This window comes from Agelaius tricolor, unplaced genomic scaffold (assembly GCF_023055355.1).
Source record: "Agelaius tricolor isolate 1412-34295 unplaced genomic scaffold, bAgeTri1.0.p SCAF_7, whole genome shotgun sequence".
Taxonomy (NCBI): domain Eukaryota; kingdom Metazoa; phylum Chordata; class Aves; order Passeriformes; family Icteridae; genus Agelaius; species Agelaius tricolor.
In genome coordinates this window covers 43,703,419-43,775,507 of record NW_027269267.1, presented here as the reverse complement: position 1 = coordinate 43,775,507, position 72,089 = coordinate 43,703,419, and the positions used below count along the sequence as shown (strand labels likewise).

Sequence of the window (72,089 nt, the reverse complement as noted above, 5' to 3'; positions counted from 1 at the left end):
TCCATAATTCCATGGAGTGTCAATGCCCCTTTGATTTCTAGGCTTCTCAAAACCATGCCTTTAGCTTAATAATACTCATGGTTTTTCATGCCTTCTTAGTGTTCAGTGCTTTATGACCTTTGTTTTCATATGTATTCATTATACCAAGGCACTTTGTGTTGCTTTTCTTCTATCACTTAGCATGTTATTACCGTTTTCTTTTGTGATCCGAGCAACATCATCTCTGCTCAGAATAATTCAAAGCAAGAATGTGATCCTGCATTTGAAAATTTCCATCTTCCTAAAACAACTCCTCCTTCTATGCGGTATATTTCAGTATATTTCGTCTTCAAACATTAGCACCCTGAGGCACATGTGTGACTGAACCTTGGGAATGTGTACTTCCTTTTGAACTTCGTTTGCATTGCTAATTCACAACAGGGTGCAAGTCAGGATTCCTGAGCACAGAAATAAGGACTGGCTACCATTCTTTTATTTTGGCATCTCACTCACAGACATGTACGTTTTCTCCTGTAATTATTGCAGACTGTAGACTTCAGATATATTGACAGATTTATTTTGTACTAGTCTATTACAGAAAACTCTAACTTAACCTAATCTTTTTTATTGTTGTTACTTGACAACATAAATGCTGTTGCAAGGTCTTCATTGGAACATCTGCTGTACACAGGAATCTTTCTTTGCTAACATGCTTCAGTTATTTGCCTGAAGGCCACTGCAGAAGAGTCACATTTTCTCTTTAGGAACTGCAGTTTAGGAACTCAGTAAAATTAATTACCATTATGTCACCAGAATTTTTCTTTCAAATATTGGCTCTTGACCATAAGTGGCCTAGGACAGATCTTACGAGCCTAGGTTTACTTTTTTCAGGCTGGTGTTGTTATCATTATCTATTTAGGATTAAAAGACTTCTCTTTCTCCTTTGTATTTTTCTTGCAGCTGTGATAGGTAAAATTACTGAATGTATTTCCAATAGAAATTTGCAGAAAAAAGAGTCAAGACTTACATGTCAGCCTTCTGTTGTCTTTATTAATGATTTTTACTGAACTCAGTCCAATTATTTCGTTTGAGCAGTCTCTAGATATGGAACTCTGCAGTTTCTCTTTCCATTAAATGAACCAGCCAGTACTTTTTTGTTAATATATGCCAAACAACCTCCTACTTTAGTGGCAGAAATTAAAATAAATGCTATTAAAATGTGCTTTCATACAAGCTTTCTATGTTTTTCATTAAAGGCCTGATGGTTAAAACTGATATTCATGTCTATTTATTAAAGAAGGTGTTGCTCAAATATGCAAGCAACTATGCCTATGCCTCACACATAAAAAATATGCTGTGATAAAACAGAAAGTGACCTTTGATTAAGGCACTCTCACTTGAATGCCTGTGACTATTTCAGAGAGAAAAGATGTTTAGAAACACAGATTTCAGACTTGCTAAAGACTTGATAAACAGTAAGCTGGAGTAATTAGCTAGATTTTTTTGTGTGTCCATGAAGAATGAAAACCCCATCCTAGATTCTTGCTTGTTTCATTTTTTAGAAAAACAAGTGCTAGTAACTGGGTCTGCCACTTAATTTTCCATTTTATGTTCTGATGAGTCTAAATAAAAAAATGTTATGGTTATATGAGAATATGTAACCATTTTACGCCCTATTTGTAATAATGCCTTTCTACTTTGCTAGGTGTTACTCTTTTTGTAATTATGTTACTGCTGTCAGTAACAGTAATATGCATTTTGAGTATTACATAATATTTCAAATGGAATTTGGAGTCTCAAAATCCATGTACAGTCCTTTGCACAGTCTGAACATGAAAGTGAAAAAATGAGAATCAGGATTTCTGTAGTTCTCATTTCATGAAGTATCTTCATTAGTCTGATTGATCACAGTATAACCTATAAGGAAGTTTTCAATATTATAAATGTAATTTATAAAACATATTCAAATTAGATCTTTATATTTTCTTTGGGAAAAATAATCTCTGGTTCAGTTCTGCTTATTTCACTGGCATAATGAAAGGATGAATTTTACCCTGCATGTCATTTCAGAGCAAAAAAAAAAAAAAGAAAAAGAAAAGAGAAAAAAGAAAAGAAAAGAAAAGAACCAAAAACCTCTCTGAAGAATGGAGAAAAATACAGTAAATATTTTCCAGTTCCTTTTCCATCTGTGTTTGTACAGCTGATGTATTGAGGCTGCTCAATTGGAGACGTGAGCACAATAGGCAGCCACTCTAATAATTGTACCAGATGCTTAAAAGCTTCTCCTCAAAGTTCTGTTAAGAATTTTTTTTCCTTTCTCTGAGAGATCCTAAGGCTTTCTCAATAGGAAGCAGTGTCTTTTTGCTTACTTACGGAGGAAATTGAAGCCTTAATCTTAGCTTTTGTTACTCTTTAGCTGCTCTCTTTTACAGTAGAGAAAACAGTACCAAAAACATTGGTTCAACATCTCATGTGTAGATAATTCTCTCCTTAAATCATACCAGAAGTAAACATTTTAGACAAAATACATTGTTTTTAATAGCAAACCAGGAGGAATAGCAGCTCCTTTTATGATTCCTTGTAGTTTTCATTCAAACAGAAGATCAGAAATCTCCTTAATTAAATTTTGATTTAAAATTATTTAATTCAGTTTGAATCAACTTTCAGATTATAGTTGTCAGCTATCACATAATTAGACTTATGTAAGGTAGACCACTGTTCTCTTTCTCAGGCTTTCTAGATATTGAATAGAAGGAATCTCAAAGCAATCTGAGGTCTGAGAGAATATTGTTTTCTTAAAACGTGTCATTAGACTCTGATACAACTCTTTAATGCCCACTGGATAATGGAATTTTCCTGTCTCTAAGTTTCCTTTCATGTAATCCTGATCGTAGTTCCTTTCTGATTAGTCCATCTGTCCTTCCATGACACAGCCTCATCAGTACATCTCACACCACTCACTTGTGCTGGGCAGTGCCTGGAGATATTTGAGGAACTAAGGACATATTTCTGCTTAACAGCGAAACAGAGCAATTCACAAAGGTAACTTTGTAAGAGTTGTCTTTGAAAAGTTCATTATGTTTTGCCTTTCAAACCAAATAACTATTTTTTTTTTTTGCTAAAGCTTAAACAGGCATGAAGAGATGCAAATAGTTGTCTAATCTTTCTTCCTTTTAAAATAGCTTTGGTCTTACCATGAACATTTCAAACTTTTTACTTTTAAACCAGCATCACAATCTGTTTTTCCTTTTCTTTATTGATTTATTACCTTGTGAAATGCCCAAGTTTCAACTACTGTGTGACAAAGATCAGAAAAAAAATCACAAATTCATGGAAAATAAAGTGAGGATTGACTCCCAAGAACTACATATACCATTTTTTTACCATTGTGTTTTTTACCATTGTGATTTATTTCCAGCAGAGGTAATCACACTGGTGCCAGTGGACTACTCAGAGTGAGATACTTCTTAATACAGGCAAGAGGATCATAGTCTGCCTGCTTAAAAAATACAATGCAAGGAACAAGACTGAATCCACAAAGGATTGTGCAATCAAAGTCTGCTTTTCACAGGTTAATATTTTAATATCCTATCTGAGAAAGTGAGGTGCTGAAAAGCTGGAAAGAACATCCTAGTCTAGTGGGAAAGATATTGTGAGAAGGATATAGTGGGAAGGACTTTTCTCACTGATATTAGTATGAATGAACCAAGTGGATTAGGCTAATCTTTAGCAAACAGGAACTGTGAAATAGTACAAAACCCAGCCAAATGAGAGGCTCTGTTTTTAGAAATCCTGAGCACCGAGGAGTGCTTACTAGCCATGACTGTGCTAGCAATTTCAGAGTACTGGAGAGAATCCTCAGGCACTTTAATTTAATGCTTTGTATCATTAAACTGCAACTATGATCCCTAGGAGAAGTGTGGGCTTTGCCCAGCTATCTAACATTTCCTAGGCATGGTATGGGGAACAGCATGGGTAAGGGACCTTTCCCAACAGGCAGTTTAGGTCAGGACACCCTGCTTAGGACAGCCTCTCACATAGCTATGGGGGTGAGGGCTGCTCCATGCCAATTGCCTTCAGTGCCAGCAAGGAGTCCTTGGTACATTTGATTTCTTAATATAGCCCAGCAAGCTGATGTGGAAATTTCCAGGTGCCTGATAATTTAGAAAGTTCGATTGCTTAAGTTGAATGTATGGATTTAGGGCCTAATTATAGACCTGTTTTAAAAAATACCTTGGCCTGAATAACTGGATGAGTACAGGGCAAAGAGTTCTTCCTTAATGCGGGAGGAAACTTGATGGCTAGGAGACATGCCAGAGGCCACTTGCCAGCTGGATCACTCCTTCTGAGCACTGTATTGGCTTTCTCCTCCTCTGGCTGCTCAGTAAATGCCCAGAAATGCTCCCTCCATTGCCCATTTGTTATAATTTAGGCACACAGAAAGACTTAGGTTACGGTCAGCAAATTGTTGCGAATAAAACAGCAATGCTAATAACTTGACTTGATTTGCTTATCTTCCTTTATTGTCTTTGTTACAGCAATGCACCTTCCAACAAGTCATGCCTAAAAACTAATTGATAAACTAACAAGTTTCAGGCTGAAAATATGTAAAATATATCCTCATGTTAAATGCTCAAAGTTGGAAGAAAAAGACATTGCACAGACACTTCACTCTTTGAAGTGCACAGCTTCTTTTGGCTTCAATGAACCATGAAAATATCAAAGGGATAACTTACAACTCAGTATTTTGATGTTCATCAATCCTCAGATTGCTTTACTAGAGAAGAATAGTGGCATCAGTATTGTACAGCAATGTGATACATGCTTCAACTTTCTTTTTTTCTGTTGGTATGACTGTCTCAATTAATTAATTCTGCTAAAGAACAGAAATCTTCAGTGGTCCTTATGAGGTGATGATTCTTTAATAACTCAAAGCAGAAAATTTTTTAGGGAAAGTGAAAAAATCAGCTTATTTTCTATAAAATGACATTTGAGTGTACTCTTCCTTTTGAACCTATTTATGCTTTCAAGGTGTTCTTGAAGAAGGGATTAAAGATTTAAAGGAAAATTATGTTCTATAAATTTACAAAAAAATTAAATTCACTGACCCAAATATAAACTGGTACTTAATTTTATAATATATTGTGTGGAGGGATAGAACGTAAGAAAATAAAGATAGTGCAGAAGGCAATCTCACTCACCCCTGAGGAGTTGCAGCTGTGCTAATCACCAAAGATTAGGATCAGACCTGCCCTTAACAGGCCACAGCTGTGTCCAGTGAAGATGAGTGCTACAAAAGAGTGGGTTAGGTGGCTGTGAGGAGGGAGTTGGAGTTTGTTGGTTGTGCTGTGAAGAAGAAGAGTCAGTGCTCTAAGGAGCTGCACATGAGAAATCACCCAAAAGGTATGGGAGCTTTGCAATACAATGATAATACTATTGAATTGTCTTTCTTATTCAAGTGTTCTATCTGTAAAAATAACAACAAAAAAACCCTTGTTAAAAATCTTGTATATGAGAAAACTTCAATAGCAGCAATTAATTGTGACATGCTATCTGAAGAATAATTATAAGCATTCTGTTTTTGTCCCCAGGCCATCATTTACTCTGTCCCCAAGTTATTCTTAGTTAATGCTTGTAGTAATTTCAATTGCTTGAACTTACTAATATTTATGTTTACAGGCCGGTGGCTAATGTAATTTGTCAGATTACAATAATAAGTTTCTACTTGTTGCTGGTATTAATCTCAAATTATTTTGTCTAAATCCGGTAACTTTTTTTTCCCCCCTCACAATCTATGTATCTTATTTCATAACCAAATTATTAGCATATCTAAAAAGATGGTGGAACTCTTCTGTAGTTGGGATATTCTAAAAATTTTATATTGTTTTTAAAAAAAATTTCAGTACTCATTTTGAAGAAGCCACTGTATAACCCAGAATACTCCTAAATTTATATACTGAAGAGACTTCCTTCTTTATCTATATAGTACATTTTTCAGCTTCTAGCACCTAATTTTATCATTCAAGTATTTTAAGATTACTAATTTTTCATCACAACCCAAGGCTATTTTACAAAATGTCACAATATGCCTTCCCCCTTGCCACCGATTTTATAAAATCAATGAATTTCCATGTTCTTCTTGAGTAGCTGACAAATATAAAACATTTGATCCCTTAGGAGTAGCTTTATTTTAAATCTCCTATTGATGTTGCCTTCTCCTTTCCTTTATTTTTTGGGACTGTGTGATGAAGATGGTATTAATGATAGAGATGCTAAGACAGTCTTTCAAATTAACCTAATCATACTTTCTCCGAAGTTGTTATGTCTAACTGTTCATCTGCTCCACTGAGATATCCTCTGACTTCTAAACTTAGCTTATTAAGTCCTTTTGTTTTGCATTTTATAATTAATCAAGAGATTTACCAGCATGTCATTTTGCTGTTTCCAAGCAGTCTGATTTCCTTTTGTTAATTAAAAAAATATTTTTGCCATATTAGTTTCCAGAAAAAGCTGTTTGCTTATGAGATAATTAAGAAGCTTATGCAAATGTTCTCTCCATTTTTCTCTAACTGTATTCTTTGAAATAAAAAGATATCCATTGTCATTCTCCATCAGATCTTCTCCACTTCAGTGATAGTGTCTGCCATATTTCCCTCTGTCCCATTTCATCTCCTTCAGATCTATTTAGCCAGTGATTCTACCGCCAGCTCTTCACTGGTTTGGAGGTCTGAAAAGGAGAAGGAAGCAGTCTACATAAGTAGGATGAAGTGTATAGATAGAATTCAACTGCTGATTATCTTTTTGAAAAAAAATAAATTAGTGGTATCAAATAAAGGTGGTGAGGGTCAGATGAAAAAAAGAGAGAAAAAAAAACCCAAACAGAAAAGGAAATACTTTTTCACACAATGTGGAAGTTTTGGCCATGCCACACTGGAATATTAAAATGTCACAAGAATTCAAAAAGCAATGAACAAATGTATTGAAGGGAATTCTGTGGGGACTGTTAGGCACAAAGACAGTGCATACACTTTGCAAGCTATAGGCTGGACAATTATTCTGTGATGTGTCACTATGTGCTTGTCTTGTTCTTACTTCCCTCTCTGAGCACCTGGCAGATTTTTGGGAGCCAGATCAAGGTAGTCAACTTCCCTTATTAGTAGTCTGACCAAAAAAAGTAAAGTTGCCACCAGCTAACATCATAATATTTTAAAGCATCTTATGAACTCATCATTTTGAAAATGTAAAGCATATCCATAACTTCTACATAACTGATATAGAAAAAAAAGTCATGAATAATGCAAGCTACAGATATCTCTCAGACATTAAATGCTTGTGAAGGTAGAGGCTATTAGGCCACTGTAATTGCTATCCATAGCTTTTATTTATCATCAATACTTAATTGCAACCCAGCCAGATTCCAGGAAGGAATATTCTAGAACCAATTACAGGATTATTATACACCAAGTGCAAGGTGTTGCACCTGGATCAGGGCAACCTCTGGCATCAACACAGGCTGGGGATGAGCAGATGGAAAGCAGCCCTGCAGAGAGGGGCTTGGGGGTGCTGGTGGGTGAGAGGCTGGACCTGACCCAGCCATGGGCACTCACAGCCCAGAGAGCCAAACGTGTCCTGGGCTGCATCCAAAGCAGCGTGGGCAGCAGGGACAGGGAGGGGACTCTGCCCCTCTGCTCTGGCCCCACCTGCAGGGCTGCATCAGCTTTGGGCTACCAGCACAGGGAGGACATGGACCTGTTGGAGTGAGTCCAGAGGAGGGCCTTCAGCATAATCGTATATCCTGTGAGGAAAGGCTGAGGATTGCTCAGCCTGGAGAAAAGAAGCCTCTGCAGTTACCTTATGGTAGCCTTACAGTGCCTAAAGGGGGTCTAAAAGAAGGCTGGAGAGAGTCTTCTTACAAGAACATGCAGTGACAGGACAAGGGTGAACAGCTTCAAAATGAAAGAGGGAAGGTTAGGTATTTGGAAGCAATGGATTACTGTGAGGGTGGAGAGACACTGGAACGTGTGCAGAGAAGCTGTGGGCACCCCATCTGTGGAAGTGTTCAAGTCCAGGTTGGATGGAGCTCTGAGCAATTTGATCTAGTGGAAGGTGTCCTTACCCAGGCCAAGTGGGTTGGAACTATGTTATGTTTAAGGTGTCTTCAACCGAAACCATTCTATGTTTCTATGATACTTTATTACCCAAAAAAATCCAGGAAAAATGCTATTTTCCAACAGAGTCAGATAACTGCTAGAAAAGAGACTCTGACAGCTCAAGTACTGGCTGTTCTCAGTATTCTTGATTGCTTGCTTTCCCTTCTCTAGAATTTACTGTTTGCTTCATTGGTAAAATATGTGTGGAAATTGTGTTAAGATTTTCATGACAGTCCATCTAAGAATAGAAATTAGGCAAGACCTGTGGGGGAAAGACTTTAATTTAATAGATAACTGCTAGATCAGGGAAAAAGGCAGGCATAACTAGTTATTTTTTCAGGATATTCTTTCTATCTACATGCTTTTCCTCCTTTAATAGCTGCATAATTTAAAATCCCCATTATTTTTCTGGGCATTTTTCTTATAATAATAGCACATTGTTAATGGATATAGTTGCAGATCTGTACACTATTTTACTCATCTGCTGTGCCTTTATTGTCGTCATGTTTCTGTTTCACTTACTAATGATATGTTTCTGTGAAAATTTAAACCAGTCTATCTGTTTATAAACTTTGAGAAGTTTAAAAAAATATTTCAGAAAGATCATGTTATTGATTTTAAAAAAATGAATTGCTATTGTGAATATCTTAATTTCACATGAGGCTGCTGTGTGGGTTTACTGAGCAGAGTGGGCAGAAGGAACATAATCAGACAGAAAAAATCCAAAAGGTTTGTTCAGTTGCTTTAACTTTCAGTTGCTATTTCAAAGGCCCTGTGGTTTCTGAGGTAGATGACTTCAGACACCTCTAGAAGCTGAGGGATCTCCTAGGTTTGGCCAGTACTATAAGGATGTCTTGATTATCCCAGGGAATTTCAGATGAGTCTCACATAGAGCCTCAAATGATGGGAAAATGGTGGGAGTGGGAGTAGCTTGTTTTTTTCTTTGTTTGTTTGTCTGTTTTTAATCTAGCACTTCCAGTTGATTTGGTAACTTGTGTAGCACAACTAAGCAAAGGGAGACAATGAAAGGAAGTAATTGCAGTCATCCAGCCTTATTTTCCCAGGAACTGGGGCAAATCTAATCACTGCCACAAGTTATTTCACGGCTATGCTTTTTTAAAATCCAGTAGCCTGTGTTCTGTTCCATGGGAAATCAACTCCGTTCCAGAAAATAATATTTAAAAAAAAAAGTTCTGGAGCAATATAGCAGATTGATAACACGTGAGTTTATTTCTTTGGGATTTATGAATCATGTTTTTAAAGCTATTTCCTTATTTTGAGCATGTGAAAGCAGTTAAGGACATGCAAATTATCTGGCCCTCATGTTCAAAGATGTTTAGTTTAGCCTTGCTTATTTTAAACATAGGAAGTTCTACTATTGCGGTACTAAACTGTTAGTGCAAAAGGTAATATTATTTTATTCTAGACTTATTTTAAAACAAATTGTAATGACTCACTGAATCAATTATTTATACTTTGCTGAAGTGACAACATAGGCTTTTTTCTGTACTAATATACAGGAAAATATAAAATTGTATTTGTTCCTTAGCTTTGGACACAATGGCATTTTTAAAAAATCAAATACCAATGTGTACTTTGGCACAACATTGTCAGCATTTGTGCCTCCCTCTGACAAAGTGCAATGCAGGACCTTTCATCCAGCCTTTGTACAGACAAGGACACTGCTTCAGGGGAATGCCAGACCATGTAGTAGCTCTCTGAGGTAGCCAGTGAAAACATAGTTTCCCTTACAGTTAGCTGCTAGAATAACCTTGTTTTTATCACTTTTCCTTTATAAGTAGCCAGTTTTGCTCTCATTCAGGTGAATAAGTGTTTTTTCAGGAAATCTGCTTTTGTTCCATAGAAATTTACAGGAAGGAAGTGGTCCTTAAGGAAGAGTTCATTCCTGTGCATTTATGAGTTTTCTATAGCAAGGTTTACAGCAACAGCAATTTCACTACATTTACCTGCAATTCAGAAATAACCTTAAACTCTCATTGTTGTCAACTACGTGTGTTTGTGTCTTTAAATCATGACAGACATTTAAGGTCCTCCTACCTTAGTAAACTAACTCTATGTGTTTTCCTAAAACTACAAACAACTTAATTTATGTGTTTTTGTATTCATTGCCACCCTCTTGAGGGGATAACTGGTGCTGAGGGGCTGCACGTTAGATGCTGCTTCTATTTTGCTCTTATAATGGGAAATCGGTCAGCTTGTACCATTGACAATGTGTTACCATGAAAGAAAATTAGATTGCACCTTGGACTTTGAAGTAAAAAGAGGAGGAAATTGTGGCAGATTTTTGCATCTACAATAGATTTTTGATCATATAGAAACTATTTGAGAATCACAAGCAGTCATTACACTTGTTCTTGCATGCTTCATTTTGTGCAAACAGTGAGTTGTTTAAGATCTGCAACTTTTCCTGGTTATCGTGGACATAAATAAATATGTCACAGTCTGGAGGCAGGTACTCCAAACCTTGAACTCTGCATGACATTCAATACAAAGTCAACATACTGTTATTTATTTTTCTGAAGAACCAAATTGGAGCATTTGGCTACGAATATTCCACCTGTGGTGTATATAGTGCAGTATTTAAGATATATTCTAGTTAGCAATGTCCATGGGGATTGTGCTTGCATCCTAAGTATTGGCAGATTTCTGTACTGAAAATACAAAGAATGAAAGAAGCCTAATCACCACACAGTGGTTTGGTTTTTTCCCTACTCATGCTGTTGGGAAATAAGCCTGTCACTAACTGCTGGGGCCATCTGTGGACTGACTCATTGCCATTTTTGCCTTAGTCATTTGTTTCTGTACAGACAGTATTTTTTTTCCTGATAGAGGCATTTAATCTAAATTTTTCAGATTTATGAGCTCTTATAGCCAGGCTGTGAGATGATCACATAAGCCAATTCTAATGGGGTTTACAAATGGAAGCACTAAATGTAATTATGTGCTTTTAGTGGCAACAGTACTACTAGTGAAATGAATTAGCAACTTGATCTATTTGATATATTAATTTGCCGGCCAGATTTGGGCAAAATAGCCTCTTTATCTTGAAAAATAGAGGATACTGGCACTGATTTCCTGAACTGCACCACTATTATTCTCTCTGTCATATGAATCGCTATACTTTTAAGTAACATATGTGAGGTATAATGTTTAGAAACAGCAGAGTAACAAGTTACAGCAAAGATCCATACTGGTGATTAGCAGCCTTCTCATAACTAGAAGGGGTTAATTACATGACAGATCCCTAAACTCCCATGAAAAAAATATTTCCTATTTAAGCCATACCTTTCTTTCCAGGGAGGGGAAAAAAAAAAAAGCAGCTTGAAAAGCTGTATTTTTCCCCTCTTAGCTCTGGTCTTATGGACATCTGTTTCAGATGGAATTAAGGGTCTTCTAGTTCATTCAGACATCTGGTACTAAAAATATTCATGACTTGGTATGATTCCAATTTTTTTGTGTCCATTGGCTTCTTTTGCTAAAAAAATCTATGAGGAGTTTATATGAGAGGAACTTTCCTCCTTGTGAGTGCTTGCTCAGAGTTATGACTGTATCTCTAAAACTGCTGAAGAAGGAAGAAAATTGAGATTGTATAAAAGCATTATAACTAGACTGAGTCAGACAAAAAAACTCCACCACAAACATTTAGACCATCATTGTCTCCATGACACCAATCCACAATTACACATTCCACTGTGATTTTACATTGAGTTCCTCAGTGTTTCATTAATCCTTGTCTAAAGCTACCAGAGAAGCCCTTCTTATAGCCAACTGAGAGAACAGAATTAATGTTTTACAGTTGAAACAGATTCTCCATCCTGGGAGATATCCAAAATTGACTGGGTAAGGTCTGAGCAACCTGACCTTACTTGACCTGCTTTGTGCAGAATTGGCCTAGCTGAGCTTTGCATGTCTCATATAAGCCACATGATTCTGTGACTCTGTTGTATTTAGCCTTCATGAATTGACTGCTAGTATCTGGCATTTCTTCAGCTGTAAAAGAGAATGTCAAAACACTCATTCAGTATCCTCTTGACAGCAAACAGGATATAGCTAGATGCCTGTATATGAGCTTGACACTGCACCTCCCATCACAGGCTGTGGACACCAAATCAATAGAGTTGGTAGCTGCATCAAGTTTTAAGAATCTAGGCCCACAATATAGGTCCTCCACAAAATTAATACTGATTTTTTGCATTTAAATTACAACTTAGGTCACCAATTTGGTGCAATACAGCTTATGCAGTTTATGTGGGTCACTTACATTTTATGCAAATTGGGAATTTACTGCTAGTCTAATTCTTGTCTCGATAGTCTAATCAAAGAATTTTTATTAGCCTGAACATAATGATACTAGCAATTTTAATTCCAATTATCCAAACATTATGGCTCATCCCTATAATCATGGGGTGAAAATACTTAAACTTTATAGTAGTTGTCCCTTTCTCTGGTATTATGCTCACCCTTCCAGTGTTACTCTGGTGACATAGAGATCCTGTCCTGAAGTTGATAGCTTCTGTCTGGGTGTGTCATGGCAAGACATCCATGGAAGAGATGTGATGTGGAGGGTTTCTTATTTCTCTTTACTGAAAATATGATGTTGTTATTGATGGTTTTTTCCTCCTCACTCTTGGGTTTTCTTAGTGTCATAATTATGTACTTCCTAACATGATTTACTTGGTTCTTAGTTATTGGTTCACAGCTCCCTATTACAGCAAAATCTACTATGTACAACGTGTTTTAACATGTATCAGATACCTTTCTTTCCTCTTTTTGTCACCCCTAAATCATTTTACCCATCTGCCAAGGCAGCATTCCTTTGGCAGCCAGTAACTGTCTGCTCCCAAGTTGTTTACAACCAGAGGCCTCTGTTATCAACCTATGTCTCCACTGTTAAGGCTGCAGTTATCATCCATTGCCTGTACATCTCTACCCTGTGTTTTTATTGTAGCATCATCATAGATCACTAAAGAAAGACAAATTACATGCTGCATTTACATGTATATTTATAAAAATATATATTGTAATAAGCCTTATACCATTCAGCTGCACAAAGATAAGTAAAGGCTGAAACAAATCAGGTAACTGTCAGCTGGTTATCAGACAACAGCTGTTACAGCTAAACAAACTAACCTCAACCTTCAGACAGGTCAAGGCAAGTCCACATGAATCCTGATATGTCTTAATAATTGTGTTGTCAGCTTAAAACACACAGAGCCTGCAGCCTGCTACTCATACTAGTACTGCATGTGCTGGGCTGTAAGGCTGAAGGATCTGGACAGATAACTCAGCTCACTCTGAGCAAATGCCTCCATTTGAGGCACCCAGTCCTGCCTATAATGTCCTGAAAAAGATTTGAATCCTGGTGATGAATGCTCAGAGTTATGACTGTATCTCTTGGTCTTCAAGGAGAGTGAATTATTAACATTTACTTTACCTAGTTCTGATAGTGCTCAGATAAACTAATGTTTCTAAAAGTCATCCTGAAAGGCACATGCTTGGCAAAACTGTTTTGATATGCAAATACCATGGTCTTATCTCAGACGCTTTACGTCAGCAAGAGCTCATGCATCAGAACAACTGGTATATTCCACATTTGGAACCAAGTTTTCTATCAAGTCTGATGTCCCAATGAGCCAAACAAATGCCACACTTCCTGCATGACTGGGACATCTGTCACAGAGTGAAAGTAGTTGAGACCAGCATGTCCTGCCAAGTGGACATTTGTGTGCTGAGTTAAACATTCTGTGTTACTTGTTAACACCTGAATTGAAGTCCTGTTCCTGTAGCATTTCTTGAGTTCTAACTACAGGTGCTATGTGTAGATTTAATTTTACTGGGATTCTGGCACAATTCCAGTTGGAAATACCAGAAAAAGATGCTGTAAAACACTATGGGTCCCATTCAGCTCCAAAGTCTTGGCTTTGTTTCAATTGAAACATGGTATGCAAAATATCAAAGGCTAGGGAATTTGGTATAATGCGTGCCTGTGTGTGTCCCTCAAATGGAGTTGGGATATGGTCAAGGGAAACTGTACCAAGGAAAGCAGTCTTAGATCTCTAAGTATTGGGAGCAAAGGACTATTTCTTAATTCTAGTCAAACTCTCTCAAAGTATCGGCCAGCATCTTAGACAATATGGTTTCTCCCATTTGTTGGTTTCCAAGTTTCCAAAGATTTTTGCGAATGAATTTCCACCTTTTTCTCCTTCTCTGGTGCCTGTTCTTCTTTCTGAGACTCAATATTTGAATCTTGCCTGCAGTTTTACAGAGGTTTCCATTTCCAGTTCCCATCATCCTAATAGCAGTATTGTTAGCACAGGACCCAGCACTTCTGGAAGATCTCACTGAAGAGCTTTCCAAATTACATGGAAATAACCTCACTTAATTGTTACTCAGTGTACTTATAGACTTATGGCTGGAACATGCCATGGTCCTGATCTTTAGTTACTCATTCTCTTTTCTGAGATATGTACCTGGTTTTTGGTCTGTTTTTTTAAATTTCTGCTTTGGCCACATTGCAGAACTAGCATGGTGGTTGATTCCCACAAGGTTCTCATCTCCAAGAGAATACAGCTGGCATGTGAACACATTTCCAGAAGCACAGGAGACTTCTCTCCTGTTCAAATTTTTGAATATCCTTTCCCTCTTTCATCTTTCCTCTCTTATTTTGTGGTGAAAAAAAAATAGCCCCTAAATATCCTTTCCCTCAACTTTCCAGGTAGAAAGGGCTAATCAAATGAGATATCAAAATACAATAAAATAAAGTACAATAAAATAAAACAGCTCCAACATTGAAGTAAAGTACCTTCTGCTATTTTTTTGAAAAACATACCCTTATTCAAGATACATTCTGCACACCCTCTGGGTCACCTGTCATTTCCCTCATCTCATACACTTCTTTTTTATATCTGAATTAGTTTAGGAGCTCTCTGCTCATCCATGCAGGATTCCTGCTGCCTTTGTTTGATGTCTTACTTGTTGGAGTGGAGCTTTCTTAAGCTTGAAGGAGGTGATACTGGAATTTAAACCAGCTCTCCTGGAACCTTCTTCTATCTAGGGTCAAGGGTCAGATCCTATGGGATTATTCCAAGAAGTTCTCTGAAGAAGTTGGAGTCTGAGCTCCCAAAATGCAGGCTTGTAGTCCTAACTTTTGCCCTTCTCCCTCCTCTCTGGATATTCTTCCCCCTCTATCCTTCTGAATCCTGTTACTCCAGTGGTGATATGCCACTGCAAGTAACGCTGCTCCAACTTTCATATCCCTGGCCAATTATTCCTTGTTAATAACTATGAAGTTCAGAAAAGCACCTTTCATTGTTGGCTCCTTGAGGAGGCTGAGAGAGTTGGCACGGAGAAGAAAGGCTGAGGGGAATTCCGCCCATGTGTATAATTACCTGCAGGGGGAGAATGAAGAAAAGGTGGCCACACATTTTCCAGCAGTGCCCAGTGACAAGACCAGGAGGGAATCTTAGAATGAGATTAATTGCATCATGAAAGTGCCTTTTTTCCTCCACTCACTATAAAAAATACCCAGATATCTGGATACAATGCAGACATCTGTGACAGAAACATCTAAATTTAGGTGAGCTAACTGCTCTGTAGTAGAATAAATCAGGGCAACACAGCTGACAAATATTTCAAGATGAGTGTTCCTCCTTTCAATTAGTACATGCAGGATCTGACCCTTACTGACCTGCTTGGTTTAGAGCCCTTCTGCATATTATGAGCAGCATTTAAGACTTTCAAGCATACCACTGCTTTCTTTGTCTCCAAATTGACAGGAATGCTGAAATATCATGCCTGAAGCTACCTACACATACCACACAATGGAACCAAAGCTAGCTTCAGTGGAAATCTACACTGAAGATTATTTCTCAACATTTATTTTTCCTTTCTGCCACTGCAGCCCTGGGTCAAATCAGATCTTGATGGAGACTTCCACTCAGATTCACCAAAGGAAGCATTTTTTTGCAGAGCTACATACTTCTCAAAACAAGAGTATGCAAAAGACCTGAGCAACTTTTATGTGTTTGCATATTACTAGTTCCTGAGCAGTGACTGAATAAAATTGAGGCAAGTGTATCTGAAATAGCAGTGTGTATTCTGACAATGGGACACAATGTTGTTTGACTGTCAGCATGCTGGAGCAGTGAAAAAGAACATTTTTCTTCATGCTTAAGAAACTATCTGTTGAGGTAAGGGGTTGTATTCACATGCTACCTAAGCTTATGTGGTAAATAATAGGTAAAATCTATGTACATCAGAAATCCTCTGAAAGTCATTTGAGGAGTCATTTGAACCAAGAAACCGAATGCTTACTCAATAGGAAACTCGAGGCATGGGGCCTTAGCCAGAATTTCGGCTGAGTTAGCACTCGCTGGCTAGGTCTGGTTGATGATCTGGTGGTTAACAACGCTTCTGTTATATTCTGCTCTATTTCTGTTTGTATTCTGCCTTATGATCAAAGGAGACTAAGCTGGCATTACAAGGAGCCACTTTAACAGCTCAACAGTTCTGAAACCACTGTTTGGTTTTTAATGCAGTTGCATTACAAACACAGAATACAAGGGGGGGAGTTCATAATAAAAGAGGTTTATAATTTATGCGGAGCTGTATTTTATGCAGAAGAAAATCAATTTGGGCACAAAGCCTGCTCAAGAGCTGTATAAATGGAGAACATAGACAGTGATGAACAACTAAAAGTTATTTAGAAAAACCCACTAACAGTACTGTGCTGGGCAGTGTTAAAGCACATCTGATTTGAATAATCAGCATCATTTGGATTACTGAAGAGATAATTTTCATCTTATAGCTTTTTCAAATAGATCTTTATGTTGTGTTGTAAGCATTAGGAGAAATGCCAACACTTCAGACTTAACTGATCTAGCAGTAAATTATTGTAAATATGTATCCAGCTTCCTTCTGTTCCTTTAGGACAGAGACTATGCTTTGCAGTTAATACTTACAGCAACATTGGCACTACAAGAGCATGGAGTTACCTGGGTATCTATTGCTTAGTCTATCCTTTTCTAGTTGTATAAGAAAATGATTTTCAGATAACATCAAGTCCTCAACCGACTGGATTTTGTTTTGCATACAGCCAATTTAATATCAAAGTAACTTTCAGATAACTGGATTAACAAATATTTGAATAATTTTTTTCCTACAGAATATATGCTAAAACTGTTTTCTACTTAATCATGCCGTATTGATGTTACAAAAATGAAAAGTATTGCCAAGATCAGAATAGAAATATCTTGTCCAAATAAGACTTCATAACAGCATTGGATTTCTTCTTGTAGCATGTATCTCTATTGACTTCTGATGCACTAAGCTTACAGATATCTGTATTTTCTACCATTTCCTCCATTTTTTCCCCCAACAGATTTCAAGGGTTTGGGGACTGCTTTGTTGTTGTTGTTCATTGGTTTCCAGCTGGAGGTCTTTTCTCACATATTTCCCACATTCCTTCACAGTTCTGTGTATATTTACATTCTTTATTCTGTATTTTGAATTTACTGTCATCAGTTTCATCAACTCTGACTGACTTCTGCACATTCTGTTCAACCTCACTTGTTAAATGAAAACTTCAAAGCCATAGAGGGATTATTTTGTTTGTTAAACATTGTGAATTTACATAATAGCACATGTTGGCAACTGTCAACATCAGGTTTTTAACATCAGATCTGTAGCTGAAAACACAGTGAAAAGCTAGGCCATAAAAATTTTAGAAAATTCTAGTTATTTTTCAGTTTTTGACATATGTGGTGTGTTTAGGTAGTGTCCACCATCAGTGTTCATCACACACAAATATTTAAATTATTATATTTTATTACAAGGGATTAAAAAAAATTATAAACTAATTTTTAAGGAGAGAATCTAGTTTTAAAGTGAACAACTTCAAACTGACACACACTCATGTGTCTATTCGTGTCATTCTCCTGCTTTAAACTGATTTCTCTCATGTACATGTGCCTCTCCAGAAAGGTGGGACTTGCCAGGTCCTTTTTTCTTGTGGTTAGACCCTCCTCTATCACCTGTGTGGAACACCAGCAGCCTTTGCATTCATTCTTCATTCTCATTGTGTCATATTATATGGAAATATGACTTTTAAGAAGAATCTACTCTGAGAGACAAGCACACGCTGCCTCAGATTTTATTTATGGACCCTGTACTATCTCCTCTAGACTCATAGCTTACTGCACAGAACTGGCTAAGCAATCATCTTGCAGTGGCAGCTCATTATGCTTTTTTTTTTCTCCTTACAAAACCATTGAGCTGTACTGAAGAAGCTGTACTGCTGCTAATGTGAGCATTGGCTCCCTGAATTTGTCTGAAGACTTTTTAAAAGATGGTGTTCCTTCACTTCTGTGGTGTCCTGCTTTAACTGTGCAGCAAAGTCAGCAAAGGTAATTAATGTAGGCTGCAAGGGAGACAACAGAGATGTAGGGATCTAACCATGCTACCAGCTTAGACAAAGTACAGCTGTGCAACACACAGCTGTGTGGAGCTTGTCAGAATACAGCTGAGCTAGTTCAGAACTGTCTCTGTGACTTAGCAGGAAATAGCTGCAGCAGTAAAGAGATCCATGTAGGCTGCAAAATCTGTCCTAGACCAAGGCAAATATTTGAGATATTTCCCAGCCTGAGGTCTGTGTTGCAGTAATGACTTTTAGACCTGGTTAGGCACATCTGCATGGTATTTGGACATATCCAAAGGCCAGGTTTGCAGGACTGTACCCATGTATATACACACTGAACACAGATGATGATAATGCAATTGAAAATCTACATTCGGCTACAGAATCTTCAAAGAAACCCAGTGTTCCTGCTAGTGATGGCTCTGGCATTGCCTATGTTGCCTAAAAAAAAAGGAGAAGAAAACCAAGCCAAAGTCCTGCTGTTTCTTTCTAAGAAATTCAGTCCCAGTGGTTTGTTTAAGCCAACTTCCTGCTTAAAGTAACTATCTAAGGCCATACAGAGATTGCAAATTTTGTGCAGTTTACATAACAAGGAACATAGAACTAAAACCAAACAGCTTATAAAAGGAGTTTGAAAATACAGAGGAAAAAAAATACAGTCAATAAATTCACAGCCTGCTTTAGGATTGGTCCATGAGTAAATTAAGTACATTAATTTAATTAGATTTACATTTGGGAAAAAACATTTATTTCTCACTGACATTATCTGTATTAGACATTTAAAAACACATGCTAAAGGCATAAAACAAAGCTATAAAACCTGAAATTTTATTTGTTTCCCAGGTTTTGGAAAGGTATGTACAGCTTTTATTTTTAATTATTTATATGGTACAGCAAGTATACTATAGTAACTGCAATATTTACTTAAAATAGTACAAAATTATGTACTATAAGTAATATAAATATTTGTATATAACCAATATAAGTATTTGTTTGTGTATCTTTATTAAGATAAAATTAACTTAGTTCTGAAACCTACCTGCTCTGTAAGTTCCATAAGAAACCTTAAAAATTTGAATGAAGAAATGAAGATAAATACTGAAGAAGAAACTGGTGAATGAATGTAAAGATAAATACTGTGCTTTTTTATTTGCTGGCCATTGATTGAATAATGAATGAAAAACACGATTAAAATTTCTAACAGTCCTTGCCTTTGTGCAGTTCAGACTTGCCTGAGTTCAGATGCCATCCTTCAAGACAACTTTTCACAGAACTGGGCTTGCAAGAGCTGTTGTTACCAAGAATCTTTTCTTGGCTCATTTTCATGGTGGAACAAAGTTTAAACTATTGTAAGTTTGCTGACTAACAGCAATTAAGGTTTGTTTTTTTTTTTTTTCTAAAAAACCTGTCTGAAGCAATACTTCCTTTTAAATGTAAATTTGAAACTATTTTGATTACATGCTATTTAGAGCATTATTTCTGTTTCTTTAAATACAGTTCTTTGACAGAAAAACAATATTTTCAGGATCAAAAATATAGTCCTAACCATTACTGTTATGGCAGGCCTGCTAAGGTTTAAGAAGGTCAAAACAAAAAAGTCAATCTTAAAACTAGTATTCAAGGGTTTTAGTCAATAGGACAGTCCACATGATTTGTTCATCTAAGTAATAAAGTCCTAGCACTTCTGAAAGACACATATCTTACATTCAATATATGTTCTGTACAAGAGAGTACAGAAGAAATGTGGACTCATGGGAGAGAGTCCAGCAAAGAGCCATGAGGGTGATGAAGGGACTGGAGCATCTTCCCTGCGAAGCAAGTCTTGCAGACTTGGGCCCTGCAGCCTGGAGCAGAAATGCCTCACGGGGGATCCCATCAATTTATACAAATACCTGAAGGGAAGCTGCTTCGCAGATGGAGCCAGGCTCTTCTCAGCAGTGCTCAGTGTCAAAACCAGCACAATGGGCCCACACAGAAGCACTGGAGGCTCCCTCTGAACATCAGGAATTTTTTTTACTGTGAGAGTGACTGAGCACTTAAGTTGTCCCGAGGATTTGTGGAGACTCCATTCTCAGAGATATTCAGAAACCCTCTGGTCCTGGGCAGCCTGCTCCAGGTATCCCCAGCTTGAGCAGATGGCCTCCAGAGGTCCCTTCCAACCCCAACCATTCTGTGGTTCTATGATTTTAAGGAACCTTAGTGTTTGCTAATTGCTTTGAATTATAGATTAATATTATGCCATAGTAAAAACATCTGGGATCAGACAGTAAATTAAAAAATGCAGATAACACTTTTTTGAAAATATACAGGTCTGAAAAAAATTGCATTATCTGTTTTTATATTTTGATGTTCCAGAAAGAATGAGAATCAAAAGAAGGCATATTTAAAGCCTAAATTGGTCACATGGCCTGCTTTAAGTCCCATAACTACACTTATATTCCTGAAGTAAAAGAAGTTTGGTCTCTGTATATAAGCTAGACCATCCATCCAAAATTTGTCCCTAAATATGAAACTCCCTCTCCATTCACAACTGCATTACCTCTACTGAATCTGCTCGTGCCTCTGCTGACTCTTTTCCCAAGCACTATGGAATATTTTCCAATTTTCCTATTAAATGCACCTTGGTTCTCCCCTATTGTCCTTTCTTCCCTTAAAAGACATAAATTGCACAGGTTCAAAACTGAATTAATCTTAATAAATGGTCAGTCAATTGTATTCCAGCATTTGCAGTGTCAAATTCCATTTGGCAGCTCTTAACTAGTTGGAATTTCTAGGATTGTATGGCAGAGCTGAGACACAGCACTTAAAAAGCCATGGAGATCAGGTGACAACTTCTTGAGCTGAGATGTCACATGCAGCACTTCAGAAAAAGTTTGCTTTGGAGATAATTGTTGCTAACGACAGAGAAGATGTTAAACTAATTACACCAATGGTCCAATTTCCATGTCCCGTGAAATCTGGAAATATAATTAAGAGGGTTTGGTAACTGAAACATGCTGCAATACTCTGTACAAACTTTCTTAAACTCAAGATGACCTTTACTAATAACTGTTCTTTAAAGGACAGAATAATTAAACATTTATTATGCATAATGAAGGAATAAGAGAAAATTCTGTTAGGAAAATAATATTAATTCCTTTCTTACCTGTAGAATCCCATCCATTTCTAACCAGCTTTGTTTCCTAACTGCTGATGCATTTGATGTGCAACACAGTTGTACAAGAAACAAAACAAATGCAACCAACAGAATAGGCCTGAACTTTCCAAACACGTTTTTCTTTTCATTTGGATAGCTTTAGTAACTGCTGCATTAGCCCGGTATGGGCTGCAAGCAAGGTCCCAGGCACACACACAACGTCTCACGCCTCCACCTCCTCCTCCCTTATAATCCTGCCTATCTTCACTCCCACCCCCATCTAGAAACATAACTCCAACAATGGAGCTCGCTCCACTTCCCTGCCCTCCCACAGGCACGTAGTGGCGCTTCACCCCGCTCGGCAGGGATGGCTGCCTGCACAGGAACCCTCACCCTGCTGCTCAGGTCAGCAGGCAGCTGCGGAAAGGTGATGATGACCTGAGCTGCAGGATGAGGTTCTGCGTGCCGGCCATTAGCGAAGCCAGAAGCCAGCATTGCGAGGGCATTTGCCTTGCAGATCGGCTACAGAGCAGCACTCGCGAACGCTCCTCTCCGCTGCAGCCAAGAGATGAATCTCCGGCTATTTGAAGTTGTTGAGTGCCACAGCTACACATCTGGCAGTTCGGGAACCTAGAAATGAGCCAGTCTCATCCCATACACCTTTATGGGTGTGGGCGTTTTTAACTGGTTTTACTCCAGGAGGTCATAAACATCTGAATATTTAGTTTGAGGAAGAAGAGAGAAGAGGAAAATCACATTTCCTTGCCACAGAACGGTGCTTTGCCTTCACAAGAACAGCAGGCAAACGGGCTCAGCATTCTTAATCACTTTAGGTAGATGCCAATTCAAAATCGCTCTCCGGGTCCCCAGTATGTCTTCTGTGCCATATTGTACTTCTTCTTGCCCTGCGGTGATCAAGAGCGATAAATATCCAGGCAAGGCCTGGGCTTGGGATGTAACAGCCTCACAGAACACTGCTGCCGAACGAAGAGCGGTGATCGACGAACACCCGCTCCCGGCAGCCGCGGTAGAAGCGCCCGAGCTGAGCGCGGCCTGGGCAGCGGCGGAGGGCGAAGGGCGCGCACGCCCAGCCCCGGGCCGAGCCAGCCCCCCGGGCCGAGCCAGCCCCCCGGGCCGAGCCAGCCCCCCGGGCCGAGCCAGCCCCCCGGGCCGAGCCAGCCCCCCGGGCCGAGCCAGCCCCCCGGGCCGAGCCAGCCCCCCGGGCCGAGCCAGCCCCCCGGGCCGAGCCAGCCCCCCGGGCCGAGCCAGCCCCCCGGGCCGAGCCAGCGCGGCTCCCGGCGGGGCGGGGCCTGGGCCGCTCCGCCGCCGCGGGGGCGGGCGGGGGGCGGCCGCAGCGGGGCAGGGCCGGGCCGGGCGGCGGCGGCGCCGGGCGAACGGGCGGGGGAAGGAAGGAAGGAAGAAGGGAAGGACCGACCGACCGACCGAGCTACGCGGCGCCAGGTCGGAGGAGCTGCGGCCGCGCCCGTGCGTGTCGGCGGGCGGCCAGGATGGATCACCACCAGCCCGTCAGCCGCTACCAAGTGGTGAGTGCGGAGTCCCTGGCGAGGCCCCGCTCGCCTTCCCCCGCCCCTCGGACCGGCGCGGCGGGCACGGTGCGACCGGGGCGCCCTTCCCCCGCCCCCGCTTCTCGGGTCCTATGGGCGAGGGTCTGGCAGGGACCAGGATCGGGGCCGGGGCCAAGCGCGGGCCGTCCCACGGAGAGGCTCTGACAGCCGGGCCTTGCTCGGGCGGCGGGGGCTGCCTCCCTCGCCCCCCCGGCAGCCCCGGCCTCGGAGGGGGCGGCTGCCCGGCCTGCTCGGGAAGCCGCCTTTGCCGGCCTCCCTCTCCCCTCCCGCCGGCTCCGCGGCCGCCGGTCCCGGCCCGGGCTCGGTGGATCTTCCTGGGCGCCTCCCCCGGCCGGGAGCGGATGGCGGCTCCCGGGAGAGCGCGGCCGGGGAGGAGAGCGGGGCGCGCCGGTGCGGAGCGGCCGGGAGAGGAAGGGGCAGGGGTCCTTGTCTCGGCTCAGTACGTGCCACGGAGCGAACAGCTGAAACCTTGAGATTTCAAAAAGCCCGTAGATGTCTGGCACAGGGATGGAGTGCAAGGCCTGTGTGAAGATTAGAGGGAGGGAGGGAAGTGTGAAATGCAGGGAGAAGACTGACCTTCAGTGTGTTTGTGTGTGTTTGTGTCTGTGTGTATGCTCATGCACGAACAGGCTCTTCTCAAGAACGGTCTGCAGCTTTGTGGGTCACTGAGACCAATTTTTCTTTTGCTCCTGAACTTAATCATGGAAGTAATAATTTAGAATACAAAGATTTTTGTCCTGCCCGAATTGATTGTCTTGTTTGTTTCTCGCAGTCATCAGTTTAATGTCACTTACATAAATCTTGCAGTCATGAGCTTAAGGTCAATTATACTCAAAATATGTAAACTTTCGTGATTATTTGGTGTAAAAATGACTTAGGTGCAGTCAGTCTCCTCAAAAGTTTAAATTTTATCCTTAAACTCCTTGTACTTAATAGCTTTGCTATGAATATAAAGATAAAGAAGTCTGAAATCTTTGTTACTCTCTGTGATTCAAATTTCTACTGCAGTCTTCTAGCTAAATCCTAAATTATTTATCTTAGTGTTTGTGTTTTACAGCTTGAGTAGTGAAAAGAATGTCCACAGAAGTAATCACACTTATGTCTGTCCATATGTAAATAGTGGTATTTATATTCAGATTGTTCCTAGGTTATGATTTAAGAAAAAATAATAGGAAACACTTATTATATTTGGAATATTTATTTTGATAGTCTTACAGCACTGTAAATTTCTGTATGCTTTTGGGCACTTAGATACAGGGATTGTCATAGAGGTGATGAACTCACCACACACCCTGTGACGTATTCCTTTAGGGCGGTAGTTGGTCACCAGCTGCTTTTTTTCTGGCACTGTGCTTCCATAACTTGAAATCAGTAGAAGTCCTAAAGTCATTCCTCCTTCTCTGCAACAGAGAAGAAAAATGCTGGCAGAGCATTTTCTTAAGAGCCTACAAACACTATCTTCCTCGAGGCCTGAGGTAACCTGGGCATGTTTTAAGAGGCCTTGAAAGAGCATATGTTATTAGAGGTCAGACAGGTAGAAGGGAAACTTTAATTTAGTTACTCAAAGGAGTAAAAGAAAAACCCAACACATGAAGAAATAATTTGTCTCTGTAATATTTTTTCTTATGCTTGTTAGGAACTTCCAGTGATGGTGCTGATGCCCAGCTTTGGGTAAAAACTATTTGGTGTGGCCTTCCAAAAGGGCTTAGCTTAATGTTTGTCTGCATGAGTTGGCTTCCTCAGTTTGCTGTGTACATTAAATTGTGTAGTCATTTGTTATAAATCAGTCTGCTGTGCTCTGGAGTTTAAAATACAGCCTTACTGATTACTGCCCCATAGGAAGGAGCATATTGTTTTGGTTTCTTTGTTATATCTGACTGCTGAAGACTGAGATTTTTGTAATGTTGTTTACTTACTGTTTTGGGTCAGAGAAAGGAAGGACCAAGGCAATTGCAGATATACTTAATTAGCAGCTGATTATTCAAGCATGTGATCTCAAGTGTTGTGATGTATTTGCTTACATAATGGCTATGATAGGTACTGAGCAATAGATTATTGCAGATTTTATGGTTCTGTCCTAGTTTTTAAAGACAAAATGTAGGAAAAAAAGATGACTTAATATGGCTAATACCACATTTTATAAATGTTTTATGAATTGAGTTTTGTGGGATCTTGCCAGTTCTGCTGTGTACACTATTTTTTTATTTGTTTTGGGTTTTTTTTATTTCTCCCATGATTGGTAATAAATACTTTTTGACCCTGCTTGTACCTATTCTGTCTTTACTTCTAGCTAATCAGTTCGAGTCTATTCAGGGCAAGTTCTTTTCTAAATAGAAAGATTTCTAGGTGTGTTTTATTATCAAAAAGTTACTGCTTTGTGTTTCCTGGTAGTAGCACTTCAGTGAAGTTGAAGGAGCTATCTTTCTCTTCTTATTTGTGGTTTCTTCAAGTTAGTTAAATTAAAAGGCTTTAGATTGGCAGGCAGTTTAGTTTTGAGTTTTAGCACAAAAAGCCAGTTCTATGACATTTTCTTATGAAACAGAAAATGTCTCATCATAAAGCTAACCCTCCGCTTTTCTTATTTTTATCTCTGTTGGAAATAGCTCCAAAGCTTCATTCTGTATCTTGTTCTTCTTTGTGTGTCTGCATTTTATTTACAAAGCAGTGTTCAAACCGGGCAGCTGTTAAAAGCTGGTACTTGGAATTGCAGCAAAGTGTTGTGAGCAAAGAGCAGGCAGTACGTCAGCATTACGTAACTCTCTGCCGCGGGCATGTGTGATTTGTATTGCTTACTGGCCCTCCTGTTTTGTCTCTCTTCGTAGGGCAAAAAGACAAATAATTGATGGGTAAGAATTTGTCATGCTTCCCTGCAGGAGTATGACATTAGAAGTAAATTAGCCAACCTTTGTTGTCTTGCTTTACTTCCTTTTTTCTTTTCCTTAGTCACTTGAATGACTGCATTCCTGTTGGTGAATGTATCTTAAATTTTACATTTGACATTCCTTGCAGGTAAAAGTCAGTTACAGCTGTATCATTTACTTATTGTTGTATTTTTTCTATTTCTTTCCCGATTCTGCTCTTTGTTGGATAAGGCATCAAGTTTAGGAAAAATATAATAAAAATTCTTCAGTAATCATTCTCCTGATTGTTTTTACCTTCTAATTCTTTGTCATCTGACCTTAATAGCATTACCATCTTGTCTGAAATGTCTGCTTCTAGTCCAGCCTGTTTGCAGAAAAAGTGATTGGAATGCTGCTTTGTGAATCTGTACTGGAACAAAGAGGAGGAAATGCAGCTGTTTTCTGCAGCACGTAAAACTGAGAGAGCAGCTAGGCTTTAAAGCTCAAGCTTGCTTTTTTTACTTAGAAATGTGGCTTTCCAGATAACTGAGTCATGAGGGAAGACTTTGTGTGCATGTGAGTGATTTAGGCACAGAAATTGTATTGAAGGCTGCAGGACTTACAAGCTGTACTGCTCATGAATTATAATAACCAGTCTTTCTTGATTAAAGTTTGGGGTCAGGTAGTCTTGAGTCTTTGAGTTAGGGTTTGGTCAGAGCTAAACAGGTAAGTGCTAAAATGGGAAGGTAGCAAACCGATTTGGGTGGGGCCAAAGGCAGCTCTCCACAATGTCACTTCAGCTGTTGCTGAACTTGCCATGCCTCTGTGGCACTTGGTTTTGGTGGGATTTGTAAGTGATGGTTGAGGCAAGACTCTGATGGCAGCCTGCTGTTGTATGGCACTATGCAGGGATAAAGAAATTGTGGCTTTTTAAAAGGGATCTTAGTCTTGTATAAGTTGTGTGTGCTTATAGAAATGGGGCTAAGAGATGAAAATTTGTTCTGTAAACACTATAGCAAAAAACAAACTAAGATAAGGCTTTGTTTTCTGTATCTGTTACCTCTATTGTCGCTGACTCTTTACTCTCCCAATGTTACTTAGTTAAAAACCTTGATCAAAGTCGTCTTTGTAACTCTCATGAAAGTCAACCTATGCAGGAAATATGAACAAAAAAAAATCTCTTCCTTCTTTCTCTTCCAGGGACTGAGCCTAATAGTGATTAGCAAATAAACTCCCAAATTCTATGGCTTTGATGTAAGACTGCTAACTTATATCTATATATCTACTGTATTTTCTACAGTATTTATTGTCTTAGAAAAACTCTTATGTAATTGGTGTAACTGAACAGCTCAAGCTAGCTTCGGGAAATTCTGCTGCTTTCCACAGATATGGGGTGATGTCATAATGGAAAGATAAAATTCTACATCTGGAGCACTAAGTTTACAATACTGAAAAGTACTGAGGAAAGATGCATTAACTGATAAGTGTTACAGTTGCTTACTTGTAATAGTTGCACAGATATTTTTAGAGGTAGGAGCCTCAATCATAAGAAGATACAATTTTTCATTGCACTGACTTTTTGCACATGAAACACCCAGATTAGACTTTTAATGGTTTAAAAAGCAAATGAGACTCTCCTGAAATTAGGTAAATGGTGCCTTCAGACAATGATCTGTCCTTGCATCTTAGTTATTTTTTGGGCTGTAATATTAGCCATTTAAATTTTTAGATTTATTTTTGTAGCACTTACTTGTTAGAAATTTGTCTATTAAACAGTAGTTTCTCTCTTGAATGAATAGCTTTAATATTTTTGTAAACATCTTTTGCTATTTTTACAGAAGATTCCTGCTACAAACAAGAAAGATTATAACTGTTGAAACATTCACAGATACAGTAGGGATGCAGTTAATACTTAAAGGACTACATTTTACTTTTTTTTTCACTTTTTATTTAAATTTATTAGTACTTTCTCATTTTATATGGACAAGGAAATAAATTTCAAGTCTCTCGATATGTGGCTTCTAAGTAAAGGTGCTGAGGTACTGGACAAATACAATATTTTTTGTATACATTTAAAGCAGGTCTGTTTAGCTGTGTTTTGCTGTTACTATCTGATTTTTTAATCTCTTGGAGGGCCACAGACATAACACCCTGCACTGCAGCTGATTCATAGGAGGAAACCCTGGCTCACTGGTACCCAGGAATATCAGTGGTTACAATAACTTTCTGGGTTTTTATGTGGGCAGTGGCCTTTCATTTTGATGTGGGCATAGAATGACCTAAGCAATTTTGCACACAAATTGGCTTAGTTTCATAAGCTTTACCATACTGAGCAAAAAAAAAAAAAAAAAAAAAAGTAAAAGCAGCAAAGTGTTGCTCCACTCAAAGTGTTGCCCGGGTTGCTCCACTCAGGTTTTTCACCAAAGGTCTTGGTAGGCCAGAATCTAAGGTTGGATCTGTGCAAAGGTAGCGCAGGAGGAGAGGCTGGGAGCAGGACTGACCTTTCTAGTGGCAGCGTGATCTTGGTGTGGCTGAGCCCATCTTGTGAAACAGGGGGATTTTTAGGTTCTTGAAAGATGCATGAAGCCTGAAAAAGGAGTTACCTGATTTGTGCAGTGGTATGAAGTCACATAATGTAAGAAGGCTGTGGCGTGTGTGTCACATCTAGTAAGTTTTCTAATCATATTAGTAAAGTTCAGTAACATGAATAAAATTACTTCAAATAGCAAGGTTCTGAGCAGGAGTCAGCTGTGTTATGGCCAAACTTGATGTTCTTTCTGTGGTACTTGAAAAAGGAGAAGCTGTAAGCCTTCTCTCAGCTCGTTTGTATCTGAAAAATGTAGTAGGGACCACATCAGCATAACCTCAGAAGTCAAGCACTGCATTAATACAAAATGTTAGTAGTAGTCTTCTAGATGGGGAAAATGAGTTATTTTTGACAAATGGCTAATTACAGGCATATTTTGAAATTTTCTTCCCTGTGACAGTGTGGACAAAACAAGGAAGATGTGGCAACCGGTAATGTTGTCATACTTAACTTTGTGAGACCTCAGTGTTCAACTTAGTCATAGATTCCAGTGTTTTCTGAAGTTTCATAGCCTCAAATCTCCCTCTAGATATCTAGCTATTTTGAAAACGGGAATGAACATATACCAGTACACTCAAATCAGGGAAGCCATTTTCAAATGAAGAAAAGCAATCCTAAGAGATTGAGTAAAAAAGAATGAAAAAAATTGGCAACTTATAAAGTCGGAGAAGCACTGCCAACTTTTCCTACTGAAACTGAACTACTGCAGAGCCAAGGCTGTGGGTTTGATCTGCCTCAGGCTTGGGTCTCCCACTTCCTGGGCAAGTGCTGTCACAAGTAGCTGATTTTAGTAAATTGGGCACCCCCTTCAGCAGCTGTGTTTTTTAATGAGAATGACTAACTTTTTCTGGTTTGTGCTTAAGTCTTGTCAGGCACAGCCCGCACGCAGAGAATGTCTGATTTGCAGTGAAAGTGAAAAATAAGTTTCCATCTTAACGTGTAACTCTTTATTCCACTTACAATACTTAGGTATTGTTTCCATTATCGTAGGCTACGATTAGCCTAAAACTGAGATAGTTTAACTTACTCCTCAACCACTTCATAGCCAAAACATTAGATATTGAGTCATGCCCCCAACCTCATCCATGGTTGTGCCTCCAGCTGTGTTTGGAATGCACAGAACAATTTTTAAAAAGTCCTCTGAACTTTGAGTGATGTAGACGAAATAATATCTGCAATAAGCTGTATATTGCTTTATTTTTCTTTGTAAACCCATCTTTATTTTTCTTTAGTTACTAGGTGCTTGGCAGCACCTTCTTACTTATAAAATGTGCATTTCTTGTAAAAAAATGAAGAAAAAGTTGGTCTTCCCACTATTGCAGGGTAACTTAACATATTCACAAACATGGTTTGTCCATTTTAGCTTTGAGCAATATTTACCTGTTGAAAGTAATCCTATAAATGTTCACTGATTGTTCTTGTAGGGGAGGTCAGAGTCATGTCCTTGATAAAGATGTATATGTAGATTCAGCTATTGAACATGCTTTTGCTTTTCCCTGATTAATCTGAAAAGATAATGTAGGAAAGGGCCTTGAAGAGAGGTTATTGAAAAGAGGGTACTATATAGTAGCAGTTCTTTCTTTCCTGCAGGAAAGAAGTTTAGGGTTCTTTTGAAGTGGTGCAAGCTGGTGGACAAACATTGCTTTGGCAATGGTTAGTTTAATTAACACTTGTCATCTCTGAGGAATAAGTGATGCCTTTGGTAAAACATGAAACAATTGGGTTTGGGGTCTTGGCTGATACTGAGGCCAATTGTCCATTTTGATTGTGGTACTTAGGAATCAATTATTGTATCTTGAAATTTACCAGAAGCAGTCCTTAAGGTATTTTTCAAGGAATGTACTGAAGCTTTAAGGCTCTTAATTGAATCTCCAGAGTTGTGGTCATAAAATTGACTTGCATCAAATACATGGAATACATGGTTAGGAAAAAAGACTTGCACAAGCTGTTTGCTCCTTGAAATCTGTTCCAAATTCTAGAATGAGTGCATAATTCAAATAAAGGAGCTGGCCACTAAATCCCTGCAGTGCTGGGCCACAGCTGATGTTGAACAGTGTGGATTATGTTCCTTTCTTGTGTGCCTCTTGTGTGCTTTGTTTTGTTTAGCTGCCTTATAATCAACCAACCTGCTGGAAAGTGCCTGCTTTCAGGTGTGTGCATTATCTCGCTGGCAATTGAGAGGTCCAGAGAATGGTCCTTTGTGCCGCATATTTTGCTGGATTGCTTTGAAATGCTCAGTCAGTACTCTTTAACCGTAGTGTTGAAAAAATTCCCAACTACCTGTTGAGACCTAAACATGCTTTTTTTTTAAAGGAACGACCCTGAGTGTTTATAAGTGTTGTGTGAGTTGCAAATCAAAATGACAATATTTTCACAAGAGCCTGTTCGTGAAATTCACAGTAAGTGTGTTCAGCTGGTGTTGTGTATGTGTGTTTTTTTAAGCTGTCGAAATTTGTCTGTATTATCTCTGTAAGTTGAGGAGCTCAACTACTCCATTTCTGTTACTAAGAAAATGGGTTATACTGAAAAAAGTCAAGCATGACTGACCTGCTAATAAGAATAGAGTTTGCTCTTATTGATTAATAGTGTCCTGTGATTTATATTTTTTTTAATTAATGATTTCATGTTGGGCTACTGAGCCATATTGTTGAGTAGGAAACTCTTTTGCTAGGCTGGCTTTATTTAAGTACACATGCTAATATGTAATACATAATATTCCTGGTTTGTCAGTAATCTTGAGACTTTTTAAGTTCTTCATATTTTTTCTGAAAAATTTTCAACAACACTTATGCATGGTACAGGAGACAGACACTTGAGTCCTTTTTTCCCTACTTCTTTCAAATCAGAGGCTTGAGGTGAAACTGTATGCTGCTTCTGCAGTTCAGTTTCCATAATACATTTCCAGGAAGAGAGTCTTCTTCATCTTTGTTATTCCCTCTTAAAATAAATGTATCATGTTAGCATCCTCCTGCATTGTCTTTAAGACATTTTTGTTCTTAAGCTCTCTCATTGTACTTTAACTGAAATATGTATAACATTTAGAGTAATATTCAGCATTTTCAATCAACATTGAATTTTGCAGCCCAAATGAATGGAAGCTAAAATGGAAATTGAACTAATTGTTGAATATTGAGTCTGCTCTTGGTGATGTTTCCTGATTTTACAGGCTGTTCCCTCTACTTTCAACAGTTTTCATGTTGTGTGTGTTCTATGTGATTTAAGAGTGACCAGGATCTACTTTCTGTTCTGATTCTATAAAGCTGCTGCTGAGTCAAGACATGACCTGTGACTGGTGGTTTGCTGAAGCTGTTGGTTAGTGGCAGCTGCCAGCAAATCCTGATGCAGCACTGTCCATCATTAGGGAGTACAGGGAGAATGAACAGGAAGTATTATTTGAGACACAAGACCTGCCCTTGTGTTGGGTACTGTCCACAGTTTTGGTTGCTCACAAGGGGAGCTACAGAAAGGAAGGGGAAGTTGACTTCTTGAAAGTGCTCTGAAATAAGTGACGGGAATTGAAGTCACTAACACCTGCAGAGTCACCAAGGCAGTGGGTAAAAGCAGTTGTGGAGCTATTTCACCAAATTGTGCAATATTAAAATTGTAGAGTGTTCACTGATGTTTGATTTAGAAAAGAAAGTACACAGGAGAAGCAAACATATGCAGTTTTTTGATACACAAGATTATACAGGCAGATTGTACCAGCAGATTCAAGAAAACAAACTCCCATGCATCAAATCTGTAAGAGATGCAAGTGGAATAGGCAGAGATGTACACTTCACCAGCTGTAATGGAGCTGCTGTGCATACTGGGGAATCTGAGGAAAATGGTTGCCAGAGAAGTGATTAAGGCTGGTGTACTGATGATTGTGTTGGAGACAGAACACGCCCTTAGACTGACCTCTGGTCTCGGTAGCACGCTTCTGTTTTGTTACTGAGTTTCTTCTATCTAGAAAGTGTTCAAGGAGGAAAACCTCATTTTATACTTTGTTTATAGATTAAACCAGTTCCTCAAGCTATTCTCAAGTTACTATTTGACAAACAGAAGGCTACATGATAGGTGGTAATGTTTTTAGTAGCTTCTACATTCTGAAGTAGGTCAGAGTTGCAATACCTCATTCTGTACAAGCTTTAGAGTAAGCTTTTAACAACTTCTTTTTCCTAGAATTTTTTAATATCATGTGTGAAGATTTGAAAATGTTGGTCCCAGACATTGTTTTTATTAGTATTTAGTCATATCAGCTTTTTGTTGGCATGTTTCTCTGTTAATTCCTATAACTATGGAATACGAAGAACTCTAGGAAACAATGCCCAGTTTATAATTTTACAATGAATATGAAGCATGTATCTGTTGGGATCATACCAAAATTCCAGTATTCAAAATTATTGTGGCATTATTCTTTAGTAGACAAGAAACCTTCAAGAAAAGGGGATAGAAATGGATATACTTTGAAGAATAAGACCATACTTTTAGCATCATTAGTCTTAGAACATTTACTTTTCCAGAAGAGTTCACTCATTCACACCAGATATGTTCTCATATTCACCAATGCCTCTACTTTTACTGTTAATGGGAGGGATTAGAAGGAATACATCTCAATAAAAGCCATAGGGAATGAATGCAGCTTTGTATGTCGTGCTTCTAAATGTGTAATTAATTGGTTAAATCTGAATTATAATACATATAAAATGTTAAAAGTGAGGTGGTTGTTGGGATGGACAGAGAGACACGTCTGTGTAGCTCTATCTACACATACATTATAATATTTTTATTTTCTTTTCCTTCACAAAGTCCTGATCACCATTGTTTTATTTGGTTTGTTGTTTTTTTAAATCAGATTTATGAGACTCTTTTAAAAAACCTTGAAAAATTCAATAGCCTAAAGATCCCTAGCTAAAAGAGTACTAAGATAATTTAAGGGTTGCTTGAATACATGTGAAGCACTTTCACTTGCTACAGATTAGTTAATTTTTGCACAAGGAAGTTCACTGTGGTAGAAAAGCCATTCTTTTGGCAACTTATTTCCAACAACATTCAGTATAAATCTTTGGCTTCTTTTCATTTCTTTTTCAGTTGAAGTTTTCCTCCAGAGGTTCTGGGTTTCCATGGTATCTAATCCCTGTTTAACAGACACACTTGGTATTTCCACACAGCTGTGGAATGGCAGCAATGGACTTCTGTCAGCTTTCCTGCTTCTAGTGCAGATTTACACCTTTGACCTTCTGACATATTAACTATTGTTGAAAACTTTCTGCAGAGATGCCTTGTAAAAAAAAAAACAACAAAAAACAACAGAAACAAACAACATGCCAACCCACTTGGTTATCATGAAGGGGGTACTGCTAGATCTGGGCGTTGGATGGCTGATGCTTGCCAAGTGATGGGATGGTGAGGAAAAGAAAATTATGTGCATCTGTTCTGTGCAGTCAAAAATTCTAATCAGATTTGATCTCTTAGTTTTGAATACATAAAAGGAAAAAGTAGCTGAAAATTTGTCTACTTCTGCATTTTACTGAAATGCCTTATAAGCTCAATTGCTTAGTAGTTCAGTGTTTATTGATCTTAAGGTTCACCAGTCTTTAGAGGATGGTGTTTCTCTGGAGGGCTTGTGGCTGTGGCCAGGACTATATTGCAGCAGAGCATGCATTTGGTAGAGAACTGGAAATAGTTGCCTTCCTGCTAGCTGGTCTGCATGGGTTCATGGGAGATTGTTGTTAAAACACACATTTGAAGGAAAAAGCATGTTGTAAACTACCTTATTTGTGGAGAAAAAAACCTGATACTGTGGAGAAAGCTGGTAAGTTAAAGTACAATGTGGTTTGTTTGGCCTATTTTCTCAATAATCCTTGTATTCTAGAAAACTGTGAAAACTGTGAAATATTACTTTCAAAAAGCTGTTGTGGGTATGTTTTTTTTTTCCAAATAAACAAGAAAATGAAAACATTTGTTTTGCAGAAAGACTTATTTAGCTCTTCTGCTCTTAATATTATTCTCTAAGTGTAATTACAGATTATTTGGTTTAGTTTTGATTTTTCAGTGGCTACTAGTGACCTGAATCAGAGCTGATTGATCTTAGCCTTCAGCAAGTTTGCTGGTGACACCAAGCTCTGTGGTGTGGTTGACATGCTGGAGGGAAGGGATGCCACCCAGAAGGACCTTGAGAGGTGGGTGGGTGCAAACATCATGAATTTCAACAAGGCCCAGTGTATAAGGTTCTGTGCCTGGATTGGGGCAATCCCAAGCACAAACACAGGCTGGGGATGAACAGATGCAGAGCAGCCCTGCAGAGAGGGGCTTGGGGGTGCTGGTGGGTGAGAGGCTGGGCATGACCCAGCCATGGGCACTCACAGCCCAGAAACCAAACATGTCCTGGGCTGCATCCAAAGCAGCGTGGGCAGCAGGGACAGGGAGGGGACTCTGCCCCTCTGCTCTGGGGAAAGCCCATCTGCAGGGCTGCATCAGCTCTGGGTGGGGTTAGGGTTAGGGTCCCAGCACAGGAAGGACATGGACCTGTTGGAGTGAGTCTGGAGGAGAGACACCAAAATGATCAGAGGGATGGAGCTGCTCTTGTATGTGGAAAAGCTGTGTGAGTTTGGATTGTTCAGTCTGGAGAAGAGAAGGCTCCAGGGAGTCCTTATGGCAGCCTTACTGTGCCTAAAGGGGCTGTGCAAGAAAGCCAGAGAGGGTCTTCTTACAAGGAGATGCAGTGATAGGACAAGGGAGAATGGAGGAGGGTAGGTTTGTGTTAGATATAGGAAGAAATGGTTTCCTGTGAAGGGTGTGAGGCACTGGAACATGTTGTGTGGAGAAGCTGTGAGCACCCCATGTGAGGAAGTGTTTAAGGCCGGGGTGGAGTGGGCTCTGAGCAGCCTGGCCTAGTGGAAGGTGTCCTTGTCCCTGGTGGGGCAATTTGGAACTATGTTATCTTTAAGCTCCCTTCCAACACAGATCATTCTGTGATTCTATTCTTGGTGATAATGGTTTAATGATATCAGTTTTACATGTTTTTCTAAAAACAAAAACATAGTAGCTGATAGTATGAGCTATTGATACGAGTAGGTGGCATTCAGAAAACAGAAACATCAAGAAGTGTTTTTCTAATGGGTTCAGAATCAAATTTTATTTCAAGATCTTTTTTTTTGCCTTGAAAATCCCAAGATTAAGATTTTGCTATTTACAGATAAATAAATCTTATTTTTAGACTAGTAAAGCTGAAAAATGCAGTATGTGGTTATAAAACAAGCATTAAATTTGCAGCCTGTATTTGTTGAAGTTATTTTTATGTAGCAAGAGATCTCTGCTTTCATGCCTCATTTGTAGAGAGCAGTTTATTGCAGACTTAGAAATCACTATCAGTAGGCAAGTGTAAAAGGACTTGAATTTTTCAGCAAGTGAAAGCATCAGTTGAAACACAGATGTGAAAAGCTCCCTGTTAGCTTTTTGAAGAGACTAGCTTTTATTTTAACCCACTGTTTGTTGCACCTGTCATATTTGCAATGTTATGGTTTCTGTGGAATAAATATGTGTGTGTACCAGTATGGAATATGTCATGAAGCTAATGCAGAAATTTCAGAGTTCTTTTTGTGCACTACACTGGCAATCTTGAGTCTGTCATGCATTTCCCTCCAATGCTAGAAGCTGCAATAAATGGATATTTTTAGTTGACCTTTTGTCATAATCTGAATAATTGATACTAGAAGACCAAAGTAACTTCTACTGAGTGAAGAAGATAAATCTTAGTTGCCAAGAGTGTTTCTTTTTGTGAAGAAAGTGCATCAATGACTGTTTTGCATACAAAGGTTGAACTTAGATGATCTACTTGGCTGTCTCCACAGTTTTATTTGAAGCAAAATTTTAGTCCAACATCATGTAATTTCTGTGTATTGTATTAGTTTCAATACAGTTTGGAAGAACCCATGAACTTGTCAATGTAAGGTCAAAACTGGACGAGGCAAAACTTCTTTGAAAATGTAATTTCATTTGAAAGGTAGAAAGAAGGACGTGTTTAAAGTGCTTTGTAATTTATGATTGCTAATGAGAATTTTCTGTAGCTCTGTGGTGCCCCAGACAGAGCCATCACTGTGAAAGTTTACTTAAAAGTCACATTTTGACAAGATGAGCTGGTAATAAAGGTATTAAAAGAAACAGGACAAGAAAGCTGGCTAGTTGTTTGAGATTTTGTTTTGTTTTTAACTTGTATGGCAGTATCCCCCACATAATTTTTTGCTACACTAAAGAAATTATGTAAGCAGAGTGAAAAAAAAATGTTTAAAAGAAAAAGGATTTTAAAAATATGTGCAATATGCTGTTGAAATTAATTGTGTTGCAATAATTTTATAATATATTGATTTCCATAATCATATTTTATGAAAGAAGTAAAGAGCAGCTTTTGAAATGTAAAATCAGGTAAGAAATTGAGTGGTGTTTGTACACTGTGGCTAGAATTAGCTTGTGCTACTTCAATGCACTTGATCAGAGACCATCATTCTAATCTTGTGCATTTTTGGTACAGGTGATAACAGCTATCTTATTATATCCTTTTCCTCTGTTTTTTTTTTTTTATTTTATAATTGAATAACTTGTTTATACCACCACTCTTGTACAATCAATCAGTTCATCAGAAATGAAGCAAACTCTGATTAGCCTGGAAAGCAAACATCTGTAGGTCAGATAAAGTTGCTATCTGTAGATAGATAAAAAGTGTTAAGTAGATAGTAAGATCTTCCACTTTTAGTTTTTATTTTGGTAAGCCTAAACACTTAAAAGTATCTGAATCCATCCCCTCAGTAAAAGCTTCTGTTCTCTAAGCACTTTCTCGTGGGTCATGTTTCTTTGTAAGCTGTCAGCTGACTTCAGATGTTGCATCTGATTACTTAGGAAATAATTATACAAAATAACAGACTTAAGGAAATCAATTGTAGAAGGAATAATTGTGTATATTGTATAAGAATAATGTCTTTCAAAAATATTAATGTAAAAGTAGAAAATAAATATGACTGTATTTTATACAATATTTTGGTGCTGAAAGGTCTGGCATTGATTTTAACTTCTTCTGAAATGAAATAGTGAATCACTGTTTTGTAGATTTTTTCTGGGAAGGAAACTGAAGATAGTGTAAGGTAAAAATCATATGAAGGAAACTATTATGTTTTCCTGTGTTGTTCACCCTTTTGTAGCTACCTTGAGACTGAGTCATTGTTGGCAGAACAGCTGTTGCTCCTTGACTGGTCTTTGAATTTTATGTGTCCTATCATGGACACTTTTTGAGAATATGAGCCTGTAATGTACTGTAGTTTGAGGGCTGCAAAAGCAGGGATTGAAATACTGGCATTAACAGTTTAGGAGTAATGTGTCTAATAGCAAAGTTCTCACTTTTTCTTTTTATAGTGAAGCTTCATGTAGTCAGCCAGATACCCCAAGTACAGACTAAACCATGAAGGAAAAAAATTTCAGTGTCACCCACTTTTAAAATGTGAGGGAGAGAATAGGGGAAGGTACTAATTTACAGTTCTCTGTGGTTTAATAGGTCTTGGTAATTGTTTTGATCATAATGTTGACAAAAGCAACTATATTGCCTACTACCAAATTATGGTTCATTGGAGGCATGGGAGGGGCTGAGATAATGAACTGCCAGTTCTCCTCAGTCCCTTAATTAAATGTTTGGTGAAACATTCTTACTATTGGAAAAAGAAAATCTTGGATACTATTTATGTACTTTCAATGTAAAATGCTGCTTCAGGTGACATTTAAGTACATAGCATAAGTAATGCCTTGAAACAGACATTTTCTGTTCCTTTTTGGGTGTTTTTAGCTTGGTTTCTATGGCAATGAAGCCTATGAAGAGTGTCAGGCCTCTTCTTCCCCTGTCTCCAAAAATAACTTCTAAATTTACCTCCAGTAGAAGCCAAAATAAAATGTGAAGGGGGAGGCTCAAAGGTAGTCAGATTCCTACTGGTTTCAAGCAAGCTGGTGACTCTAGAGAGTCAATGCTCTGTGAAGACAAGGCAGAGTTGCTACAGGACAAAATGATATAATCACTGCTGTCTACCCTGCTGGTGTGGGCAAATATTCCAGTTTACTGAGGCAAGTTCTGCTGCAGTTGGAGGGTTTGGTTTTGGTTTTTTTTTGCCCTAGTGAAGTAGTCCTCTGAAAGAAACTGAAGTTACTGAGGAGAGAGTAGGATACAGGACACTTGAACAAGAACTAACAAAAGCTAGTTTGTGTTCATGGAACAACTTGTGTTTATTATTCTAGCTGTAAGCACTCAAGCTACTTAATCCAGTTATTATGGGGTTGTTGTTGTTTTATTTGATGTTGCCTTTTTTTTAATAAAAGGGGTGAAGGTTTCTTTTTAAGTTGCTGCATTAGGGTAACATTGGTGCTTTTCAGAATTTCCGAGAGGCCTCTATAATAAAAGAGAGGATAAATAGAAATATGGTTCCTAAGTATAAGTCTTACAAAATAAGGCACTGTGAGCAGCACTTAAGAGTATAACATGTCTCTATTATATGGAACCCTTAGGATGGAATTTTTCCATTTCCTAATTGCAGTTGCTATAACCATTGAATGACTCATTAACTTTGTCTTTGAAGGCAAGAAGTCTCATGTACATTTGTCTTGTCTGATCTTCATGTTAATTCCATCATCTACTAAATTACTCCACTGTTAGTATATAACAGATAATTTGGAGTAAAGCAGCTTTCAAGAAAGCATGTAGAAGTTGTAAAATTAAATTTCTGGGTAATGGCAAAGTTTTTTGGTTTTGTTTGTTGGTTTGTTTTTTTTTTAGGATTAATATGCTCTTTGACCAATGATGTTCTTGTGGATCTCTGTGACAGCATTTACTGTGGTGTGGTAAGAAAAAAATGTTGCTATGATTGAAGAGGAAAGAGGGCAGGAGAGAAAGAATGGAAGTAACAGAGATCCATTTGAATTTGTTTTAGTTTTTCCCCTGCCCAAAGACCAGGTTGTTTTGGTGGGGTAGTCAGAACTACACACACATCCCAAATGAGTGTGAGTGTACCAGCCATTAGTGTAAGAACTATACCAGTAGTGTTTTGCTCATTATACCTTAAATAATCAAATTAGTTTTATTTAAGAATGGGCTTATTTTGGCTATATCCATTGCAACACTAGATTTTTCTTGTGAATTATTGTACTTAATTTAGAACCATAACATTTATAGCTCTCAGCTTGCTTTTCTGATCTGATCGACCTTTTTAGAGTTGACTGGTTTGTGTTCTCACTTGCTTTCTGTATCCTGGAATATATTAGGTTATTTTGAAGTGCTTTTGTTTTCTTTGGCTTTAGCTACTCAAATGGCTAAAAATATTTCTCATATTGCTGCTCATTCTGGATCGCTGATTAGGCATTAAATGACCTGATTGCTCAGGACCCAGAAACCCTCAAAAACACCTATCATTTCATTTGAAGGTGACCTCTGAGCATCAGAAAACTTTTTTTTTTTTTCCTTATTTTTAGTAATGTGAAGGTGACTGAGCCTGGAAAGATGTTTTCTGTATAGCTCGTGTAGTCTCTATCCTTGAAGGTATTCAAAAGATATTTGGATGCGGTCTCGTACATCCAGCTGTAGAGGCTTCTCCTTGAGCAGAGAGGTTGAACTAGATGGGCTCAGAGGTCCCTTTCAGCGTCAACCATTCTGTGAACTTTGATATAATCTGGATATTAAAGCAATTTTGGTGTCAGTATTACAGTGCTCAATAAGAAATTTAGTGTTCTTCTTAGAAGGCACTTTTCCCAGTAACCTGATTGTATTGTGCCTAATAGAAAATAATTGTAGTTATATTCTTTATATTTGTTACTGAAATAATATTTTGCTGTAGGGTGTTTGTAAAAAGTACCAACTTGAGGTTATAGAATTCTTCTTTTAGATATGTTTTACAATCTTATTTTTTGGTCTGGGTTTTACATGTGGTGCTTCAGCTGCTGCCTTCTAGGAATCTTATCTTTTAGTTCACACTACTGGGAACTAGCACTTCTCTAATTCTAGTACTCTTTCTTTTCAAAAGCTTGATACGTTCTAAGAACTATCAAGTTAGCTAAAATAATAAAAATATCTTCTCTAAGAAAAGATATTAGCAGCTGGATCTGAATTCCACAGTTTCAATCAGCATTCTTCCTTATCCAAATTCTTATTTCTATATATGCTTTAGTGGACATGTCTTTTTAAAACTGCATCTTAATCAAGGAAAAATAAAACCAAACCAACAACTTGAGGCTTTGTAGGGAAAGGATTGTTTCTAGAGTGTAAAGAAAAGCAGAACAGTTTGAAGTTTTAGAATTTGCATGGAGAAGCTCTTTGACAAGATGCAAGATAATGAAGGTCCCAGTTACAGAAGTAGATCTGTGTCTTAATTATTTTTCTTCAAGATAAATACAATAAATAATAGTATTTCTCACCTGAAGTTATTTAAAATACGTTGATACATTTTATGACTGTACATAAGAATAAAAATATAGTTGTATTAAAATATTAATAATAGTATTTTGCCATATAGTAAACATGGAAAACTCCAGATTTTTGAGACTCCCTGAAAATCACTGAGAAGAAGAACATTACCGGGAAAAAACAAAGGCAAGGCAGCTAACATAATCTTTTGCTAATTGCCTAAAAGAATTTAGCTGGACTATTTGAAGTGGTCACATGCTGTTTTGTAAATAATTTGTTTTGTTGATGAGAGTGATCTTGTCTCTCTTTGAACATGTCTCTGCACGTATTAGGTTGTCATGGGAAGTATTCCCTGAATGCCTCTGAAATGTGTGTGTGTTTTTTTCCTAAGCTTCACAATGAGGATGACCCCCCAGAGTCTTCAGCAGCTGAGCAGCCTTCCACGTCTGCAGAGACTCCGCAGGCTCCGCAGCCAGCAGCTTCACCTGAGGCAGATACTTCCCCTCCTCCTTACTGTAGCATAGCTGTGGAAGCAGCTGCAACCTCAGGTATTTTTCTCAAATAGCAGCTTGTCAGGGATGAGCATGTATGAATCAGCTCTTGGTTCAAAGTGGTCTGATGCTGCCATGTAGGTTTTCTTTTCCATGCACACAATTGCAGTAAAAAGCTGTCCTTTGATGTGCAGCCCTTTGGTTTGTTCAGAAGAAGCGCTCTTGTAAATTACGATGATTGTTCCAAATTGCTAGGCGAAATGGATGGTCATTAATTAGCTCAATAGGTTTTATTCAAGTCTGCTTATAGTTCATTTCCACATTTAATACACTACATCTTTGAGTAGTGCTCCATTAGTAGACCTCATGAGCAAGTTTCATTGCCTCTTTATAAAAACTCTTCAGACTTCTTTGGTGTGTGACATGGTTTGGTGATAATATTGCCATGAAAAGGTTAATTTTGCTCAAAAGGCTCTTGATAAAACTTCTCATGAAAGATAAAACTTCTCTTTATTCATTTATTCACTGCTCCTTTTCTTAGGAAATTGTGGCTTTTCTTGGGGATATGGGAGATTTAGCAGCCAGCAACATTGAAGTTCCTGTTTAAGTAAAGTTACATGGATTTGTGTCTCCCATGTGCCAAATAAATATTTTAGGAGTAGCTGCCAACTTAATTTTTTTAAGTGTTTGTTAAAAGAACAGTTTCCCGTCCCTGTTCTTGGAGACAGTGTTTGCAAGTATAATACATAGCTGTGTGGAATTATCCCTATATATAACATCCTTGTGTTGGTGTGCTGACAAATCTGTTGGCCATGTGACCTGTGCTGACAAATCTTTATCATGTAAACAGCCTTTTAACGAGCTACTGCTGGCTGTAGGATGAAGCTCATGGCATATTTTAAGTACTTTCAATTAATATTGTTAATAATTCTATTCTATGTGGTGATGTCTTACTGTTACAACACAGAAGAATGAAGTCCGTGGTTGATTTTGATGGAAGGAACAATTTTTAAAAGAATGTGTTGAAATTGAAATCTTGGAAAAATTGATTTTCCGAGAGCAACCAGAGTTGGCAACAAGGCTGCACTAATAAGAATACAGCATGGCTATTACTGGACTGAAGTAATAGATTGATGCTGATACTTAAAAACTTTTTTAAAAAAAGATTTTTGTGTGTATATCTATGTATGGTTAGATAAAAAGTATTTGGTTGGAATGCCTGGGGATATAACTAACTAAATATAATTTTTTTCTTCATGAATTTGTTGATTTCTTGCCAACATCTGTGTTAAGGTTTCTGCCTTGGGTAGCAGCTAAAAGTACCATCAAACTGTTAAAAGTTTTTCTTTTAAAAATATTCTTAAGAACTTCAAATGCAAATATCCTCAGTTTTAGCCTCTGTAAAAAATATACTTTAGAGGTAAATAATTATGTGCATGTGAAAGTTAATATTCTTGACACCTTTCTGGTTTAAAAATAAATAACTTCTTTATTTTGAACAGACACACACAATGAGTTTTATCCTGTGCCACCTCCATACAGTGTAGCTACCTCTCTTCCTACGTACGATGAAGCGGAGAAGGCCAAAGCTGCAGCCATAGCAGCTGCAGCAGCTGAAGTTGCCCAGCGAGTAAGTGATACAGTTCTGCTGTATTTCGGTTTTGTGAAACGTGTTAGGCTATTTATTGGTAACAATTTGGCCCATTTTATGACCCATGACTATAATAATGGTGGGTTGATGATTTAAATATTTTGGATGTTTAGGAATATTTAAATGTTTATATAGATAGTGTATGTTACTTTTGAATACTATAAAAAGCACATCATATTCAGTCTTTTGAAAGACATAGCTGTCTAAACAGCTTTAAAAGCCAATTTTTACCCTGTTTTACTAGTTTATCCAGTATTTTGTCAACTCTTAATCAGGTATCCCCTACTAATATTACTTTGTAGAGTTATCACTAATGTGTACTGTTGTGGATGGTAAAAATGAAAGAATTACCAAATACCTTTAGAGAGGAAGGGAGAATTTCAACAGTCTGGAAGAGATATGACCCAAAATCGTGTAGATAGCTTTTAAAAAGAAAGGTTCCTGTTGTTTGATCTATGGAAACTTAAATACTGAAGTTCAAAGAAATGTTCCAAGTACTTAAAAAAGCCCCTACGTGAGTTGTGGTAAACAATGAATAGGCAGATATCCAGTGTCTCTAGTTTTGTAAGAATTAATCTTATGAAGAATACAGTCTTTAAAATCAAAGATTGGTATCTGCAGTTAGTGGTAAATGTTAGTTTTGTAAGCAAGTTTCATCTTTTCTCTGAAGTTCTGGGTTGTGGAAATTCTGCTGCTATTGACCATAATATACTATACCCAAAAAAGGCTTCCAGTGCTTTCACTAAAAATGTCTTCCTTGAGGTCAGATGTGATTATATTTGATATACATTTAAAATCTTAGTGGCTGTGGTGTGCTTGTGACTGGGAAAAAAAACCTTTACTTACTCAGCAGGAGGCAGGTCCTTCCTTGACTGCTTCACAGTGCTTGCAATGCACAACACTCACTTTGAGGTATGCACAGCTGATGTTAAAGTAGGTTTGTGTAACATCACCAATGACGGTGTCACACAAAGCTGTTTGACTGAATTCAGTAGGAAACCACGGAGATTTGACTTGCCAAGTTTTAGTAGTGAGGGGATGATCTCCATTGTCACTTTTTATCTGCTCTAACAGGAGCATGGATTCTTTGTAGTCTGTCTTTACTGCTTGTCACATAAGTAAAACTTTTGCTGAAATACTGGTCTGATTCAAATCCTTATTCTGAAATAACAAATTTGGAGCATTAAAAACCCAAGCTCTAACTTGCAGAGTACCTGTGACACTGCAGACAGGATGTGCATCTCTTGCAAGATTCTTGCTTTCACATCTAGAACCCTATGATGCACAAATTTCAGACATACAAGCAATCTCCCTTGATGACTCAGCCTGAGGTTCAGGCAATTTCCAGAATAAAGCTAAGCAAAACAAACGAAACCCCAAAACAGAGCAAGTATTTTTAGTCTTGTCATTTTAAACTTTTATTTACTCTTTCTTAAAAGTTCAGGTCACTGTAACAGAAACATCTTTTGCCCTTCCTCAAGCAATCTGCCTGCTTTTGGTCAAACCACAAATTTTTGAAAAATTAGTTTCCTCAGTTGATAAATATAGCTTCAAGTTTTGTAAATGCATGGAGATGGTCTTGCATGAGAAAGTTTAGGCTGCTCATAGCTCTGAAGGGGATGGGACTTCAGATGTGCTGTTCCCAGAGAGCATTCTCAAATGTTCTGTATCAGAGTAGAATTACAGAACTAAAAGTAGGTACACCTTATGGCTGCTCTTTGCTGCTTTTGGTGAAAACATTGGACCTGAGAAATATCAATTTTTGGTGTTCCCTGAAGCAGATTTATTCTTCTTAACCTTCGGTTAGAAGGGAAGGGGAAAGCCACTATATTCAGCTCTCTTTAGTGGTGGGTGGGGGGAAGAAGGACAATGGCTGAGCCTCTGAAACTTACATGTTGTGGGAAGAGAAGTCTGGTTTTGATTGAGTAGGGAGGTAACTAGAAAGGAGCAGAGTCTAAGTCAAAATAGGAAAAGGCAAGGATGAATGGAAGGCAATGGTATGGACAGGGTAGAAGGACTTAAATGAGAGACAGAAGGGAAAAGCCTTAACTGAGATGGGAGGAGAAAGGAACCCAAGTGGGGACAAAATGTAGTACTAGGAAAGGAACTGAAGCTGGTGTGTGAGAAAAGAAGACCAGGGAGGGAAAAAGAATCTGGAGATAAGAGGCAAGAGAGTTGGATACAGTGATGAAGTGAGAAATAAACTTTTTCACAGACTGCTTTGCTAGAACACACAGGAGAGCTTGAAATTCAAGAACTACATGACACCACAAGAATTTCACTTATGAAAAATCAGTAGGAACACATCATTCCCTCAAAGCAGAGATGGACTAAAAGATTCTAGACTTAATGGCAATATTAAGTTAGTATCAGAAGTGTATCTGAAAGTCACATGCTTGTTGACTGATGAAGAGCTCACATTTATCAGTAATTCTGCTTAGTTTGCTTCTGTTTATTTGGGTTTTTTTCCTCTTTTTTTTTCTTTTTTTAGCAAATGCGTGCACACGCACAAGCTGTATTTGAGAAGCAGCATTAAGGTTGCAAAGTTGGGATTTGGGGAAAAAGTAAGAAATGCTGAAGCTGAGTTTCAGCTTTGTAGATAATATTAAAATTAAGTGCCAGTGCAGTTTTAATTACTGCTGTTTTAATTATCTTACCACGTGATGCTTCCACAAAATCCCTACCTTATTTACCTCTGGACTTACACTGAGATAGACTAAGACTGTGTAATAAGGCTGTCTTAATGTGGCAGATGGCTGGAATAAGAAAGAAGGCTCTTGTTACAGTTTGAGTGGTGCTTTGCCATCGTTAGGGGAAGGATTTATTTCTGAATACCCATGGAAGAACAGATAAGTAACTTAATTATGTAACAGTAGTGCAAAGTTCAATTGTTTTTCTCATTTTCACAAGTGACAGCTGCAGACATTATCTGACCTGCATGTTACACACTTTGCAAAACATAGACGAATGATGTAACATGTAGATTTTTCAGTTTTTATTTTCAGCCTTATGAAATTAGTGCTCTTACAGATGTGAACTCTGCTGTGTTCTAAGCTTCTGGTTTCTTCCTTGTATATGAGGATATATTGCCTCTTTGCTGCAATAATGTAAACAATTGGAAAAAGTTGAATGTCCTTATGTTACCTTGAGCAATGTGTGAGGGTGATCACTTTCATGGTGTACCCCAAAGTGTGCAGTGAAGGTTTAAATCTACTCATTAAGCAAAAGAGTGGAAAATGACATGGAAGGGCAGCACACTTATTACACAGCTTTCAAATTTTTTCCCCCCAAATCATGTAGGCCACTTCAAAAGATCCTTAATGTGATCATATGAAATATTTCATCATAGGCCCTGTATTAACAGATAATATGAAAATTCTAAACTTAACATTTACTGAAACTTTCAATAATTTTACAGTTCTTTGTATAGCTTGTCTTGCAGGAATAGATTGTGTATAAACATGTGTTCCTTTCAAATGCTCCCAGAGATCCCATTTTTTCAAAGAAATTGTACTAGCCCTGTGTCACCAGTGGTGATAGCATTAGTAATCCTGGCTTTTTCTTTTCAAATCCTCAAGGTCAGTTTTGAAAGGGCAATTTAAATGGACAAAAATGCTGCTAACAGTTTAATGACTTTGTTTGTATGTTGCAATGAATGGCTTTTACTTAATGCTTTTCAGTTGCATTTGTCTTATGTTTTTCTGTTTTTACATGCTTAGCACGCCCAGTTTAGGGAATCTAGGAGTCTGTTTGATGAAATATTCCTCAGTCGTCCAGAGGTATGGTATAGTTCTCTCTAGTTTAGACTTTGCTATGAATTTTCCTGCTGGCAAACAAATGCTTCTGGGGTTAATTGTGCCTTTTTTCCCCATTATTAATTTCTCCCTATTGGTTTGTATGCTGAAGGTATAATTTATGGGGTTTATTAAGTAATTTGACCCTTTCCTCAGAAGTTTTTCTCTGTAAACACTGCATTGTGAAGAGTTATATCACTCTTTACTTTATTAGGGTGGTTGTCTCCCTATATGCCATGCTAGATTTCTGTTTGGAAAAAAAAAACTAAAAAACATTGAGGAGAAAAAGCAGTTCTCCTCTTGCAGAGTACTACAGAGAGCACTGAAGTTTATGGGGGTTTAATAGATTCAACTTCAATAGATGCTCTGTACCATTTGATGTTCTTTTGTTTAGAGAAATTACTCTGTGACATGCCATTTATGTTGATAATATAATTTGCTGTTCAGATGTTTCTCTGGTCATAGGAGCAGTAAACTTTCTGTTCCTACAGATGTCAACTTATTTAGAAAGCAAGAATGCTGTCCATCTTCCTTAATTTGGCTAAATTTGCCAAAAACCAATGGTATACTGAAACAGTGTTACATATCCTACAGATATGTGTGTGTTGTGTTACATTCTTCTCATTCAAAAGAAAAATATAAATAAAATATATGACCTCATTGATTAAAATGTCACTATCTAATAGAAGCATTTTGTAAAAATCTGTTTAACTCTGAGCATCAGCGTAGAGGACAGTTGTTCTTCATTGCCCGTTTTCATTCCTCAATACATGGTGGCAAACAGTTATATTTTGAAGAAAGACTAGGGTAATTGACACCAACCAGATCAAAAGAGAGCACTGAAAGACAGTCAGTATTAGTGGGGCTTGAGCAGTGGTCAGTTAGTGTTTTCTGTCTGCAGGACTGCTCATAAAACCTCAAAATCCTCAATGATGTGGATATAGGCTGATTTAATTTCTTAAACACTTATAATTTTTGTACACTGGTTTTTGTAGACAGTAAAGAGAACTCACTTTAATCTTTCTTTTTGACATGGAATGTGATTAATTAATACTTGTTCGCACTTAATACAACAGTGCTTCTTGCAAATATCTGCTTCTTGCAAATATCTCATGTTCCTGAGCTGTATTTATTGACCTGTGTTTCTCACATGTGTAAGCATCAGAGAAGCCTCAACTAAATTTGTTACTGTCATTGAGCAAAATTTCCTTTTTTCTGAGGCAGCTTTTACATGGGGCATAATTCACTAATTGTTTTGGAAATGCCAGTATGAAGTACAATAGTTAGCAGACAATTTTTAAAAAGTCCAAAATTATTATGTATGGGTTTTGTAGACCTTGTGAAATTAAAATTGAAAATGCGCTTTTTTTGTCTGACATGAAAACGGAAGTTTTATGGCATGCATTTCAGAGATAAACACATTCAAATGCGGCTCTTTTTTTCATGCTTTTTCAGCCCTTCTTTCCTTCCCGTTCCCTTCCTCTCCATCAGTGTTGTATCTGCAGCAAAGTTGAGCTGAACAAACTGATGCTTTTTTAGTCACTTAAGATGACCATTTAGGAATGCCTGAAATCATGTGGAGCTGAATTATAGCCCCTTAGAATTCTCGCTTAACTGGCTTTTTGTGCTTCCATTGGAATTGTCTGTGTGAATAGCAGTGTTTTTTAAAAAAAAGTTATCTGATACAGTGTCTTGGTTAATTAATCTGAAATACAGAGCACAGCTGGAATTTCATAGCCGTATCACTAAGGGTGAAGCTGACTGCTCTGAGTTGGTACAGCAGTCATTCAAGGATATTTTTAACCTAATTGCCATGCCCTGGTAAATTATTTTGCTCTATTGACAAAGGGGAACATGTGACAGAGCTTTAGGTCACTGTGCTTGTTTAGTGCCCTTTTAGTCATAAACATTATTTCTGTAGTAAGTGCTTGTGGGTGAAACAGCCAAGTAAACTTCCCTTGATCACTCTTGATTTCATTTATTTTTATTGGAAATTTCTTATGTCAGTTCCAATACATTATGGTAATAGGAGGAAAAATTAGGAAAATAATTACCTGTGCTTCTGCTTAGACCATTTTACTGCTGCTACTGACAACATTATTTAACTTGTATCATCCTGCATTGTTTTGATGTTACTCATTTAAGTTTAAAAATGGTGTTTAATTGGTGTTAGCACTTCCTAAAGAGCCTGATGAAAACTGTCATTGTGAAAACTTTTGTGTTTACCAGTCTACAGCTGGAGCAATCTTCCACCTGTGCCCAAAACTGCATATATAATATCTGCCAAGTTCTGTTCAAAATCGAGTGCTGAGAAATAAAGCAGAACTCACTTTCAGTATTTTAAGGTCCAACATTTTGACTCAATGGGAGAAATCTTTGGATCGTTTTGACTGACGTCTCTGTTTGCTTTTGTTTTACTTCAAGCGCTGTGCCTGTTGAGTTTGGAAGCCTTTTAGACACTTTTAATGTGCTCGCGCCCTCTAGTGACCCTGGAGGTGTTCTTTGCCTTCCTTATGTTTTTCTGTGGGTTATAAAATTGGTTAGTGCAGTGCTGTTGCATCAGCACTTAAACTTAAGGTACTAACCTTATGCTATAACTTTTATTTTATATTAAGGAAATTATTAGAAGACCTTTCCAGCAGGAAAAGTATAGAGTATACTGTGTGATGTCTTTTCAAAAAAATATTTAATAGTTTGGCTACATATCAAGATAGTTACCTTAAAAAAATGTATGTTGGTTTTCATTGTCAAAGTACTAATCTGGAATAATTCTAGCTTCATTTATGATGAATAGACAGTATGTACATATCTTCTACAGAAAATTTGGGCTCTGTCAATATAAACAACAAATAAGATTTGTTTTTTACTTATAAATTATTTTTTTAAAACTTCCTTTATGTGGACATGTTACAGGAATGTCAATTTTCTTCTAGCTTTAGAAACATGATTAATACTTTATCCTATAGGTAGTTATTCTAAACTTTTCACTAAATTATCACTAACCTGTAAATCCAGGAAGAAGAGTATCCACCACGGGATGATTTCAGTGATGCAGATCAGCTTAGAGTGGGCAATGATGGCATCTTCATGTTGGCATTTTTCAGTAAGTTATCTTGTATCCCAGACCTACTGAGGTATATATTAATTGTGCCTTTTTCCTATGGAATATAAAAGAGAGCTGTGATGAATTGCAATAATGTACTGTAATGAACAGATTTTTCTGCCTGTGCTCAAATATAAACACTTCCTGTTCCAGATACAGCAAATATGTTGCCTTTTTTTTGGTGGCATCTGTCACAGATAAGGAGACAAAGCAAAATTATAGTAAATGCTTGAAAGTCTAGCACTGGAAATTCTATCATCTTCTGGTTAGACCACCAACTTGAATTAAAGATCAGATCACAGAAATCTGGCAATTGATTTTTAACTAGAAAAAAATTGAGAGAGGTGATGTGCTGTATAAAAGTTGCTGGTGCTAGTGTAGTGAATTAAACAGCCATGGATTGATTTTTTGGAACAAATCCAACCATACTCATTTTCAGGTTGAACTAACCACTGTTTATATAAAAATGCATTGTTTTCAGCTAATCTCTGATTTCAACAAGCCCTCCTGTAGCTCTTTGTCATGTACTGTGTGTACACTGTGCATGTCTTGTAACTTGTGTACTGCATTAAGCAAAGTTAGATTTAGCAGCTAGAAGCTGTTTCTACGAGGAAGCTGCCTTAGTTTTACCAATTGCTTATTTATTCTGAATTTCTGAGGGTTTTTCCCTTTCTGAAATAAATGTTTGGCAACCTGGATGGAAGTTTGGTGTTGAGAATACACCTGTTCTGCTGAGAATTCATCATGATTAAAGCTAATTGATTATCCACTGAAGCCTCAATTATGTCTTTTACCCTAGGTTTTGTAGAAGTTCTTCTGTAATCTTTTTTGCAATCTCTTTAACAGTTGCAGATGCAGGTTACAATGCTTTCACAGAAGGTTTTTTCATGTTGGTATATGATGTGGTGTTTGCATCTTGGGATCAAAAGATATGTGTCTGCCTCACAAAACAAATCTATAAAGATGTTTATAGAGTAGCAAAGTGAGTTTTGTAGTCTGACCTCTTTCTGTAGTTGGAGCATAGAAAGAGTATATTCTTGGGGTCAAAGGGAGGTATGACTTAATTTTTCTTTTTTGCTTTATTTTCTTTTCCCTTTTCTATGTTCTATAACTTTTTGTATTTAACCTATTTTGTTCCTTTATTGTGTGAACTTGTTCTTCCTTTTAAATTCTGGTTCAGGCCTTCATTAGCACTGCACTAGGAGGCCAAGGGAATTGTTTGCTTTAATATGTCTTAAGTCCTTTAAGTCACAGATGTCCAAAATTGGATTCCCAGAACCTGGTGTCCACCTTCAAAAATGCAAGTATGTACTTGGATAAATTGGCAACCTTCTCTTCAAATAGGTATTTAGCTGAGTCTGAGTGCACAGAACAGTACTCTTAAACATTGGACAAAAATACTCTGTAGATCATAATTTTTCGTGGTTGTTCTGAGACTATTTTATTGCAAACTTTGCTTGCCTATGAAGGAAATGCATAAAATGAGTGTGTACACATTGTAAGGTATTTATGCAAGTGTGTTTTTAATTGGAATGTGTTGGTTATAATGGATACTGGTTACACAGGGAAATTGATAAACTTTACTTGCTGTTTGTGCTCATAGTATGAGGAGTTCACAAAACCAGTTGTAGATAGTAATAGACCTGAAATGTTAGTTTTTAGTAATTTTTCTTAGGAAATTGGTGAATTAAATTAAAAATTATCTTAACATAATGGGGGTATACTTTATGTGTGGGTTGTGTATTCATGCTTGTCCAATAAGGAGATAAAAGTCTCCAGGAAGTTGATGTATGCAGATTTGGGAGACCAGCAATTAAAATGAAATTTATTATAAGACTATCTTTTGGGTTTTTCCCCAGAGTGGGATATCTTTAAATGCAAGTAGAGTTGGCAGATCACAGAAAACTTCAAATAAACTCCCTGGCATAGGTAAAATGTAAGAGAACTGTATCAGGAACTGCTCTCTAGTGAAAGGAGAATGAACAAATGTCTTGTTCCAGATATGCTCTCCCACTTCCTCCCTGACTGTCAAGTACAGCATTGGAAGATCTTGGGGATGGAAGCAGGGGCAGGTAGCTTTAAGTATAAGAATAAGTTAGAATTCTTTAATTTCATTTTATGCAAGTGAAGTGTAGCAAAATAAACTTTATACTGAGCTTACCTGCCTATTGCAGTCACTTAGTGATATGTATTCACCGTCTAGTGGTAGCTGCCCACGTTGCATAAAATTGCTGTCTCCAGGCCATCTAGTGGCCAGATCTGTTTGTTGGGGGGTTTTGGCTGTTTTAGGAGCCTGCTGCATGCCCGTTACAGACCTGTTTCCCATCTAAGCTATATAGTGTTGTTCTGTTTAGCAGGATGAAACAGAATAATACAATACACACTCAAGAAGTGAAGTTCTTTGCATGAAGAGCTGGATTTTTGGGCTTGATCCAGAAACTTGGTGAAAAAACTTTGAAAAACAAATTTTATTTCCGATATATGGTAAAATCCTGTTTCAGGAAATTGGTGCTGCCCTTAGTCTGTGATTATGTTGATGAGCTAAGAATCTGCTCTCCAATGGTCAGGACGCTGTCTGTCAGTTTCTTATTTTGAGGGAAATTAATATATAAGTGAATATTCATTTGGCTATGAAGGCAAAATGGAAAAAAAATTATATTGGACCACTTCATATGTTTTTTTTCTATTTTGTATTTTTAAGTGCCTTGTACAGCATGGTAGAAATTTTCTAGAATGCCAGAGGAAGTTAGTAGGTGAGTTTCTCGGAGTATTTTTTTTTTTTTTTTTGTATGCACAACCAAAAGGAGGAATTTCTGAGCTGTATCTTCCCAATTTGAACACAGCTGTTATTGTGATACAGCAAGTAACTGTCATGAACAAAGGGTTTGGTTTTCCTGCTAATCTGCCTGTAGTGAAAGTCTTTTGAATTATGTCTGATAAACTCATGCTGGTATGTTATCTGAAGGAGATCCTTTTGGACATTATTAAAAGGCTTATATGGTTTTCCTTTATATTTAAGGAATGCTTTAGAACCAACCTTTTTTCCTGTGGACCCCAAGAGGAATTGTGGAGCTTATCTGAATTCTTTGAAACCATGTAAGGGAGTTTTGGGTTGTCCCTACAGCATAGGAAAAATGAATTTGAACTTCACAGATAGGTTAATAAGGAGATAAAAATGAAGAAAAGTGTTTAGTAGTACAACCAGAGCTTAAATTCTCATATATGAATCTGATCTTTTTGAACATCTAGGCTATTTAAGCACTGTATACAACTCACTGCAATAAAACCTGGTTTTATAGGGAAATGCAAATGTACAAAATGTCCTAGACACTATACCGGAACAGAAAATTACCATACCAAAGTTTTGTAAATTAATGTTCATACAGTTTTCAAACCTGTTAATTGTCTCAAGCAGTCAATAAACTGCACACAAGCTGGGATACCTTATTTGGGGGTTTCAAGGGGGCCCAATTTGGAAGGCAGAGTTGTAGCACAAGTTCAGGGTGAGCACAGTCTCCTTGTATGTGCTTCCTGAGGAGTGGTAAGCATGGTTGAAGTTCCCATGGGAGGCTTCCTCTGTGTAACTTTAGGAAACCTGACTTCTGCACGTCTATATCACAAATGTTCTGCAGGTTTCCCTTAGTCATGCAAGAGAAGCTGAGGGGAAGTTACTTCATTAAAATTTTAAATGTTGGGAGATAGGGAAACTGTTTTGAGTTCTTATTTCTCTCTGGTTATTAGGGGAGGCTGACTGACCTTCATACACAGTCACTTAACTTCTTTCTTACTGCAGAAACAATTTGACTTACACAGTTTTTCTGTATGTGTTAGATATAATACAAAACAATTGGGACGAGAAAGCTTCTAGTTGGGTAGTAAGAAAAACATAGTAACAAGAGTAATGAAGAAGTAGGAATAAATTGTCAAGGAATGTTTCTGAACATTAATTACTTAGGAAACAAGTTATCTATTTTCTGTGGAAGCTGACAGCCAACACTTCCAGTGATGATCATCAGTCTGTAAGTGAACCCTCAGAATGGAGCAAAGATCTATATCCCAGTTAAAGAATGGAACAAATTGTATGCAGGAGTGGGAAGAACAATTCCTAGTGCCATGAAATCCTGGAATGAATTATTTATTATTGCAGTATGTTTAGTAAGTCTAGGCCAGGTATAAAGCATTGAGCTCTTTGGTGTTTGCTATATATTAAAATAGCAAGTAAATGAACAAACAAATTGTGGAGTAAAGACTATAACTGAGCATTAGTTGCTTTTTGTATATGTAGTTGCCATTATAATCTTTTTACAGGCTTGATTCATGGCTAAAATTTGGAACATAAAGCTTCAAATCAGTTTTACTGCCTTCTTTTCATGATACTTAAAACTTAAGTGAATAGTGTATAGTTGTGGAAAGCTAAGTAAAAAAGATCAGCAGGTGAAGTGCTGGAGCAGCTAAGGAAAAATCACAATGTAATGTGCTTGTCATTATTGTTTCATCTGTTGTATTTCAATATGTACAACTCAAAAGTCTTGTACTTTGTATTTTGGCTGGGGTTATTTTACTGAAAACCTTGAGGAGAAATACAGTATAAATGTAGGGACTACATTGCATCACAAACACTCTGTTAAAAAAGAATTTAGTCCAACCCTCCTCTCAAAAACCCATTTCTTATGTGGGTCATTATCACCCATATAGTTGTTGTCATGAGGAGATAATGCTAAAGCTTATATTCTTTTTATATGAATTGCATTTATATGGACTTTTTCCTTTTGTAATCACCTCAGGAATTACAAAATTCAAAAACCATACTTTTATCAGTCCCACTTCTCTGAATGGTCTAGAGTACTAAAAGTAGATACTGAAATCATGATGCCAGTGCAGTCAGCATGAGTTTAGTCTAAATGTCTGAAATATGTTAATGGAAAGTTGACAGTAATTGAAAGTTGGGCTCAAGTAGGCATGTAAGCACTTTTGGGATAGAAAACAAATCTTGCACAGTGGTTTGATTTGCAGAGGAGATCTACAGGATGCACACAGAATCTGGCTGCATGTAGAAAATGGGCAAGCAGAAGTTAAGAATTCTTTTTTAGGGTCATGATGTGGTTGTAGCACCTCACCAGATTTTTTCCCCCTCACATTTAGGAATGGCTTTCCTTATGACAGCACATTATTAGTGTCATGGCAGGTACATTGTCTGTGCAGGAATGTCATGGAAGCTGATGTTCCATGATGGATGAGATCATATGTTCTGTGATGGATGAGATCATCTCTTGAACAGCTGAGCAGTGTCATTTACATTGCACAAAGTAAGTGGATGCAGAAAAGTAGTGGAGGATAGCATTTATTACAGCAAGGAGCTTGTACAACGACTTAATTGTCTCTAGTAGCTAGAGAAGGAAGTTGGTAATTCTAGAGAAATTAGTGCATAATTCCTTTTACTGATCACTCCCCTCACTGGTCTATTTTCTCCCTCAGCTTGATGGGGGAGCTTGTGCTATGGCTTCTCTATGACAACATAGGGATGAATATTATGAAGAACTTTCATTGCAGTAGTAAGTTGAGGCAGGAATTATACAGGAATTTACTGCAGCAACTCTTACCAGATGCAGTGTAAGCTGTTAAGCTCAGAGCTTGCATGGCTGACAGAAGATACACATGGATGCACATGATGGAAAAAGATATACAGATGGGCAAATGAGGCTGATCTTGACGTAGAGAAAAGCAATTGGAGGGAATTGCAGTCTGCTCAGAAGATGCATTTCTGAAAGTCAATATTGTATTTCATAACCAGAATGAAACAAGGAGAATGATTTTCAAAATAGTGGTGGGACATAGGATGTAAGAGAGAAGCAATGGCAAATATGGAAAACATGTACACATTATAGTTGCCTTTCTTAAGTTTGTTAAAATGATGCAACATCAAGGCAGTTTGGGAGAATCTCCCTGATTGCCTGTGTTTTAGAGCAGTGGAAGTAACATCTTTCTTGTGCTGCTGAAGACACAGATTTTTTGATTAGGTCCTGACTGTACAAGTTTTCTAGCAAATGGTTGCAGATAAAAACCTAAATAATGAGATTTTTCTTCTGTATGTACTTCAGTTTTATTGGAATATGTGAACTTGCATAGTTTACAATTTTTATAAGGTTTGTCTTTTCTGCTTGTAAAAAGCTACTTATGTAACTTGATAGAACAGCAGACTGATTAGAGAGAAAAAAACCCTACTGTGAACAAGACTGGAACATGCTGATGCCTTTACTTTCAAGAGTTGGGCAAATACCTTGATGTTAAACATCCATCAAATACTTATACAGTGACTTATGCAATCTATTTTGAATATTCCTTTAGTTCAAGTTGAAAGTAGGGTAAAATTGTTAGTGCTCCTCTTTAATTATAAAAAGCTAATTTTTTCCCCTTCTGTATTTATGATTGGGAAATCTCTGATTTTTTTAATGCATTTACAAATGAGTTGAGGTAATTTAAAAAAATATATTAAAATTGTACATATTCCGAGAATTTCTCTAGTGCTCATAGACCATTAGAAATATGTAAATCTTGTCCTTTTTAAGATACCTGTCTTTAGGTATACCTCACCATAGTCAAACTCACCCTTGGTAGCTTGAGTAGTGGGGAGAAAGAGCAGTGAGCTCTTATGGTGAGGCAGGATCCGAGAATGCATTGAATAAGGAGCTTTTGAAATCTGTTACTGTTAAAAGATGGTGGTTTTGGAGAACTTGCTTAAAACAGGGAAATCAAAACAATTTATCTAGGCTCTCTCAAATGTAAATGTGTCTTGGAAAAATTGGTAAATGTTGGGGTCATAATATTGTTCTATAGGGGTGTTTTTTAGCAGGGGTTGGATTGGTTTTGTTTGTTTCCTCTGCTTATGCCAGTTTGGATCAGCATCTGCTCAAAGTTTTGGGTTTATTTTACTTTTGTTTCTTGGGGTCCTTTTAGATTAGTAAATTGTATACAAGTAAGAATTCTTGTTGCCACCATCTTTTACCCATGCCTCTGAGCAATGCAAGATGTTTTCCCACTTGCACTAAATGACTATTTTGAAGTCCTCCAAAACTTTTGGAACTTCCATGTGTTTAAAGTTCATGGAATCCAGCTGCAGTTTCACAGACTTGATTTTGCATTTGTGAGCATATCGTTGCATCTTCTTTCAGACTATTGGAAAATTTTTAATAAGGTTTTAAAGTATAAAAATAATGGGGTTTTATAGATAGTATTTCAAAATGCTTTAATTAAAGAAAACTATTGAGCAATTTTCAGTTCCTAGTTGTGTTCAAACTTTAACTGAAGAGACAGACTCATTTTTCCTCTGACGATTTAATGTCTGAATTTTATGTAGCTAAGCATAGGATTTTAAACACTGAGAATTTGTTGGCAGGGGTTTTGTTCCATGCTGCCCCTCTTCCATTCCTCTTTAGCCTCCTCTGTGATTCTTGTGTTTACTGTGGAGTTCCCTAATGTTTTCAATTTTCCACTGTCATGTTCTCTCCAGAATTCCTGAGTTAGCTTCCTCTACCAGTTCCTCCATCTCTTCTGTTTGGTGGCTTTCTTTTTGGATGCCCTCACTGATTTCTAAGCTGGGTCATTCCCCTAATTGTGAATTCTCACACTCTGATATAATGCATGCAACCTGTAGTCAATGCAGATGATGATGCTGGTTGCCAAGTACATATGCAGATATGAAACTTTAAATTGTTAAACTGGGGGTTGTGTAAAAGTGTTAATTGAAGCAATAGTGGTAGTTATGCTTAATGTCCTTTTTGTTCATTGATTTTTTTAACTTCTGTGTAAAGCTGCCAAGGCTACTTATGTCTTAGGAATATAGAGCTAAAAGAGAAGGCATAAATACAGATCTAAGAGACCCATGAAACATCAGCTTCTCAACTTACCTTCGTTTCTACACTAAGTTTTTGGAGCAAGAGTGGATACTTTTATTCTGTTAGATCGAAAATTGATAAAGCTAAACATTGCAGCCTTTATACATGCACATATGTGTGCATGTAACTATATTTTTGGTTATAAAGGTGCAGAAAGGGTTTTTCTTCTTTGTTTTAATCCAAATCTTGTGTGTTATAGTCCTTTTTGTGAATTTACTTTTCATGTCCAGTATAATCTGGTTAGATGTCTATGGCAGTATAATACTTTCTTTTATGTTGGAATTTTCTCTAGTGTAAAGTAGTAGGTTCCAGCCTGTTTACCATTTGCTTTGTCATTAAGTGACTATACCAGGGGCAATGTCTGGGTTCAAAGTCAATCTCTGAAAGCCTGAATTACCGGAAGAGAATTAACTGACTGTGTAAGCATGTCCTTAGTAGTTTAAAAGTGAAATTACTGTGAAGTCTGTTTGCTTAGCTATACAGATTAACAGAAGCTACTGTTTCTTTTATTTTATAGTGGCGTTTATTTTCAACTGGATTGGATTTTGTTTATCCTTCTGTATAACAAATACCATAGCTGGAAGGTATGGTGCAATCTGTGGATTTGGTCTCTCCCTGATCAAATGGATTCTCATTGTACGGGTATGTTTCTTGATTCACACAATACAGACTCTGTACAACAAACACATAATTTATTCAAGGATATAATAAGGGAATTGAAAACCGGTATTTTTTCTTTTTTTACCTGACATAGCATTTGATGTTCACATTTCTAGTAAAATAAATACCAAATGACTCATTCCTTGTACAAGTATTTAAAAGTCTACAGAAGTGGAGCAAGTACCTAAAATATCACTGGTATTATAGTGTCAAGCATGAAAGATTTATAGATGTCTTAGACTGTTGGGAAAGGAATATAAGAAAGCATTTCTTCCTTGTATTTGATTCTTTTATTCCTTGTAAGATACATATGGGACCAAGTCCAACTTAAATATGAAGTTAGTCACATTTTTGCAATATTAAATGCTTGAGTCTTGATGTTTTCACTGCAAAACTAGATACTTTTCCAAAAGGTACAGTAGCCAAATGCAAGTTACTTAGCTAAGTGGATGCTAGATGAAATGTAATGGTGCTTTCTGAACTTGAATTCGGCTTAGCTGTGAGGCACAACATTTAAAATCCTGCCCCATTTAATGAAGAAAAAGATCTTGGATAACTTAGATATCTTTCATGTTCTGCCACCAATAATCTTTTTTTTAAATTTTTTTTCTCAGTGTCTGTGTTAGCAACTTGATTTAGACTTAGCATGATAGTAAAAAAATTGTTGGAAGATTGCATGGTCCTTCCTGGACATGTACAGCATCTTTCTTAGAAGTTTTTTTTTTAATTTCCTTTTTGCTCATTCAGAGCAGGGAAATGCTGCTGGACCAGATGCGATTCTGGTGTATTTGTTGGAATTCAGGGGCTGGGATAGAATATATCTTAATAGAGAGAGAAGACATAAATTTTTCAGCTATGCGTTCGTTTGGGATATTTTCAGATTCCCTTAAGGCATACTGAACAGAGGTGAGAAATTGCTCATTATGTCAGTTTCATTATTCCTCTCTGCTGGAAAATGTGCTCAAAACAAATATACAAATTAATATATGCTAAACTTCCTTTGGAACACAGAATTACTGTATTCTAGACTATAATTAAATTATTGTATGTAATCCATTATTAATTACGAAATATTAGAGCTGGCCAATGCCAAGACCTCACGGATGGAGTTTTTCATAATGAAGATCATAATGTTCCTCTATTGTCTCCCTTTCTAGAGACAAGAGCAGAAAGCTCGTGAAGAGTATGTTGACAGTCATTTTAATGGTGACACACAAGCAGGCCTGTGTGCACCAAATTGTTCTGTCCTTTTCTTTCAAGCTCTTCCTTTTTCACTCAGGGTCAGTAGTACAAAACTGTACAAAACTTTTTAGTGTCTAGACAGCCTGAATTCATGTATGCTTGATCTGTATCAGTTTTTACTGGGGAAAAGGAAGGGTAGGGGGAACAAAAGCACAATTTTGCTATTGGGGAGATTCTGCAGCCGTGGCTGATTCTGCCCAAGGAGAGTAGGAGAGGAGAGCAATGCACATGGGCAAGTATTTGATTGTTGGTTTTAGTGAATCTTCTTTTCAATTAAACGAAATGGTAACTATTGGAAAAGTATCTTGATATGTCTGTGTGTGTATGTATATAGATATATATTTATAAGCACACACGCATAAAATGTTTAGAGAATTGAAAATACTGACTAACAAGTGAGATGGGATCAATGTCGATGTGTTGTCAAAATCCTAGGAATTGCGTATTTATATATGGATAATGTAAAATAGCAATTCTTTAGTTCAACTTAGCAGTTCTGTTTCTTGCTTTTTTTTCTTTGATTGGTGGTCAAAATGAATACTCATACTCTTATACAAGTATACTCTTATATACTAAAAGAGTTCACATAATCTGGCTTTATTCTGGAACAAACACGTGGATTAATTGAAGAAAAAAACCACCTTTATCTACAGTTCTTTATATGTCTTAGATTTTCATCTGGTGGTATATGAGGCCCAGTATCTTTTGTTTGGTTGGGGTTTTTTTGATGGGTTTCTTTGTTTTGTTGTTTTTGTGGGGGTTCTTTTGTTTGTTCAGGTTTTTTTATTTCCCCTCCCATTACTTCTTGTTTGATATACTGAAATGTCCTAGAAAGGGCAAATGGAAGCACTAAGCACAAAAGTCAGGATGCAGGAAGCATAATGAATGATAGCAGGGTAGAAGTGTATAGAAGTGTGCAGAGCTGCTGAGTAGGTTATTTTACTCCTTTTGGCAACTCTTCACTCATCTCCCCATTTCTACTTTTTGTGGGGGTTTTGGAGACATTTGATTAGCCTTTTTATCAGTGAAGCATGAAGTCTGGAGTCTGGTAAAGGCACAGATACCTGTCTCCAGTACGATCACACCCTGCCCTCCAGCTGCCTCCCACATCACAGGGAGGACAAAACTGTCTGCCGTGGTCACTCGCAGGAACAGTTGAAATGGCACTTCAAGGTTCATTTAGCTGCGTTCAGCTCACTGCTGGGAACTGAATGCTGGTTTGAAAATGAAAAGACTTTAATGAGTTGGGGGTCTTTATGGGGCTGGTATTCATGGCAGCGATTAACAGTAGGGGGTATACAGAAGGTCAAAAGCTCCCCTTTTGTAGGGTCAGCAGAACATCCCTGTCTGATAAGATTAAACTAATGTGGCTTTTCGTGTTAATATCTAAAGCAGCAGGCTGCTGTAATGTGTTTGGGATGGCAGGCACTGAGGGGAAAAGGGGAAAATCAACAAGTGGTGACTCATTATAATAAAAAATGACAGATTACTGGCAAGTAATACAAGGGTGTTTTCATATATACATATATATTTTACATGGGTACACACACGTATTTTTTAGAGATTTTTCATTACTTTGCTGCAAACCAACTGACAATAGAAATGTTTTATTTGTGTAATAGACTGCTGTACATATATTAGTTTTGCATTTTAGTAGGATACATTTATTTTAACTTGCTCTTTCCTCCATGCTTTCTCTATTTGCATAGTGCATTAAATATGTCTTAGTCATCTATCTTACTGCAGTTAAGCCTCCTCTATGAATTTCAGTTTTCAGATTATTTTACTGGATATTTCAATGGACAGTACTGGCTTTGGTGGATATTTCTTGTACTTGGTAAGTGGCAGTTGAATTCATTTCTGTTTTGATGTGGAAGTACTCAAAGATGAATCATGTAGCTGTAAATAAGAGTTTTGTAACATGTTTAGCTATGTGCTTTTCCTTAGCTGCTGATAATTTTGTGTTTTGTTTTTATTTCCATACTATTCATGAGGTTATTGGTTACCATAGTGGTGTTATTGTGTGAACTGTGGACTGTTCAAATACCCTTCAGCTCAAAAAATTTTGTTCTGCATAAGGGATTATGTGTAAAACTGAGACTTGTAACTTGTGCTTTTTAAATTGCTTCTACTGTTCTAGGGGTGCAGAACTGTGTAATGAAACTTTGGCCTTATGTGATTAAGTAGTATTTACATGTATAAGCCTATATGTCAAGTATTAAATTTTAAGAAATGTGTCCGAACCCAGGAAGGTGGAGTCTGCTGTCTTGTGCACAGGTCACAAAATGTCCTTTTTGAGTCCTTTGAAATGCAAACTGCATCAGCAGTTGCTCAGTAGGATGAGAGAATGGTTTCATGCTTGCTGATCACAGTGGTCCCATGATGTCAGCTTTCTCTTAAGAGCTCTGTCTGCCAGTGTTTCAAGTCTGATGCACATCTTCTGCTCTTGTGTTTGTTTTTAACGAAGGTATACCAAAGCCCAACCACTATAACTTTTCTCCAGCTGTGGATTTTGTAATTTAGATATGGAATCTGGAATGATTTTCTTTTACAGAAGTGAATGCTGCTATGCATTTTAATTTCTGTTTCCAGCTCTGGAAGCATGGTAAACTGTTGCTGGTTCAGTAGGTGGCACTCTTCCCTTTGAGTCAATTGATTCAAGTGGCTAACAGCAAATGTTAGAATGAAGCATTGAGTAAGTTAAGAAAAAAGACCAACTCTGAGATCTTCACTGTGACTCACTGTTTATCTTGCAAGAAATGTCAAAAGTCTTAAACAACATTACCTAAAAATTTCTCTATCTGCCTCTTAATAGCGTTTAAGGGCATTCATCAGACTCTCTAATGCCCACCTTGCTCTGCTCTTGTGCACTTGGTTGCTTGATGTACATAAAACCTGCAAATGTTTAACAGCTCACAGCATCAGTCCCTTGAATGCTTTTGTATTTTTTGAGGTTATTGTATTGAAGTAGGTGAAATGACTCTTTGCAGGCACAAACATCTCCAGATAAGTCTTTAATTAAAACAAAGCCTGTGGTGCCTGAAATTGAGGTTTGATACCTTTTTTCATTAGGATAAAAATAGTGTTCTTCCCCTAGTGCTCCCTCTATGGAAAAAGCTGTCATTTTTCTTTTTACTAGTCTTTTGCACATATTCAGGAAGTAGCTCACTTTTATTTGGGAAAGCCTTATTTTTGGTCTGAAGTGTTTGAGGGTTTATTTTTTCTTTAAATCACGAGTTGGAATAAAAAGCACTCTGAGGCATACAGTGTGCATCTGGCAGTCAGCATTCCCTTGTCTTATGTAGGTTTTGCATGAAGTATGCCAACAAGATTTTTAAACTGATGAAGTGGCTTTATGGTATTGCTAGAAGACCATAGAAGGAGTCTACCTAAAAAAGCTTCTTACAATGACATGGAGGAGTATTATCATGTCATGGGAACACTGCCAACCAGATCTGTGTTTTGTTGTTTTGGATAACCTTTTGTTAGAGCACACAAAGTACTATGTCCAGCTTCTCTCCAGAAGGGAATGACTTGGAGTCTTTCTTTTGCATAGCCCTTTGACATCCTTCAGCCCACCTACTGCCATCTCCTCTCTTCTGCTGTTCATCGATCGTTTCTGCTTGCTTTCCTTCTTTCAACAGCTGGAAAAATCTGCTTGTGCATCACGGAAGAGCAAAGTGGTCTACTTCCAAAGAGCTATCATGTATCAGTGAAAAAATTGGAGAGACACAATTCTAAATTTCAAATTTAAGTGTTAGCCAGTGTTTCTTATTGAGGATCACAATGGAAAGTGGAGTGGTTTTTCTTTCTTCCTTTAACAGAGAAATGTAAAATATGGGTTGAACTTTGACTGATTTTCCAACATGTATGATGCCGAAAATACTCTATCAAGCACCTAAAGAGCTGCCTGCCCTCATTTTGCTGTTTCAACTTCTTTTCAGTTGAAAGGGGGACTGTCTCTGGTAGCTTTTGGGTAGCAAGTTTTGTAGCAGACTTGCAGTCAAGATCTTACTGAAGAAAGTTAAAACAATCATAAAGAAAAATAATTTAGAGAGGAATTGATCATTGGAAAAAATCAAGGGCTCATCCAGGATAGCAGGAAGGAAAAGTGCATCATGTAGAAAAAAAAAAATTAAATCCTTGCCTGAATTTGTAGAACCTCAGTTTAGATTTTCATTTGAACCTTTGGAGTTTTAACGCATATGTGTATATTCACGTAAGCGTATATCTTCAAGGTGCCATTATTGGAAATGTAACTTCTCTGTGACTATTGTGTACATCTTTTTCCTCTTAGCTGAAATATTCTTTCAAATGCAGTGAAATGTAAATAATTTATAAGATTTTGAAATTTAGAGTTGACAAAAACTGTAATATTGACATATGTTGAGTAATTTTCTTTGGCAATTGTTCTTCCTCCTCTTGGACTGGTGGTTTTTTTACAGATGGCTAAATCTCAAGTCCTAATCTACTGTAATTCATTACTGGCTTCTTGCTAGAGCAATCCTTACTTTCTTTTTTTCCCTCTTTTGACTCACAGTATATTTATTGTGCTTATTGCTAAAGGTACATTTTGTGAAGCAGGTACTCTTCTAACACACTAGTAATTTATTTTGAGAGCTCTACTTGAAAGGAGTTTGCAGAACAGATTCTTTTATGTTTCAGGATTTTTTTCATCTTTGTAAGTATTTTCAAGCAGTATTTTTAGCCGATGAGACTTGAAGAGACTTGAAGTCTAAATCACTAAAATTTGTGGAAAACCTTTCATAAAATTGAATCCTTGCATCACAAGATGAAAGCTGACTTAGTTGTTGAATTTGTGAATGATAAATGAAGACTTTAGTTTACTTTGTAGGCTAGGTTTTAAAAATTATGCGAATAAGAATAATGTGGGATAGTGTGTATTTATGTTAATATACTTAATTTTGTGCATTTTCTACACTTCCAGGACTCCTCTTGTTCTTTCGGGGCTTTGTTAATTATCTTAAAGTCAGAAATATGTCTGAAAGCATGGCAGCTGCTCACAGAACAAGATTTTTTTTCTTGTACTGAAGGTAAGCTATTTTTAGTGATGTGGTTATCTTTCCCAGGAAAATGAAGAAGAAAGAAATATTAGAAATAGACAGTCAAACTCCTGTCATGAAGCAGATGTTGCATGGTTTTTAAACATCTGTCACAAATACTGTATATATATTCTTCATGGGCTTGGAGATGTGTGAAGTTTCTTACTTGAAAGCATCCTCAATGCTTCTTGTTGGCCCTGGAAAGTTCAGCAACAAAAATTAGGAAGAACATGTTTTTCCTAAGAAACAGTATCTGCTGCTGTCAGGATACTGTCCTTTGTGCTGGAAAAACTGGCTTTTGTAGTCAACCTGTCGTCAGCAAGTTAGGAAGCACTAATCTGCCTGCATATTAAATCTGATTGACATGGGTCTGAACATGCAAACAATAGTTGAGTACTGTCTCTCTTTACATGACTGGATTAAGACAGTCATGTACAAGTATGATTATTGTGTATGCAACAATGTGCTTTATGTATCCTTCAGGTAGCTGACTAATCAGTCTGGCACGTATCCACTCTTTTTTTTTTTAATACCATTTATCCGTTAAGTGGATTTATTGGACTTCACTACGTAACTTAAACCAGGGGTCTTTATTTGCATTCAACTTTTTTTAAATTTAAATTGCATGACAAGATAAATTTAGCCTAGAAATATGTATTGCAGCATTTTCATTGCTCTGCACTTAACTAAAAATGCTTAAAGACTGTATTTTGACATACCCGAGAAACTATGTTTGTTGTAAAAAAAAAAAAAAAGTCTTTTATCAATTTTCTTCAGGATTGATCACAGGATCAATTTGAATTAACCTGCAACACATTTTCAAAGTCTGAAAACAGAGACACTCTTTGACTGGGGAAAAAAAATCTGGTTCTTTTTATATAAGACAAGCACAAACATTTAAAAACAGCTAATGATGAATGTGTGCTATACAATATGCACTTGATTATGAAAAAAAATCTGTTAATGTAACTGTGACATAACATTTCTTTTAAATGTGCTTTTTTTCCCCCAAATTGCGCAGTAACGTAATTAACTGAGATGTGTATTCCTTTTTAGCAATCAATATAAATTAGCAACTACATGGCAGCATTGCCTTTTTGCAACAGTTAGATATGGCTTCTTTTCTTAGCGTTGTGGTAACCTCTTCAGAATACTGTAATTTGTAGATGTGACTGAAAATATCTGTAAGCTTTCAGTACAGTAAAGTTTAAAAATACTGTTTTTAAAAAGAGTTGTTAGGACTAAATGGTATTTGAGAACTGTAGTTTGAAGAGAATAAGTGAAAGTGTAGGATAATGCAGTCTGGGATTCCTTGCTCTTCTGCAGTTAAAATTCTGTGTTGGGACAAATCACTGTTTAACCCAGGACTTACTGAAGTTAATGAGCTGTCCTATCAGAGTTCAGTGGCTTTGAATTTTTTCTTTACCTGTAAGCACCACTGAGATGCATGGGTTGTGGGCTTATAAGGTCTGTGGGTTGTTCAGAGAGATGAACACATATAATATTTATGTTTTTGAAGCATCTTAAGTACTGGAACAAGAAGTTCAAATTAATTGCTATCGCATTTAAGTGTCCTTGTTCTTGCATAGACGAGTAAGCTCCTCTAAAGTGACTCCTCTACACTAATTCTAAGTTTTAATAAATAATAACACCCCTACAGTTTGCAATATTCTCAGGCGTTCTTCTGAAATCGCAACAGAATAACAGAAAATGTTTGTGGTTTTTCTCCCATCCTGTCATAGGGGGGTAGGGAGGCTGCTGTTTTACTTGCAGTTCAGGTTTGCTGGTCACTTAGCAACACTGCTTCTGGTGAATCATGGTGATGAACTCAAGTACAATTTTTCTTTATCTCCAGACTGCATCGAACAGACATTCCTTTCCTATGCTGGTGTGAAACTTCCAGATGATCTCTAACCCTCCAAGTTAATAAGACAGAAGACTACTAAAACCAGAAGACAAATTAATGAAAATATGGCTTCAAAAATGAATGACAGGATGGCTTTATGATCAAGTACCAGTTCTGGTCATTCTAGTAAATATTTATAATTGCTGCCTTTTGTTTTAGCACATTTGAATATGTGCTTGTTACAAAGATAGTATTGAAGTAAGAACAAACTATCTGTAAGTATAGATTAGGTACAGTCAGACTCAGTTAATCTGCGCTTGTTGTATCTGAAAGATTTGAGTGGTAACTTGTTTCACAGCTTGTGTGTACCACTGACTTGGTGATCTGCACTTCTGAGTACAATGAAATGCATTAAATGATTCAGATTAACCAGTTTAGACAGGTTTTTTATATAATTTAGATTCATCTAATGATTGTATAGAACATTTTTAAGTTTACTAAACCCCAAAATTCCTTGTCACAAACTTATATTCGCCAGTATTTTATTGAATTCAGCCCAATATACTGGTTTGTGCTAAAACTGATACACTTTGAGTCCCCTGTAAATAACTCTGCATAAATGACTGTTTTAATTGCTTCTTAGGAAATATGTCAAAATATATTTTGTAACAGCATATTCTCTAAATTTTGTTTAATCCTAGAGCTATATAGATATTTTTTGTTAATTGGCTATTAAAGGTTTAGTTAGTAGTAGATGTAATTTTGGAGGTTTGCATTCTTGAGGTCACTATAAATAAAACATCCACATTGAGTGCTTCTCAAAAAAAAAATCATACAACTACTTTATAATGCTTGTTTAGAATAAATACATTGCCATTTCATAAGATTAAACAAGTTTAAATGCAAGGTAATTTGGGAAGTAATCTATGAAGGGAAAAAATTCTTTTAAAGCTCTGAAAGTAGAAAATGTGTTTTACTTCTCCCTTTATTCATTTAAGGTATGCCATTAGGTTCTTATAAATATCATCTCTTTAAGGGGTACTGTCTGCAGTTCATGCACGTGTAGTTTCTTTTAAAGTTTGTGAAATTTATGCTTCTTCTTTAAATAGAAGACGACATCTCTCAGTCCTTTGTACAACTGGAATCTCAGTTGCAAAAATACATTGGCTGTTGGTTGCACCTTTGAGGAAAAATGTACAAATAGTTTCCTCCATTTTTCTTTTTAATTACAATTCTGGTTTTTTATTACTAACGTTAAAAACAGTGAGGTTTATGTTGTGTTAAGCTAGTGCTGTATTGAGTTTTGTATCTATAATTAATGTTTAAAATATACATATGTAAACATTTTCATTTTCCTAATCTTTCAGAGATAACTGTTAGTGACTAAAAGTTTAGGGGCACCTCTACTTCTCAGCTTTTTATGGAAGAAGAAAGTTAAGTATTATGTTCAATATCCTATTGGGATTTCCTTCTAAACTTCTATTTGTTTCTGTGTTCTTTTGCATTCATTGTCCAGATGAAAAAGAAGCGAATAATAAAGCATTGCTTTGTTTTGCTAATTATGACTTAATGCTTTTTTGGGGTTTTTTTGTACTCCATGTTGAGAAATGTACACTACAGTACTTGCGTCAACATGGAATTACAGACAAATTACTTGGCAAAATAGGTACTAACCAATCCTCCCTGCTCCTTTTCATTTCATGTTTTATGGCAACAAACTGTGAGGACATTTCTTATAAAGAGTTAATGCAACCTTGCAAAGCAGGCAATATTTCTTCATTTTCTATGCTTACCAAAATCAGCTAGCACTGTTTTTCAACTATATCAATTTTCCCATATTAAGTAGCAACATCTGGTAGAATTACTTCTGTTTGGTCCAAGCATTTTATAGGAAGCTTCATACACATACTTTGTGTACTACCTTGGAAAAATTCTCATTTGGTCAGAAAAAATATGCAGAGTTAAAAATGTGCATGTTATCTAATCCTCTATAGTTGATGCATCAGTTGGAAGCCTGAAATCTCATCAGCAGGAGGAAGGGAACTGGGACAGTATTTTCAAAGACTCTGCAATCTGTTCCAGATGTGTCAAATGCTGCATATTTTCCTTGCTATTTCCTGTAAGCTTGGTTTGGAGCAGCTGGCTCTGTGGTTTAGAGACACCTGGCCAGCTTTGCTTTGTGTCTTAGGGGTATGGGGGAGAAGCTCCAGTATCACAGTGAAGTTGACTGTAAACAGATTTTGCATTAATGCAAATAAGGCTTTGAAGCTTGGGACTAAAACAGCTGAAGAAGGGAGGTGAGGAGAGAAAGTTCTGGTTTATTTGAGCAGATGGCACTGAAATTTTTCTAGTTTTGTCATCTACTTCTATTACTGTAGATACCACAGGAAGATTGACATCTTGAATGTGATTCAGGTAGCCTGTGGGACTCTATTAACACATTTCAGAAATGATCAGTCATTCATGTTTTCAGTCCCCTTACAGAGCAGAGATTGCCTCCAAGCTTTTTTGACTGTCTCACGTAAGGTATGGATACAGTCCTCATCCTGCAACACCTTTCAACGTGATTTCAACACCCTGTTCTTTCTCTATCTGCTTCCCTCCCATTGAATGATGACAACAGGTGAGGAAAAGTGGCTTTATTTGTGTGTTATCCTAACATCAGAAAGCTTTTAATCTCTCTCCCACTTTTTGAGAATATTTTCCCATGATATTCTGCCTTAGTCCTTTCTGTGTCATTGCTTGCATTGTTCACTTGAGCAAAAAACATTCATCTCATGAAATGACAATATATAGCTTCCTGGACTTTTGAAGAGAAGATGAATAATCTCTGATATGGGAGTAAATATCTCTTACTAGGGCAAAAAAATATTTATAATCACACTAAAACATGATTAACATGTGCATAGCTACCCAGAAACAGCAGAATCCTGGCTACTGTTTTTCCAATGTATATTATTCTTTTCCACCATCCAGAGATCCTTATCTTTTTTCTTTATAATATGTCATGGACTCAACTCTTTCAACACTGAAATTTATATGAATGAAGAAATCAGTATTTTCAACTTTGTATTTTGTCACAAATCTCATGATGCTGGTGCCTTCCTTACCCTTTTGCTTAGTGTGGTACTTACACAAGTTTAGGGTTGAAAAAGGTGTGTTCCCTCCCTGAATGCTTTTTAAAATCTCAGAAGTGGATGTGATGCATTCATTGACAATTGTTCCTGATCTTGGCAGGACTTCTCTACAACTATCTGGTGCAAAGAATTTTCTCTACAACTATCTGGTGCAAAGAATCAGTGAATTTTGTGACAGGCTGCTTAGAAGTTAACATTTTAGTCATAAAATTAGCACTTTTTAAAAGGGAAACTGCTGCGTACTAGAAATGTTATCTTTTCAGTAACAGCAACAGCTGTAGGGGTAACATAGACCAAAACAATAACACTTCTTACTAATCATGTCTAATATGATACATTTTTCAGTGAGTGAAAATTCTTGAGTACCATGTTAAATTATTTATGTTACAGTGTTATTTTACTTCTAACTTTGATTTTCACATTTAATGTGAATGGCGAATGAACACATCTAAATGGTGAACATTACAGTTGTCAGACTGAGTCACTTTGTTTGTTCTTAGAGGCTTATGCATTTTTGAGGTGTGAATCTGAGTTTCACGAGCAATGAAGTATCAAGAATTTAAGAATCAAATTGATCAAGGAGGTATACCCAAGAAATAAAGCAAAAGCCACTGTGTGTTTTTCTCTCTACTCCCTCAAATAAGTCTGTCAGTTTTTTTACTTTTCACCATTCCTGGGTATAAAAAAGTATCTTCAGTCCTGCAATATCTTGCCTTGCACATCATTGATCTTAATAAGAACTCAGCAGAAGAAAGTGTCCTTACAATTATGCCCTTATAGTTGAATTGGTATTTGGAGTCTTCCCACAGTGAGCACACATATAATTCATTATATAAAAATTCCCTACAAAGAAAACTAATGATTTTGTTAGTTGAGAAGGTATCTGTCCTATGATAATTATTAACTTGGAATTTTTTGCACTTGCTGTTAGTTCTAAGGAATGTCTGGGGTAAAGGGTTGATGGGATTCTCTTTTTACCTCCATGATCAGACTCTTCAATGGGTTGTCATGAAGCCAGTACAATTCCTAAGGCAGGCTGTAGATGTTAAATCTGAGTGTGCATGATGGAAGACATGCCCCTCTGCTCTGCTCTGACCCCACCTGCAATGCTGCATCCAGCTCTGGGGTGCCAGCACAGGGAGGACATGGGCATGGTGGAGTGATTCCAGAACAACACCAAAATGATCAGAGGGATGGAGCAGCTTTCCTATGAGGAAAGAGTGAGAGAATTTGGATTGTTCAGCCTGGAGAAAAGAAGGCTCTGGGGACCCCTTATGGCAACTTTACAGTGCCTAAAGGAGGCCCACAGGAAAGATGGGATAAAACTATTTTAGCAATGTCTGTTGTGATAGGATATGGGGTAATGGTTTTAAATTGAAATATATTAGATTTAGACTAGATCTAAGAAAGAAATTTTTTATTATGAGGATGGTGAACTGCTGGAAAGGTTGCCTGGGGAGGTGGTAAATGTGTCATATGTGGAAATGTTCAAGGCCAGGTTGGAGGATGTTCCTTCTTACTAGATAACCTTTAAAGGTTTCCTACAACTAACTTCATAAATGCTATCACAGCATTTTTGGTTTCTTGTTATTTCCCTGTGGCTTTTCTAAAGACTTACTAATGGTATTTGTGCTATATAAGTACTTTATATAGAATTTGATGTCTGTCTGTGGTTCATGCTTATAAAGTGACCTACTATATTTTATGTGTGGGCAGTATTCATTTAAGTTATCAAGAGAAAAGATGATGTGTGGGTTTTTTAAAATAAAAAGTCTAGTGAAGTTTGCTTTTGTTTCACTTTGAAGTTTCAGCAGCCTGTTTATTACTTCTGCATCTCAGCCCTAAACTGTTAATTGTAATAGTGATTTTTGCATACTTATTTCCTTGGATTTTTTCTCATCCTTTTTTTTCATGCCTGTGTTAATGCTGGGCAAGTGTTCAGCTCAGTCCCACTCCCCATCTTTTTCAGAGCTTCTAATTATAGACCATCTGTGTTACAAGAGTGATTAAACAGCTCACATTACAAATCACATGTGTGATTTAATCCAGATTTGGGGCTTGTGAAATGCATAGAATTCAGTCCAGTAT

General features: G+C 37.4%; 1 protein-coding gene across 2 annotated transcripts; it reads left to right on the top strand.

Annotated features, from left to right (window-relative positions):
- Positions 1-22,748: 22,748 nt before the first annotated feature.
- NDFIP2 (Nedd4 family interacting protein 2) lies at positions 22,749-68,423 on the top strand. 2 transcript variants are annotated; one of them, XM_071431008.1, is made up of 9 exons: positions 22,749-23,244; positions 41,514-41,670; positions 43,116-43,243; positions 46,984-47,043; positions 50,074-50,161; positions 58,571-58,695; positions 61,726-61,792; positions 64,904-65,009; positions 66,874-68,423. In XM_071431008.1, exons 1-8 carry the CDS (start codon positions 23,209-23,211, stop codon positions 65,005-65,007), a joined length of 765 nt encoding a protein of 254 aa, XP_071287109.1. In that variant the 5' UTR covers positions 22,749-23,208; the 3' UTR covers positions 65,008-65,009; positions 66,874-68,423. The 2 variants fall into 2 exon arrangements, with proteins under 2 accessions (XP_071287109.1, XP_071287108.1); XM_071431007.1 differs by lacking the exon at positions 46,984-47,043 and having other exon boundaries at positions 23,037-23,244.
- Positions 68,424-72,089: the final 3,666 nt, after the last annotated feature.

What these genes read in the sequence shown, in the direction of transcription:
- NDFIP2 (XM_071431008.1), top strand. Translation starts at nt 23,209, where the DNA reads ATGGATCACCACCAGCCCGTCAGCCGCTACCAAGTG. An exon ending in GGAAGCAGCTGCAACCTCAG is followed by an intron (nt 41,671 to 43,115) that starts GTATTTTTCTCA and finishes TATTTTGAACAG; the next exon opens with ACACACACAATGAGTTTTAT. An exon ending in AATGGATTCTCATTGTACGG is followed by an intron (nt 58,696 to 61,725) that starts GTATGTTTCTTG and finishes TATGAATTTCAG; the next exon opens with TTTTCAGATTATTTTACTGG.